We start from the raw sequence: 67,554 nt of genomic DNA, 5'->3' as shown, positions 1-67,554 counted from the left end.
CAGACCCCAACCAAGGAACATCAAAAGTCGTGCTATAAATTCACAGACAACACAAAGATTCCTTGATGCCCTTCCAGACTCCCTCTGCCTACCCAAGGACGCCAGAGGACAAAAATCCGTTAACCACCTAACTGAGGATCTCAATTTAACCTTGCGCAATACCCTAGATGCAGTTGCACCCCTAAAAACTAAAAAAATGTCTCAAAAGAAACTAGCTCCCTGGTACACAGAAAATACCCGAGCTCTGAAGCAAGCTTCCAGAAAATTGGAACGGAAATGGCGCCACACCAAACTGGAAGTCTTCCAACTAGCTTGGAAGGATGGTACCGTGCAGTACCGAAGAGCCCTTACTGCTGCTCGATCGTCCTATTTTTCTAACTTAATTGAGGAAAATAAGAACAATCCGAAATTCCTTTTTGATACTGTGGCAAAGCTAACTAAAAAGCAGCATTCCCCAAGAGAGGATGACTTGCACTTAAGCAGTGATATATTCATGAACTTCTTTGAGGAAAAGATTATGATTATTAGAAAGCAAATTACGGAAACTTCTTTAAACCTGCGTATTCCTCCAAACCTCAGTTGTCCTGAGTCTGCACAACTCTGCCAGGACCTAGGATCAAGAGAGACGCTCAAGTGTTTTAGTACTATATCTCTTGACACAATGATGAAAATAATCATGGCCTCTAAACCTTCAAGCTGTATACTGGACCCTATTCCAACTAAACTACTGAAAGAGCTGCTTCCTGTGCTTGGCCCTCCTATGTTGAACATAATAAACGGCTCTCTATCCACTGGATGTGTACCAAACTCACTAAAAGTGGCAGTAATAAAGCCTCTCTTGAAAAAGCCAAACCTTGACCCAGAAAATATAAAAAACTATCGGCCTATATCGAATCTTCCATTCCTCTCAAAGATTTTAGAGAAGGCTGTTGCGCAGCAACTCACTGCCTTCCTGAAGACAAACAATGTATATGAAATGCTTCAGTCTGGTTTTAGACCCCATCATAGCACTGAGACGGCACTTGTGAAGGTGGTAAATGACATTTTGATGGCATCGGACCGAGGCTCTGCATCTGTCCTCGTGCTCCTAGACCTTAGTGCTGCTTTTGATACCATCGATCACCACATTCTTTTGGAGAGATTGGAAACCCAAATTGGTCTACACGGACATGTTCTGGCCTGGTTTAGGTCTTATCTGTCGGAAAGATATCAGTTTGTCTCTGTGAATGGTTTGTCCTCTGACAAATCAACTGTACATTTCGGTGTTCCTCAAGGTTCTGTTTTAGGACCACTATTGTTTTCACTATATATTTTACCTCTTGGGGATGTTATTCGAAAACATAATGTAAACTTTCACTGCTATGCGGATGACACACAGCTGTACATTTCAATGAAACATGGTGAAGCCCCAAAATTGCCCTCGCTAGAAGCATGTGTTTCAGACATAAGGAAGTGGATGGCTGCAAACTTTCTACTATTAAACTCGGACAAAACAGAGATGCTTGTTCTAGGTCCCAAGAAACAAAGAGATCTTCTGTTGAATCTGACAATTAATCTTAATGGTTGTACAGTCGTCTCAAATAAAACTGTGAAGGACCTCGGCGTTACTCTGGACCCTGATCTCTCTTTTGAAGAACATATCAAGACCATCTCGAGGACAGCTTTTTTCCATCTACGTAACATTGCAAAAATCAGAAACTTTCTGTCCAAAAATGATGCAGAAAAATTAATCCATGCTTTTGTCACTTCTAGGTTAGACTACTGCAATGCTCTATTTTCCGGCTACCCGGATAAAGCACTAAATAAACTTCAGTTAGTGCTAAATACGGCTGCTAGAATCCTGACTAGAACCAAAAAATTTGATCATATTACTCCAGTGCTAGCCTCTCTACACTGGCTTCCTGTCAAAGCAAGGGCTGATTTCAAGGTTTTACTGCTAACCTACAAAGCATTACATGGGCTTGCTCCTACCTACCTCTCTGATTTGGTCCTGCCGTACATACCTACACGTACGCTACGGTCACAAGACGCAGGCCTCCTAATTGTCCCTAGAATTTCTAAGCAAACAGCTGGAGGCAGGGCTTTCTCCTATAGAGCTCCATTTTTATGGAACGGTCTGCCTACCCATGTCAGAGACGCAAACTCGGTCTCAACCTTTAAGTCTTTACTGAAGACTCATCTCTTCAGTGGGTCATATGATTGAGTGTAGTCTGGCCCAGGAGTGGGAAGGTGAACGGAAAGGCTCTGGAGCAACGAACCGCCCTTGCTGTCTCTGCCTGGCCGGTTCCCCTCTTTTCACTGGGATTCTTTGCCTCTAACCCTGTTACGGGGGCTGAGTCACTGGCTTGCTGGGGCTCTCTCGTGCCGTCCCTGGGGGGGGTGCGTCACCTGGGTGGGTTGATTCACTGTTGTGGTCGGCCTGTCTGGGTAGTCCAGCCAGCCCCCCCCTTGGGTTGTACCGTGTCGGAGATCTTTGTGGGCTATACTCGGCCTTGTCTCAGGATGGTAAGTTGGTGGTTGAAGATTTCCCTCTAGTGGTGTGGGGGCTGTGGGGGCTCCTGGTCAACCAACATCTGTGCTTTGGCAAAGTGGGTGGGGTTATATCCTTCCTGTTTGGCCCTGTCCGGGGTGTCCTCGGATGGGGCCACAGTGTCTCCTGACCCCTCCTGTCTCAGCCTCCAGTATTTATGCTGCAGTAGTTTATGTGTCGGGGGGCTGGGGTCAGTTTGTTTATCTGGAGTACTTCTCCTGTCCTATTCAGGTGTCCTGTGTGAATCTAAGTGTGCGTTCTCTAATTCTCTCCTTCTCTCTTTCTTTCTCTCTCTCGGAGGACCTGAGCCCTAGGACCATGCCCCAGGACTACCTGACATGATGACTCCTTGCTGTCCCCAGTCCACCTGGCCATGCTGCTGCTCCAGTTTCAACTGGCCTGGCCCCTAGGACCATGTCCCAGGACTACCTGACATGAGGACTCCTTGCTGTCCCCAGTCCACCTGGCCATGCTCCTGCTCCAGTTTCAACTGTTCTGCCTTACTATTATTCAACCATGCTGGTCATTTATGAACATTTGAACATCTGGCCACGTTCTGTTATAATCTCCACCCGGCACAGCCAGAAGAGGACTGGCCACCCCACATATGCTCTCTCTAATTCTCTCTTTCTTTCTCTCTCTCGGAGGACCTGAGCCCTAGGACCGTGCCCCAGGACTACCTGACATGATGGCTCCTTGCTGTCCCCAGTCCACCTGACTGTGCTGCTGCTCCAGTTTCAACTGTTCTGCCTTATTGTTATTTGACCATGCTGGTCATTTATGAACATTTGAACATCTTGGTCATGTTCTGTTATAATCTCTACCCGGCACAGCCAGAAGAGGACTGCCCACCCCACATAGCCCGGTTCCTCTCTAGGTTTCTTCCTAGGTTTTGGCCTTTCTAGGGAGTTTTTCCTAGCCACCGTGCTTTTACACCTGCATTGTTTGCTGTTTGGGGTTTTAGGCTGGGTTTCTGTACAGCACTTTGAGATATCAGCTGATGTACGAAGGGCTATATAAATAAATTTGATTTGATTTGATTTGATTTGAAAGGAAGATTACTTTCTCACAGCAGGAAAATAATCCTGCAGCAACAGGAAATGTGAATTATTGTGTAGATTATAATGAAATTACAAAACTTTTGATGCCTTTTATACCTTGAATATTCAGAGAAGTAGGTCAATTGTCACAGCAATAGTGGTGTTCACAACTGAAGAGTATAGCCTACGTCTGCCTTTCAGTAAGCAAGAAAGGATGTTGGTGAAGTATACCCATACCAATAAAAATGCTCATTTTAAGTTACTGTATTGACTGATCTAACTCCATGAAGTTCATGATGATCAGCTAAGATGCCATGCTGTGCTTTTCTCCTGTGGGAACATTCAGAACTCACAGGCACACACACACAGAATAGCTCAATTTAATATTGTTGTATGTGTAAGTACTAGCTAAGTCAGCTATTCAAAGAGCCAGGTAGGTAACCATTTAGAGTAACTGATGTTCATTATTATAAACACCATCAGCTGACAAAAGATCTAGCTAAGCTACAGTAGCTACAGAAATGAATGGAGAAATCTGACCTTTCTGCTGCAGGTAGCTCTGACTGGGCAGCTTCATCTTGTAGCATGTTGAGGGAATAATTTGCGTCCACTATCTACTACTAGCTAGCATGACTATAGCCAGTAACCAGGTAAGGCTAGCTAGTCAGTTAGTGGAAGCCAACTTTGTTATGATGTTGTTGAGTTTGTGCTATTGGCATGCTAACTTCATAAAAGGTTATGCATTTTAGCTAACATGAGTATTTTTCACACTCACACAGTCAAATCCTTTCCTTGTACTGCCAACCTAGGCTTTGTGTTATTCTGAGGGCACAATGTCAACTGATTTTGAGTGGGTGTCCAGGGGGTAGAATAAATTAAAAAATATATCTAAATATATATATTCGTGTATCAAATATTCTTATGGTTATATACTAGTGGAGTTTACTTCTTGAATGTTTTGAGATTAAATGTTTTCTGAATTAAAGTTATTTCAGACTACAGCTGTTTGTCGGCCACTCCAATCTAATTTCGACACTTCACACGTCACTACTCTAAATTTGATCCGGGGGATATTCTTTTGGTTTGATGATTATTATCTGTTGCATCCCTGCGGAGTGTTGTTTTGACCAGTTATGTTTTCATGCTGTGAAACGTGCCAGCAAAGGGATTTCTTTGTGTAGATAAATGTCTCAATTTCTTCATCAGGGGTAACATATCACAGACCATGATAAAGTTGGTTTGAAATTCAATATTCGCCAGACATCTGGACCTTCAAACTTCAATAACTCGCGAACCTTGTCACAACACAACTAATTGGCGCAAACGCATGAACTTTTAATAATTCATTGAAATGCATTCCAGGTGACAAGGTCATGAAGCTGGTTGAGAGAATACCAAGAGTGTGTAAAGCTGTCATCAAGGCAAAGGGTGGCTACTTTGAGGAATCAAAAATATATTTTGATTTGTTTTAAACTTCTTTGGTTACACATGATTCCATATGTGTTATTTCATAGTTTTGACGTCTTCACTATTATTCTACAATGTGAAAAAACAACAACATTTTGACTGGTACTGTATGTAAATGACATATTTCTGTTTTCAATACATATGCAAACGTTTCTAAAAACATGTTTTCAGTTTGTCATTATGGGGTATTATGTGTAGATGGGTGAGAACAAAAAATATTGAATCCATTTTGAATTCAGGCTGTAATGCAACAATGTGGATTAAGTCAAGGGGTACTTTCTGAAGGCACTGTGTGTTACCATCCACTCAGACCCCAGTCTCACACTTCTTGTTAGAGGTTTTTGAGCATATTACTCCAGTGCTAGCCTCACTACACTGGCCTTCTGTTAAGGCTAGGGCTGATTTAAAGGTTTTACTGTTTACCTACAAAGCATTGCATGGACTTTCTCCTTCTTATCTCTTTGATTTGGTCCTATGGTACATAATGTACCTACACATACGCTATGATCACAAGACACAGGCATCCTTTTTGTCTCTATAGTTGCAAAGGAAACAGCTGGAGGCAGGGCTTTCTCCAATAGAGCTCCTATTTTATGGAATGGTGTGCCGATCCATGTGAGAGAAGCAGACTCAGTCTCAACCTTTAAGTCTTTACTGAAGATTTATCTCTTCAGTAGGTCCTATGATTGAGTGGCTCAGGGGTGTGAAGGTGAATGACATGGCACTTGCAAGAGGAACCACCCTTTCTGTCTCTGCCTGGCCGTCTCCCCGCTCCCTCCAGGGATTCTTTGCCTCTGATCCTATTATGGAGGCTGAGTCACTGGCCTGCTGTCGCTCTCCCATGCCATTCCTATGAGGACGCATCAGATCATGCTAGGCTTTGTTAACTATATTCGACTACCTTGGGTGGGTTGAGTCACTGACATAATCTTCCTGTCCTGTTTAGCGTTTTTTTGGGTTGTGGGAGATCTTCCTTGCTTATACTCGCTTATACTCAACTCAACCTTGTCTCATGGTAGTAAGTTAGTGGTCTGTTGATTTCCCTTGAGTGGTGTGGGGGCTGCGCTTTGGCAAAGATGGGTGTTGCTTATCATGCCTGATTTGCACTATCCTGGAGTAATTTTGGAAGGGGCCACATTGTTGCCCAATCCCACTGTTTCTGTCCCCATTGATTATGTTGCAATAGATTATGTGTTGGGGGATATGATCAGTCTGTCCTATCTGGTATACTGTGTGATCTTAGGCATGCTCCCTCTGATCTTCCTCTATCTCTCAGTCTCTCTCTCTCAGTATCTCTCTCTCTCTCTCTCTCTCTCTCTCTCTCTCTCTCTCTCTCTCTCTCTGATTTTATTGTTATACATTGTTGTACATTTCTCGTTCTAGGTAGAACTGTCTGCAAAGATTTATACCTAGCCCCAAATGTGGTTCTCCTGTAGGGACATGCAGAAGTAGACGATATGTTCTACTTAGTACATGTTTTCCTAAGAGTGTACAACAATAATTCACTCTCATTTGTCATTCAGGTCTTGCGTTGTGATGAGTTCAATGTTTTGAAGAGGTAGGGTTTCAGATGTTTTTTCAATAGATGGGCAGGGACTCTGCTGTCCTAGATTAAGGGGAATGCTGGTACCACCATTGGGGAGTGGGGTGACATGGGAGAATTTGGTAAGGCTGAATACCAGGCAGGCTGCGGCCTTCTGGATAAGTTGCAGGGGTTTGATGCCACAAGCAGGGAGCCCAGCCAACAGCGAGCTGCAGTAGTCCAGACGGGAGATGACAAGTGCTTGGATTAGGACCTGAGCTGCTTTCTGTATGAGGTAGGGTCGTATTCTACGGATGTTGTAGAGCATGAACTTGCAGGAGCGAGTCACTGCTTTGATGTTTGCATAGAATGACAGGGTGTTGTCCACGGTCACGCCAAGGTTCTTTGCACTCTGGCAGGGGGACACCGTGGATTTGTCAACTGTGATGGAGAGCTGGCAGGCCTTACCCAGGAGGAACAGCAGCTCCGTCTTGTTGAGGTTGAGCTTGAGGTTTTGGGCCGACATCCAAGCTGAGATATCAGCCAGGCATGCAGAGATGTGTGTCGCCAACCTGGATGTCAGTAGGGGGGAAGGAGAAAATAAGTTGAGAGTCATCCACATAGCAATGTTAGGAGAGACCATGTGTGGATATAACAGAGCTGTGAGAGAAGAGGATAGGGCCTAGAACCGAGCCCTGGGGGACACCAGTAGTGAGAGTAGTTGGTGCAGACAGATCCTCTCCACGTCACCTGATAGGAGTGCCCTGCAGGGTAGGATGCAATTCAAGAGTGTCCAGAGCCTGAGGCGCCCAGCCCTAAGAGGGTGGAGAGGAGGATCTGATGGTTCACGGTGTCAAAGGCAGCGGACAGATCTAGGATAATGAGAACAGAGGAGAAAGAGTCAGCTATGACAGTGCGGAGAGTCTCTGTGACACAAAGGAAAACAGTCTCGGTTGAGTAACCCGTCTTGACTGGTTAGGGTCAAGAAGATCGTTCTGAGAGAGATAGCGAGAGAGTTGGCCAGAGACAGCACGCTCAAGTGTTTTGGAAAGAAAAGAAAGAAGGGATACCGGCCAGTAGTTTTTTGATGTCAGAGGGTTCGAGTGTTGGTTTCTTGAGGAGGGGAGCGACTCTGGATATTTTGAAGTCAGAGCGGATTGGCAAAAAGTGGTTGATAAATAATAAACATTAAAAAAAGAATAGGAATCATTTTATGAGAAAAGTAAAAGGTGTGCAACCTGCCTCTCTATATAAGGAATAACGGACAGTTGAAATGAGATTATTTGTCACGTGGTTGAAGAGCTATTACATTTGAACATTTTCAAATATTGACATAAAATTGTGTAAGTGCTTTATTGGAAAATCAAATGGTGTGTAATGTGTATCCCTACCCTGTGAACAATACAATATTGGATTAAGGTGCCTAGATCATGTGATCTAGTAGCTATTGAAATTCTAAATCAAGAATTTTACATATAAATTAAGGTAAGGGGGAAAACTTTTTTTCTTCAAAAAACCAAAGGGTTTAGTTTAGTTTATTTTATTTTTACAGGGACAGTGCACATTAATCAATGTTTCAGTAAAAGTGCCGGTTTTAGCCAGCCGGCTAATTTTCAACCGCAGTCCCTGATTTTCAACCGCAGTCCCTGCAAAGTGTGTCCCTACCCTCTGAACATGCCAAAGTTGGTTTAAGGTGTCTAGGTCATGTGATCAAGGAGCTATTGAATTTGAAGTATTTTTTTGTAAACATACATATATTTAAAACATGTAGGGATCATTTTATGAGAAAAGTAAAGGGTGGGCAACATGCCTCTGTCATGTTTTGTCATAGATTGTCATGTCTTGTCCCTGTGCTTTCTCTTCTATTCGTTTCCCCCTGCTGGTCTTATTAGGTTCTTTCCCTCTCTCTCTCTATCTCTCTCTCTCTCTCTCTCTCTCTCTCTCTCTCTCTCTCTCTCTCTCTCTCTCTCTCTCTCTCTCTCTCTCTCTCTCTCTCTCTCTATCGTTCCGTTCCTGCTCCCAGCTGTTCCTCATTCTCCTAACTACCTCGTTTACTCTTTCACACCTGTCCCCTATTTTGCCCTCTGATTAGTGTCCCTATTTCTCCCTCTGTTTCCGCTTCTGTCCTTGTCGGATCCTTGTTTGCTGTACTGTGTTCTTGTTCCGTCCTGTCGTGTTTTTGCCTTCATAAGATGCTGCGTGTGAGCAGGTGTCTCTATCAGCTACGGCCTGCGCCAACCCGAAGCGACCTGCAGTCTGTGGCCGCTTCTCCTGTTGTTCCCCTCTACAGACTAGAGGATTTCTGTAATTCCTGTTTGGACATTACCTGTGAAAGAATACAGGATTAGTCGTTTTCTGTTAAGACTGGAATAAACTCTGTTTCTGTTAAGTCGCTTTTGGGTCCTCATTCACCTGCATAACAGAAGGATCCGACCAAGAATGGACCCAGCGACTACGGATCCTCGCAACTCAGCCGTCGAGATCCAGGGAGCGATGCTCGGCAGACACGAGCAGGAATTGTCTGCTGCTCGTCATGCCGTTGAGACCCTGGCCGCTCAGGTCTCCGACCTCTCAAGACAGTTTCAGAATCTCCGTCTCGAGCCACCAGCTACTTCCTGGTCTTCCGAGTCTCCGGAACCAAGAGTTAATAACCCACCGTGTTACTCTGGGCAGCCCACTGAGTGCCGCTCCTTTCTCACCCAGTGTGATATTGTGTTCTCTCTCCAGCCCAACACATACTCAAGAGATAGAGCTCGTATCGCCTACGTCATATCACTCCTTACTGGACGGGCTCGGGAGTGGGGCACAGCTATCTGGGAGGCAAGGGCTGAGTGTACTAACGAGTATCAGAACTTTAAAGAGGAGATGATACGGGTTTTTGATCGTTCAGTTTTTGGGAAGGAGGCTTCCAGGGCCCTGGCTTCCCTATGTCAAGGTGATCGATCCATAACGGATTACTCTATAGAGTTTCGCACTCTTGCTGCCTCCAGTGACTGGAACGAGCCGGCGTTGCTCGCTCGTTTTCTGGAGGGACTCCACGCTGAGGTTAAGGATGAGATTCTCTCCCGGGAGGTTCCTTCCAGCGTGGATTCTTTGATTGAACTCGCCATCCGCATAGAACGACGGGTAGATCGTTGTCACCGAGCTCGTGGAAGAGAGCTCGCGTTAACGGTGTCCCCCCTCTCCGCATCTCAACCATCTCCTCCCACTGGCTCAGGTATTGAGCCCATGCAGCTGGGAGGTATTCGCATCTCGACTAAGGAGAGGGAACGGAGAATCACCAACCGCCTCTGCCTCTATTGCGGTTCTGCTGGACATTTTGTCATTTCATGTCCAGTAAAAGCCAGAGCTCATCAGTAAGCGGAGGGCTACTGGTGAGCGCTACTACTCAGGTCTCTCCATCAAGATCCTGTACTACCTTGTCGGTCCATCTACGCTGGACCGGTTCGGCAGCTTCCTGCAGTGCCTTGATAGACTCTGGGGCTGAGGGCTGTTTTATGGACGAAGCATGGGCTCGGAAACATGACATTCCTCTCAGACAGTTAGGGGAGCCTACGCCCATGTTCGCCTTGGATGGTAGTCTCCTCCCCAGTATCATATGTGAGACACTACCTTTAACCCTCACAGTATCTGGTAACCACAGTGAGACCATTTCCTTTTTGATTTTTCGTTCACCTTTTACACCTGTTGTTTTGGGTCATCCCTGGCTAGTATGTCATAATCCTTCTATTAATTGGTCTATTAATTCTATCCTATCCTGGAACGTTTCTTGTCATGTGAAGTGTTTAATGTCTGCTATCCCTCCTGTTTCTTCTGTCCCCCCCTTCTCAGGAGGAACCTGGTGATTTGACGGGGGTGCCGGAGGAATATCATGATCTGCGCACGGTCTTCAGTCGGTCCAGAGCCACCTCCCTTCCTCCTCACCGGTCGTATGATTGTTGTATTGATCTCCTTCCGGGGACCACTCCCCCCCCGGGGTAGACTATACTCTCTGTCGGCTCCCGAACGTAAGGCTCTCGAAGATTATCTGTCTGTTTCTCTCGACGCCGGTACCGTTGTGCCTTCTTCCTCTCCCGCCGGAGCGGGGTTGTTTTCTTTTTGTTAAGAAGAAGGACGGTACCCTGCGCCCCTGCGTGGATTATCGAGGGCTGAATGACATAACGGTTAAGAATCGTTATCCGCTTCCCCTTATGTCGTCAGCCTTCGAGATTCTGCAGGGAGCCAGGTTCTTTATAAAGTTGGACCTTCGTAACGCTTACCATCTCGTGCGCATCAGGGAGGGGGACGAGTGGAAAACGGCGTTTAACACTCCGTTAGGGCATTTTGAATACCGGGTTCTGCCGTTCGGTCTCGCTAATGCTCCAGCTGTCTTTCAGGCATTAGTGAATGATGTACTGAGAGACATGCTGAACATCTTTGTTTTCGTTTACCTTGACGATATCCTGATTTTTTCACCGTCACTCCAGATTCATGTTCAGCACGTTCGACGTGTCCTCCAGCGCCTTTTAGAGAATTGTCTCTATGTGAAGGCTGAGAAGTGCGCCTTTCATGTCTCCTCCGTCACATTTCTCGGTTCTGTTATTTCCGCTGAAGGCATTCAGATGGATCCCGCTAAGGTCCATGCTGTCAGCGATTGGCCCGTCCCTAAGTCACGTGTCGAGTTGCAGCGCTTTCTCGGTTTCGCGAATTTCTATCGGCGTTTCATTCGTAATTTCGGTCAAGTGGCAGCTCCTCTCACAGCCCTTACTTCTGTCAAGACGTGCTTTAAGTGGTCCGGTTCCGCCCAGGGAGCTTTTGATCTCCTCAAGAAGCGTTTTACATCCGCTCCTATCCTTGTTACTCCTGACGTCACTAAACAATTCATTGTCGAAGTTGACGCATCAGAGGTGGGCGTGGGAGCCATTCTGTCCCAGCGCTCCCATTCTGACGATAAGGTCCATCCTTGTGCGTATTTTTCTCATCGCCTGTCGCCGTCGGAACGCAACTATGATGTGGGTAACCGCGAACTGCTCGCCATCCGCTTAGCCCTAGGCGAATGGCGACAGTGGTTGGGGGGGGGGCGACCGTTCCTTTTGTCGTTTGGACTGACCATAAGAACCTTGAGTACATCCGTTCTGCCAAACGACTCAATGCGCGTCAAGCTCGTTGGGCGTTGTTTTTCGCTCGTTTCGAGTTCGTGATTTCTTATCGCCCGGGTACTAAGAACACCAAGCCTGATGCTTTATCCTGTCTCTTCAGTTCTTCTGTAGCTTCTACCGACCCCGAGGGGATTCTCCCTGAAGGGCGTGTTGTCGGGTTGACTGTCTGGGGAATTGAGAGACAGGTAAAGCAAGCACTCACTCACACTCCGTCGCCGCGCGCTTGTCCTAGTAACCTTCTTTTCGTTCCTGTTTCTACTCGTCTGGCTGTTCTTCAGTGGGCTCACTCTGCCAAGTTAGCTGGCCACCCCGGCGTTCGGGGTACGCTTGCTTCTATTCGCCAGCGGTTTTGGTGGCCTACTCAGGAGCGTGACACGCGCCGTTTCGTGGCTGCTTGTTCGGACTGCGCGCAGACTAAGTCAGGTAACTCTCCTCCTGCCGGTCGTCTCAGACCGCTTCCCATTCCTTCTCGACCATGGTCTCACATCGCCTTAGACTTTATTACCGGTCTGCCCTCGTCAGCGGGGAAGACTGTGATTCTAACGGTTGTCGATAGGTTCTCTAAAGCGGCTCATTTTATTCCCCTCGCTAAGCTTCCTTCCGCTAAGGAGACGGCACAAATCATCATTGAGAATGTGTTCAGAATTCATGGCCTCCCGTTAGACGCCGTTTCGGACAGAGGTCCGCAATTCACGTCTCAGTTTTGGAGGGAGTTCTGTCGTTTGATTGGTGCTTCCGTCAGTCTCCCGGTTTTCATCCCCAGTCTAACGGTCAAGCAGAACGGGCCAATCAGATGATTGGTCGCATATTACGCAGTCTTTCTTTTCGAAACCCTGCGTCTTGGGCAGAACAGCTCCCCTGGGCAGAATACGCTCACAACTCGCTTCCTTCGTCTGCTACCGGGCTATCTCCTTTTCAGAGTAGTCTTGGGTACCAGCCTCCTCTGTTCTCGTCCCAGCTCGCCGAGTCCAGCGTTCCCTCCGCTCAGGCTTTTGTCCAACGTTGTGAGCGCACCTGGAGGAGGGTCAGGTCTGCACTTTGCCGTTATAGGGCGCAGACTGTGAGAGCCGCCAATAAACGTAGGATTAAGAGTCCTAGGTATTGTCGCGGTCAGAGAGTGTGGCTTTCCACTCGTAACCTTCCCCTTACGACAGCTTCTCGCAAGTTGACTCAGTGGTTCATTGGTCCGTTCCGTATTTCTCAGGTCGTTAATCCTGTCGCAGTGCGACTTCTTCTTCCGCGACATCTTCGTCGTGTCCACCCAGTCTTCCATGTCTCCTGTGTCAAGCCTTTTCTTCGCGCCCCGTTCGTCTCCCCCCGTCCTTGTCGAGGGCGCACCTATTTACAGGGTACGGAAGATCATGGACATGCGTTCTCGGGGACGTGGTCACCAGTACTTAGTGGATTGGGAGGGGTACGGTCCTGAGGAGAGGAGTTGGGTTCCATCTCGGGACGTGCTGGACCGTTCGTTGATCGATGATTTCCTCCGTTGCCGCCAGGGTTCCTCCTCGAGTGCGCCAGGAGGCGCTCGGTGAGTGGGGGGGTACTGTCATGTTTTGTCATAGATTGTCATGTCTTGTCCCTGTGCTTTCTCTTCTATTTGTTTCCCCCTGCTGGTCTTATTAGGTTCTTTCCCTCTCTCTCTCTCTCTCTCTCTCTCTCTCTCTCTCTCTCTCTCTCTCTATCGTTCCGTTTCTGCTCCCAGCTGTTCCTCATTCTCCTAACTACCTCGTTTACTCTTTCACACCTGTCCCCTATTTTGCCCTCTGATTAGTGTCCCTATTTCTCCCTCTGTTTCCGCTTCTGTCCTTGTCGGATCCTTGTTTGCTGTACTGTGTTCTTGTTCCGTCCTGTCGTGTTTTTGCCTTCATCAGATGCTGCGTGTGAGCAGGTGTCTATCAGCTACGGCCTGCGCCAACCCGAAGCGACCTGCAGTCTGTGGCCGCTTCTCCTGTTGTTCCCCTCTACAGACTAGAGGATTTCTGTTATTCCTGTTTGGACATTACCTGTGAAAGAATACAGGATTAGTCGTTTTCTGTTAAGACTGGAATAAACTCTGTTTCTGTTAAGTCGCTTTTGGTCCTCATTCACCTGCATAACAGCCTCTCTATATAAGGACAAATGGACAGATGAAATTAGATTGGTAAATCACATGGTTGAAAAGCTACAGAAATTCTCAATTTGTTTATATTTCTATAAACTCTTGTAAACGCTTTATAGGACAACCAAAGGGTGTACAATGTGTTTCCGGAGCCTGTGAACAATAGAAATTTGGTTGAAGGTGTCTAGGTCATGTGATGAAGTAGCTATTGAAATTCTAAGTAAAACATGTCATTCATAAATTAAGGTAAAGGAAAATGTAAATTAAAATCAGAAAACCAAAGAGGGTGTCTCTACCCACTGAACATTCCAAAGTTGGTTTGAGGTGTGATCATGTGATCAAGGAGCTGTTGAAATGTAATTGATTTTTATAAATATTTTAAATGTAAGAATAACTTTCTGAGAACTAAAGGGTATGCAACATGCCTCTCTGTATGAGGGATAATGGACAGCTGAAATGAGGTTGGGGGACAGAGAAAATGGGTTTCCAGGAGGTGGAGGAGAGGTACCTATGACGGACTGGTCCAATAATGCATTTGTTATTGGACTATGTTTTTTGGACAAGGAGGTAAATTGGGAAATCCATTTTTACTATCAAGGGCTGTGAAGAGAGCAATGGGAAAGGTGGATTCAATCAAGGCGACTAGATGTGGCCTTGTTTTGGTTAATTGTGTTGATGAAAATCTCTGAAACAGGAAACACTTATCTCTCTCACTAGCTTTAAGCACCAGCTGTCAGAGCAGCTCATAGATTACTGCACTTGTACATAGCCCACCTATAATTTAGCCCAAACAACTACCTCTTTCCCTACTGTATTTATTTAGTTGTATTTATTTATTTTGCTCCTTTGCATCCCATTATTTTTTATTTCTACTTTGCACATTCTTCCATTGCAAATCTACCATTCCAGTGTTTTACTTGCTATATTGTATTTACTTTGCCACCATGGACTTTTTTGCCTTTACCTCCCTTATCTCACCTCATTTGCTCATTTGCTCACATCGTATATAGACTTGTTTCTACTGTATTATTGACTGTATGTTTGTTTTACTCCATGTGGAACTCTGTGTCGTTGAATGTGTCAAACTGCTTTGCTTTATCTTGGCCAGGTCGTAATTGTAAATGAGAACTTGTTCTCAACTTGCCTACCTGGTGAAATAAAGGTGAAAAAATAAATGAAGAATAGAAGAAGGCTAAATTCCAACATCAGAAGTAACCTGTGTTGATCTTCGGAGCAGGGCGCCTGCCAAAGGAGTTATAGCTGGAGTCTTGTTAGATATACTGTAGATGACGAGTACCTTATTCAGAAAGTGGTCAGTATCACTTGACCCGTATGGTAAATGGAAGGAAGGAGAAAAGCCTATCGCTACTATTGTTGTTTAGGGAGATTCTACATGTGAACATGTGAAGCTTGGCTATGTGAGGTATGCTGTGAGAGTATTTGTGTCCAAACCACTGCGGTGTGGGAATTGTAAAATATATGGTCATGTGTCAAATGTTTGGAGATGGGAGAAATATGGTATTGAAGAATCTGTGAATGGAAAATGTTGCAACTGCGGTGGGGATCTTACTCCAGAGTTCCTTGAGTTGCCCTGTTAGGGTGAAAGCGGTTGAGGTGTCAAGGATCAGGGCTGTTCAGCAGATCTCCTATGTGGAGGAGATGAAGAGAGTCGAAGGGGCTAGAGGCCACATTGTTGAAGAAGATATGGAGGGGGGTGCATTTCTGGCCACAGTGATTAATTGTACAGCAGTGTCCAAGAAGCTGGACATCATTATATCTGCAGCCAAGAAGTTTTGGGGGCTCCAAAACTTCATGGCAGAAGCACTGCAAGGACAATTGTTGCTTGGAAATGTCCTGCCCTCACAGGAGTCTTCTGAGCCTGTGTAGGGACCTGATTATAATTTGTTGTTTTTTTGTTAGAGAAAAGCAGGTTGATTTTGTTTAGTAAAAAAATAGTTTAATAGTTTGTATGATATTTTCAAAAAAATGCATCCACATTATTTCCTTTTTGGGATCCTTATTATCCACTAGCACAGTAGGTGGCATAATCCATAAGACTCAAATGCATGCTCTTTAACTGTTTCCTGCCTGCACCCGCACGCCCGACTAGCATCACCACCCTGGATGGTTCCGACCTAGAATATGTGGACATCTATAAGTACCTAGGTGTCTGGCTAGACTGTAAACTCTCCTTCCAGACTCATATCAAACATCTCCAATCTAAAAATCAAATCTAGAATCGGCTTTCTATTCCGCAACAAAGCCTCCTTCACTCACGCCGCCAAACTTACCCTAGTAAAACTGACTATCCTACCGATCCTCGACTTCGGCGATGTCATCTACAAAATAGCTTCCAATACTCTACTCAGCAAACTGGATGTAGTTTATCACAGTGCCATCCGTTTTGTTACTAAAGCACCTTATACCACCCACCACTGTGACCTGTATGCTCTAGTCGGCTGACCCTCGCTACATATTCGTCGCCAGACCCACTGGCTCCAGGTCATCTACAAGTCCATGCTAGGTAAAGCTCCGCCTTATCTCAGTTCACTGGTCACGATGGCAACACCCACCCGTAGCATGCGCTCCAGCAGGTGTATCTCACTGATCATCCCTAAAGCCAACACCTCATTTGGCCGCCTTTCGTTCCAGTTCTCTGCTGCCTGTGACTGGAACGAATTGCAAAAATCGCTGAAGTTGGAGACTTTTATCTCCCTCACCAACTTCAAACATCTGCTATCTGAGCAGCTAACCAATCGCTGCAGCTGTACATAGTCTATTGGTAAATTACCCACCCAATTTTACCTACCTCATCCCCATACTGTTTATATGTATTTACTTCTCTGCTCTTTTGCACACCAATATCTCTACATGTACATTACCATCTGATCATTTATCACTCGTGTTAATCTGCAAAATTGTAATTATTCGCCTACCTCCTCATGCCTTTTGCACACAATGTATATAGACTCTCTTTTTTTCTACTGTGTTATTGACTTGTTAATTGTTTACTCCGTGTGTAACTCTGTGTTGTCTGTTCACACTGCTATGCTTTATCTTGGCCAGGTCGCAGTTGCAAATGAGAACTTGTTCTCAACTAGCCTACCTGGTTAAATAAAGGTGAAATTTTAAAAAATGTTTAAAAATTATGCACATTCAATTGTTGCAAACAGTATTATATCATAGAAGATATTAGGTTGCTAAGTCACTTGGTGTAAGAGCTATTGAAATGTGAATATTGTGATCATGCACTTTGTTGAAGATCCCTAACTAGTTGCATTGACGGGGTGCCAGGCTGTCTCCACAATTGCCATGTGATTACTTAACTCGGGTCAGAATCGGGAAAATAAGACTTGTGCAATGTAAACCCTTTGTCCTTTACAAAAGAGACCAATCTGAGGTGTGTAGCTCAAATCGTTCGCCAGCTATTGAAGTGTGGAGGTCCGAATGGCTGGCGAATAGCGAATCTCAAGCCAACTTTTCCAGGTTGGGGAGTGAATGGGAGAAATGGTATCCTGTGGGTTGACTAGTCCAGCGCTCTTCCAGCTGTGTTTGTTGTTGATTTTGGTACCATACATCAAAGGCAGAACATTTGAGAAATGTCTCCCGGGCAATGCATGTCGATCGGAAAAACCTCCAGTAGTTCTAAGTAAGTGGTCATTGTTTATCCTTGATGTATAACGTTAGCTAGCTAGCTCTTCTATTTTCAGCTGTTCATTAATTGTAAAACAGATGGTCAGACAGCGAACAAGGCTAGTTAGGATAAACTCGTGCGTCCAAAAAAAAGAAACTCATGCATCATGTTTCTCAATATATATATATATATATAGATGATCCCGAGTTGAACCCTGTATTATTTCATTACATAAAGGGGGTAAAAAAAAACGAGCTAATATACAAATCAACTAAACTCTTGTTGGTCGATGCATGCTTAATAAGGCTACATTGTTGTCTCCAATTGTTTGAAATGGAACTTAATTTGACTTGGACATTTTGTTTCCCATGCGCTACAATGTCTCTAGCGACTGGTCTATCTAGCTGCTGTTACTATGTAACAGAAATGTAACCACATTGTAGTAATTCTGTTTTCTGTCATTGAGAACAGAAAATGATCAGTCTATCACATTTTTTAATTATACTCAGTTATACAGTTAATCATGAAAATAATTATAGCAGCCTAGAAATTAGTAGTATAGTTTGTATGTTTCAACAAAGGTTGTCTCACTGCCATATCTAGAGTTTGGCAAGTTACAAAATTTAACGGTACCCTAGCAATATTTGTAAGTCTACATGCATGTGATAGTAGTCAGCAAAGTTTTCCCTAGGTCAGTGTTTCTCAAAATCTGTTCACGTTTCGGGTTTTTGCCCTAGCACTGCACAGCTGATACAAATCATCAAGCTTTGATTGTTTTAATCAGCTGTGTAGTAATGGGGCATAAACCTAAACGTGCACCTCTTGGGGTCCCAATGACTGAGGTTGGGAAATGCTGCCCTAGGGTTTCCTTTCTGGTTTCAGCTTTTAACTTGTGGTTGACTCAGGGTCACAAAGGGTTGTATGTAATCACAGACTCACATGTTGAAATTTTAATCTGGCAGGTTTTCAGTGATTGACCACTAATCTCTACATTACCCCCCCCCCCCAAACCATGAGTTTGTTTCAAATAGTTCAAGAAATGGGGTTTAATGGGGGGTGGGGGCTGGTAGGAAAAGATGGGAGGTACACTCAGTGGTTTTTCTAGTACATTGGGCTAATAAATGGAAACTGATCAACTTTATCACACTCTAAATTGATAATGTCTTTGATTGGCCATCCTCATCATATTGTCTTGTCCCACAGTTCCTGGGGACCTGGGGAACCAGCTGGAGGCCAAGCTGGACAAGCCCAGTGTGGTTCACTACATCTGCTACAAAAAGACTGAAGGCTACTTCACATTATGGCTCAACCTGGAACTGATGGTGCCGGTGGCCATTGACTGCTGGATTGACAACATAAGGTCAGTGCTTAGTGTTGTGTGAGGTGGAAAATAGGGTGATTGGTGCCAGGAGGGGTTGGGGGTATCTGATTTAGTATGAGCTCTGTATAAAGCTACTGTCAGCATCTCTACTGGCAACTTGATATTAATAATAAAATAATTGTAATACTATTACGTAGCTGGCTGGGTAGGCATGAGAGAGGGGGATCTGTTTTTCTAGAGATCTGTTTTTCTGTAGCCTAGGTTGAATAGGTTATCTTCTGACCTTTGAATCCCCTTTGTAATCAATATGTTTTCAACAATTAGTCGGTCTCAGAGCGTATAGTTCATTTAATAGTGATGCCATAGTTCACAACCAAGTTGGGTCTTTCTTTTCTTTCCGATTAGGACTAGTTCCTCTTGAAATGCAGAAATTCTACTGAAAAATAATTCAAACAGGTACTTCCAGATGGGCCGCTAACCAAGTAACTACATGTCATTGTGCTGTGGCTTTATTCCAGGAACAGCTCATGAATTAAGGGAAGAAGTGAACGTTTCCAATTCTATCCCATATCATCTTCACAATACTTATATTGTAAACTGTAATGTCATTGTAATTAAAGGTAGACTCAGCTAAATGACTGCCATGAGCAACACCGCAGATATTGAGTGAGATGCAACCCTTTGCTTTCACAGTATCTGCCTGTGCAAAAGTTTGCTTCATGCTATTACAGCACGCTAGCCACGGGACTAAAAACAGCAGAGAAGTTGAGCCTTGCGCGTCAACGCTCTTAGTAGTTTTGGAAATTGACCCACTATGCTGTTTTTCCTGCATCCACATCATATCGCCGAGTCCATCTTGAACTTTTCTAATATTCTTGGATGTCTGTCTGCATTAGACTGATTTATAACCGTACAACAAGGCAGACAGAAGCACCTCCGGGGGTAGATGTCAGAGTGCCTGGCTTTGGACAGACCTTCCCTCTGGAATACCTTGACCCTAGCAAGGGCGATGTTGGTGAGTGGACCCATCACCCTAGCGTGCTTAAAGTATCTATTCAACAGTCTCCCTAATAGTGTGCGAGTATGTCAGTCTTTGCTTGTGTGTGGGCTTAAGTGAGCTACTATTGTTTTTGTTGCAGGTGTGTATTTCTTCAACATAGTGCAGGCACTGGTGGAGTGGGGATACACCAGAGATGACGATGTTCGAGGAGCTCCGTATGACTGGCGTAAAGCTCCAAGTAAATCAGTCTCTTTTCATTCTCTTACACACACATTTTAAATGTAGATGCATGTCTGTCAAAGAAACATTTGTGGTCTAATGAACAGAGCTTGGTCTTTGGATGGATTGTATGTCCTTGCAAGGAGATAGCAATGTTATTGACACCCCCTAGAACTCTCAAACTCAACTCTGGACCTCGAAGCCAGTCCCACTGCTTTTTTTTCATTGGTCCCCTCTAATCAGGGACTCATTTAGACCTGGGACAACAGGTGGGTGAAATTAGTTATCAGGTAGAACAGAGAACCAGCAGGCTCTGGATCTTGTAGGTTATAGGGATAGCCCCCTTTCTTTTTAAATTTTTGCCTAAAATGACATACCTAAATCTAACTGCCTGTAGCTCAGGCCCTGAAGCAAGGATATGCATATTCTTGGTACCATTTGAAAGGAAACACTTAAGTTCATGGAAATATAGGAGAATATAACAACAGATCTGGTAGAAGGAAATACAAAGGATTTTTCTTTCTACCACCATCTTTGAAATGCAACAGAAAGGTCACAGTTCTAGCCATCACTCTCTGGTTGTAATTCCAATGGTGTCCATAAGATGGCAGCAGTATATGTGCTTTGATTGAGCTTTTACACTATTAGTAGCCATATTATTATAAGTTCAACAATTGCGAAACACCCAGTTTTCACAACTCTCCATATTCTTAATTTTTGTCCAAAAGGAAAGGCTTGCTGTCGCACAAGGTTAGCAGCTACATTTTGCCACAGACATAGGGTTTCCAGATACTCCCGTAAAGCCAAGCTCATTGGCTATCTAGCTAACTTTGTTTGACCCCGATTGGTGCTAATTTAACAAAGTTACAGTTGATCAAATGAAGACCGCTCGAGTCATCGTGGTGCCATGAAGGCGTCGCTCTCTGACCAAATTTGGTGTCCTATACAATCCATCCTATACTACACCCCTAATGATATAGTGAAGTCTGGTTTATGTTCTAGGATCTCTGAGGAATAAATACGAACATGATTTGACTGGTTGAAACAATGTTTAGGGTTAGATTATCACAGATTCTTTGCAAATTGAACGAGTGGAAATGCAAAATCGATCGTGCATGCTATATGGACCTTTTTAGGATATGAAAAATGATTTTATCTGACAAAACTGACTCATCTTTTGAAAGCTTTGCGTTCCAATGCGTCCCTATTGAGCAGTGAATGGGCTATCAACCAGATTACTTTTTCTCCGTATTCCCCAAGGTGTCTACAGCATTGTGACGTACTTTTACGCATTTGTTGAAGAATACCCGTAAGCGGCTACATTGCGCAACTGGTCACCTGATGGCTCCCAGAGTGATTCTCGCGTAAAATACAGAGGAAGCCATTATTCCAATCGGCCCTACTGAAAAACCAATTGTCCCGGTGGATATATTATCTAATAGATATTTGAAAAGCACCTTGAGGCTTGATTATAAATAACGTTTGCAATGTTTCTGTCGATATTATGGAGCTAATTTGGAATATTTTTCTGCGTTTTTTTTGTGACTGCAATTTCCGGGCGATTTCTTAGCCAAATGTGAAGAACAAACGGAGCTGCATTCCAGGTGACTACCTCATGAAGCTGGTTGAGAGAATACCAATAGTGTGCAAAGCTGTCGAAGGCCAAAGGGTGGCTACTTTGAAGAATATAAAATTTATTTAGATTTGTTTAACACTTTTTTGGGGGGGGGGTTTACTGCATGATTCCATATGTGTTATTTCAGTTTTCACAATTCTACAATGTAGAAAGTAGTACAAATAAAGAAACCCTTGAATGAGTAGGTGTCCAAACTTTTGACTGGTACTGTATATATTTTTGGGAATGTGGAAATGCCTTATTCACTTCCATAAAAATGGTTTGGCCCGGTACATTACAGCACTTGTAAGGGTTGTAGAGCAAAAAAGAGTACATGTTCGCGAGTCATCTTGCCATAAGAGTGGTCATATTAGTTTGTACCCAAAACCTGTTCGGACACTACATATATTTTTCGGGATCTGGTCTGACAAACACCGCTGTAGCTCTTCCATTGCAGATGCGTTAGGCTGACATCTGTAGCTTAAAACAGACATATTTTTTAATCATTACACTAATTCGATTTTTGCGGGGCGCGGACTTCGACTATAGGTTGATAGTCTTCGTTGTCAGGTTGTTTTTAGCCTTCTATTGTAAGATTTATTACCTGACTTCGGTCCAGTCATTATGAGCGACATTTAAGAGGAAAGGGAAAGATGGGTGTTAAGACCTTTTTATTGTATTAAATATATACTGAAAAAAATATAAATGCAACAATTTTCCCATGACTTTACTGAGTTACAGTTCATATAAGGAAATTAGTCAATTGAAATCAATTAATTAGGCCCTAATCTATGGATTTCATATGACTGGGCAGGGGCACAGCCATGGGCGGGCCTGGGAGGCCATAGGCTCACCCATTTCGGAGCAAGGCCTACCCACTGGGGAGCCAGGCCCAGCCAATTTTTCCCTACAAAAGGGCTTTATTAGACAGTCTTCAGTTTCATCAGCTGTCCATGTGGCTAGTCTCAGATGATCCCACAGGTAAAGAAGCCAGATGTAGAGGTCCTGGGCTGGCTTGGTTATTCGTGGTCTGCGGTTGTGTGGCCGGTTGGACATATTGCAAAATTCTCTAAAATAACGTTGGAGGCGACTTATGGTAGAGAAATGAACATGAAATTCTCTGGCAACAGCTCTGGTGGACATTCCTGCAGTCATGCCAATTGCACACTCCCTCAAAACGTTTGAGTGGCCTTTTATTGTCCCCAGCAGAAGGTGCACCTCTGTAATGATCATGCTGTTTAATCAGTTTCTTGTTATACCACACCTGTCAGGTGGATGGATTATCTTGGCAAAGGAGAAATGCTCACTAACAGGGATGTAAACAAATGTGCACAAATGAGAGAAATAAGCTTTTTGTGCTTATGGAACATTTCTGTGATCTTTTATTTCAGCTCATGAAACATAGAACCAACACATTACACGTTGCATTTTATATTTGTTCTAATAACAATATTAATTGCTGTAGTTTGGAATGATCAGTCTCATGCATGTTTTCACCCATTTAACAGATGAGAACAAACCCTACTTTTTGAGACTGCAACATATGATTGAGGAGATGGCCGTGAAGGCTAGGGGTCCGGTTGTCCTGATAGCCCACAGCATGGGGAACATGTACACCCTGTATTTCCTGAACCATCAGCCCCAGGCCTGGAAGGATCGCTACATCAAGGCCTTTGTGTCCCTGGGTGCACCTTGGGCTGGTGTGGCTAAAACCCTGAGAGTTGTGGCTTCTGGTAAGCGTTTGCATATGATTTTCTGCATGAATTACATAGGTGTCAGAACCACAATAGTAAAGTTACCTTGGGCTGCATACTATTTAATGTTTAGCAACCATGTATTTTATATCTACACTATTGCATTGGATTATAATGTCTCTTTCCTTGCAGGTGATAATAACCGTATCCCAGTCATCAGTTCACTAGAGATCCGCTCACAGCAGCGCACTGCGGTCTCAACCACATGGCTGTTCCCATACGCACATTCCTGGCCTGCTGACAAGGTGCTAATCCAAACACCCACCACCAACTACACAGTGAAGGACTACCAACGCTTCTTCAAGGATATCGACTTCGAAGATGGCTGGGAGATGCGTCAAGACACTGAACCAATGGTCAGTGCACTGGAGCCCCCTGGGGTGGCCATACACTGTCTTTATGGCAGCGGAGTGCCCACAGCAGAGGGTTTTCTCTACACTATCTTTCCTGATACAGACCCCACACTGGTTCTCGGAGATGGGGATGGGACGGTCAACCTGCTGAGTGCCACCCAGTGCAAGCGTTGGATAGGCCACCAGACACAGCCTGTCCATATGTTTGAACTGGAGGGGAATGAGCATGTGGCCATGTTGCGCAACTTTACCACAGTAACCTACATCAAGACTGTGCTCTTTGGCCCTTGAGCAACCTTAACCAACTACTGCCCCTCGTCTTGCTGTCTTAAGTTACAAATTCAAAGATAAAGAACGGGAATAGTACAAAGAGAACTGATAGGCATTTGGACACATGACGGTCTCAGAGCCTGAGGAGGAATTGATGACGGCACTGAATGTTTTATCCTATTTTATTTTTAATTATCCCAGCAGACATTTGCTGTTTTTCCAAATTTGTACTATGTTAATTGATAATATTTGTAAAGGTCTTTCCCAATTAACACAGTTTACTAGGTGAATTAGCAGCAGTAAACTGTGATGAATTAATAAAACCAGGGTCTTGTTGTCAAGGCTGGATTGCTTACAGGACAGGAAGACGTGGTCTTATCACCTTGATTGTAACTGCCATTGCGCTATGGTTGGACTTGAACAATATATTGCTGGAACTATCATGATCTGTGTGTTGTGACGATTAAGTAAAATATAATGTTAAACATTGCATTAAGCCAGCCTTCTGTGTGAGCTTTTTGTTATTAAAGTAAGAAGGGGTGACACTCAATATTAGCCTCATCATAGGTTCCTCTTCCCTAGTCTCTCCTCACATCTGCTGTGTATTCATCAATTCTAGTCATTGCATCTTATCTGGATTATAATTTTGGGATTATTCCATCCTCTCTTAAATAAAAGCTTAACGGGTCTATCCTACTAGTTCACATCAAGGTGAGCTCTTTTTAAAGAATGGATTAAGGGCTGTGAAGATTAATGGAACAGATTAAAGCTTTATCTGACAACTGTGTCATAGGTCAATAAGAATTTGAAATACTCTTAATCTCAGGTCTAGGGTCAGTGTCTTGTCATACAGGAACTGTAGCAGAAATGCTTGAACACATGTTTTAGCAAAACAAGCTTCACGTACGAAGATGTGCACAACCTTCGAAGTTGCTTGATCAATATCGCATCACTGCCGTGTTCTGGATTGAATCAAATAACCTCACTCGTTTAAAAATATACTTTTTTCACATTTTACTGTTGAGGTATCCAACATTACAGACTGAATGACAACTGGCTTTGTCAGTGTAGTGGAATGGAAAAGGTCTTGTTCCCAGCCTTACAACGCAGCTCTTGACAATCCAGCCTCAAGAGAAAGGGTCCATCCTCATGAGAGTCGACCAGACCCTGATGGGCGAGAGAACACAATGGGTGCATTCAGTTAAGTTGAGCGTTTACTACGTGGCATAACAGCTTGTACTGAATGACACATTTCCCCAAAACGTTCAACATTCTTAAACAGACACAGAGGTACGTTTGCTCTGTTTGGTGGGTGTGGCTTGAAGCAATGAGTGTATTTAATATTTATTAACAAATTACTTACAACGACGGCCTACGGGAACGGGGGCTTGGATTTAAAATAATAGGACAAAACATCACGACAAGAGACACCACAACACTACATAAAGAGACCTTAGATGACAACAGCACGGCAGCAACACATGATAACTCATGGCAGCAGCATATGTTAGCAACACAAAAGATGGTACAAACATTGGGCAAAGACAACAGCACAAAAACAATACATCACACGAAGCAGCAACAACAACTTTCAGTAAGTGTCCATGATTGAGTCTTTGAATGAAGAGATGGAGATAACTGTCCAGTTTTAGTTTTTTTGCAGCTTGTTCCAGTCGCTAGCTGTAGCAAACTGAAAAGAGGAGTGACCCAGGTATTTGTGTGCTTTGGGGACCTTTAACAGAATGCGACTGGCAGAACGGGTTTTGTATGTGGAAGAAGAGGGCTGCAGTAGATATCTCAGGGGGAGTGAGCCCTAAGAGGGCTTTATAAATAAGCATCAACAAGTGGGTCTTGCGACGGATATACAGATCCAGTTTACAGAGCAGTATATAGTGCAGTGATGTGTCCTATAAAGGAGCATTGGTGGTAAATCTGATGGCCGAATGGTAGAGAACATTTAGCCGCTCTAGAGCACCTTTACCTGCCAATCTATAAATTACGTCTCTGTAATCTAGCATGGGTAGGATGGTCATCTGAATCAGGGTTAGCTTGGCAGCTGGGATGAAAAAGGAGTGATTACAATAGAGGGAACCAAGTCTAGATTTAACCTTAGCCTGCAGCTTTGATATGTGCTGAGAGAAGGACAGTGTACCGTCTAGCCATACTCCCAAGTACTTGTAGGTGACTACCTCAAGCTTTAAACCCTCAGAGGTAGTAATCACACCGGTGGGGAGAGGGGCATTCTTCTTACCAAACCACATGACCTTTATTTTGGAGGTGTTCAGAACAAGGATATGGACAGAGAAAGCTTGTTGGACACTGAGAAAGATTTGTTGTAGAGCGTTTAACACAAAATCTGGGGAGGGGCCAGCAACTATCATCTGCATATACAGTGGCTTGCAAAAGTATTCACCCCCTTAGGCATTTTTCCTATTTTGTTGCCTTACAACCTGGAATTAAAATAGATGTTTTGGGGGTTTGTTTCATTTGATCTACACAACATGCCTACCACTTTGAAGCAAAATCTTTTTTCTTGTGAAACAAACAAGACAAAAAATTTTTTTGAGCGTGCATAACTATTCACCCCCTCAAAGTCAATACTTTGCAGAGCCAACTTTTGCAGCAATTACAGCTGCAAATATCTTGGTGTGTCTCTATAAGCTTGGCACATCGAGCCACTGGGATTTTTGCCCATTCTTCAAGGCAAAACTGCTCCGGCTCCTTCAAGTCGGATGGGTTCCGCTGGTGTTCAACAATCTTTAAGTCATACCACAGATTCTCAATTGGATTGAGGTCTGAGCTTTGACTAGGCCATTCCAACACATTTAAATGTTTTCCCTTAAACCACTCAGGTGTTGCTTTAGCAGTATGCTTAGGGTCATTGTCCCACTGAAAGGTGAACATCCCTCCCAGTGTCAAATCTCTGGAAGACAAACAGGATTCCCTTAAGAATTTCCCTGTATTTAGCGCCATCCATCATTCCTTCAATTTGGACCAGTTTTCCAGTCCCTGCTGATGAAAAACATGATGGTATTATAGGGGTGATGAGAGGTGTTGGGTTTGCGTCAGACGTAGCGTTTTCCTTGATGGCCAAAAGGCACATTTTTTGTCTCATCTGACCAGAGTACCTTCTTCCATATGTTTGGGGAGTCTCCCACATGCCTTTTGGTGAACACCAAACATGTTTGCTTATTTTGTTCTTTAGGCAATGGATTTTGTTCTAGTCACTCTTCCGTAAAGCCCAGCTCTGTGGAGTGTACGGCTTAAAGTGGTCCTATGGACAGATACTCCAATCACTGCTGTGGAGCTTTGCAGCTCCTTCAGGGTTATCTTTGGTCTCTTTGTTGCCTCTCTGATTAATGCCCTCCTTGCCTGGTCCATGAGGTTTGGTGTGCGGCCCAATCTTGGCAGGTTTGTTGTGGTGCCATATTAATTCCATTTTTTAATAATGGATTTAATGGTGCTCCGTGAGATGTTCAAAGTTTGATATTTTTTTATAATCCAACCCTGATCTGTACTTCTCCACAACTTTGTCCCTGACCTGTTTGGAGAGCTCCTTGGTCTTTATGGTGACCCTTGCTTTTCAAGGTGACCCTTGCTTGGTGGTGCCCCTTGCTTAATGGTGTTGCAGATTCTGAGGCCTTTCAGAACAGGTGTATATATATATATACTGAGATCATGTGACACAGATTGCACACAGGTGGACTTTAACTAATTATGTGACTTCTGAATGTAACTGGTTGCACCATATCTTAATTAGGGGCTTCATAGCAAAGGGGGTGAATACATATGCACGCATCACTTTTCAATTATTTTTTTTCTCCAGAATTTGTTCCACTTCACCAATTGACTATTTTGTGTATGTCCATTATATGAAATCCAAATAAAAATATTTGAATTACAGGTTGTAATGCAACAAAATAGGAAAAATGCCAAGGAGGATGAATACTTTTGCAAGGCACTGTACATGGATGGGAGAGCTTCCTATTGCCTGAGCGATGTTGTTGTTGTAAATTGAGAAGAGCATGGGGCCTAGGATCGAGCCTTGGCGTACTCCCTTGGTGACAGGCAGTGGCTGAGACAGCAGATGTTCTGTCTTTATACGCTGCATTCTTTGAGAGAGGTAGTTAGCAAACCAGGCCAAAGGCCCCTCAGACACCAATACTCCTTAGTTGGCTCACAAGAATGGAATGGTCTACCTTATCAAAAGCGTTGGCCAAGTCAATAAAAATAGCAGCACAACATTGCTTAGAATCAAGGGTGACATAATTTAGGACCTGTAAGGTTGCAGTGACACATCCATAACCTAAGCAGAAACCAGATTACATACCAGAGAGAATACTATAGACATCAAGAAAGCCAGTCAGTTGATTATTGACAAGTTTTTCCTAACACTTTTGATAAACAGGGCTAAATAGAAATTGGCCAGTAACAGTTAGGATCAGCTTGAACTACCTCTTTAAATGAAGGACACACTGTGGCTGCCTTCCAAGCAATAGGAACCTCCCCAGAGAGGAGAGGCAGGTTAGAAAGGTCAGAGATAGGTTTGGCGATGATAGGGGTAGCAACCTTGAAGATAGGGTCTAAACTATCTGAACCAGATGTTTTTTGGGGGTCAAGTTTAAGGAGCTCCTTTAGCACCTCGGACTCAGTGACCGCCTGCAAGGAGAAACTTTGCAGCGGGGGATAAAAGAGGGAGGAGCATTGGCCTAGTCGCATTAGAAGGGTTGGGAGATGAGGAAATGTTGGATGGGCAAGGAGGCATGGCCGTTTTCCAGAACTTCTTGGGGGTTAGACCCATAGAGGGAGAACTGCTCCTTAAAGTAACTAACTTTGGCCTTCCGGACAGCCTGAGAGCACTTAGTTCTCATTTGCCTGATCGAGAGCCAGTCAGCCTGAGCATGTGTGTGCCGAGCCTTTCACCAAATGGAATTATTGAGGTGGAGTAACTCTGCCAGATCACGGTTGAACGAGAAACTGAACCAGTTTTTAATTCTCATTTTCTTTACGGAGGCATGTTTGTTAACAATACCACTGAAACTATAAAAAAATAAAGTCCAAGTGTCTTCCACAGAGGGGATCAAGCTGATTCTATACCAATTTAGAGGCCAGGTCATGAAGGAAGCCTTGCTCATTCAAGTGTTTTTAGCAAATCAGAACAGGTCGTTTCACTGAGCAGCCATTACGAACACAGGCTGGAAAACAGTGATCACTAAGGTCATTACAGAGAACACCAGACTGATTCCTATCAGGAATATTTGTGAGGATAACGTCAAGGAGAGTAGACTTTTCTGGGTGTTTGGAGTCATACCTTGTGGGATTGGTAATAATCTGGGAAAGATTTACAGAATCCCATTGCCTTAGGACTTGGTCAGGTGGTTTAAGCATGTCCCAGTTTAGGCCACCTAGCACGACAAATTCAGACTGTTGATCAGGTGCTGATGGTGGACGATAACACCCAGCAAGTCAACAAAGAGCTATTTGAAAGTTAAATGCTTAAAACCAGCAAATCAAAATGGTTTGGAGACAGACTTGGTAGAGACAACCGAGCACTGAAGGTGATCCTTGGTAACAAATTGCCACACCACCACCTTTGGAAGATCAGTCTTGCCAAAAAAATGTTATAACCAGAAAGGTTAACAGTGTTCAAAACACTCTTTCTTAACCACATCTCAGTAATGACCAACACATCTGGATTGGAGCTGTATTTATAGGGCAGCGGTGTACTTTGAACCCACAACCCAACTCACATTTACATTACATTTAAATCATTTAGCAGACGCTCTTATCCAGAGCGACTTACAAATTGGTGCATTCACCTTATGACATCCAGTGGAGCAGCCACTTTACAATAGTGCATCTAAATCTTTTAAGGGGGGGGGATGAGAAGGATTACTTTATCCTATCCTAGGTATTCCTTAAAGAGGTGGGGTTTCAGGTGTCTCCGGGAAGGTGGTGATTGACTCCGCTGTCCTGGCGTCGTGAGGGAGTTTGTTCCACCATTGGGGGGCCAGAGCAGCGAACAGTTTTGACTGGGCTGAGCGGGAACTGTACTTCCTCAGTGGTAGGGAGGCGAGCAGGCCAGAGGTGGATGAACGCAGTGCCCTTGTTTGGGTGTAGGGCCTGATCAGAGCCTGGAGGTACTGAGGTACCGTTCCCCTCACAGCTCCGTAGGCAAGCACCATGGTCTTGAAGCGGATGCGAGCTTCAACTGGAAGCCAGTGGAGAGAGCGGAGGAGCGGGGTGACGTGAGAGAACTTGGGAAGGTTGAACACCAGACGGGCTGCGGCGTTCTGGATGAGTTGTAGGGGTTTAATGGCACAGGCAGGGAGCCCAGCCAACAGCGAGTTGCAGTAATCCAGACGGGAGATGACAAGTGCCTGGATTAGGACCTGCGCCGCTTCCTGTGTGAGGCAGGGTCGTACTCTGCGGATGTTGTAGAGCATGAACCTACAGGAATGGGCCACCGCCTTGATGTTAGTTGAGAACGACAGGGTGTTGTCCAGGATCACGCCAAGGTTCTTAGCGCTCTGGGAGGAGGACACAATGGAGTTGTCAACCGTGATGGCGAGATCATGGAACAGGCAGTCCTTCCCCGGGAGGAAGAGCAGCTCCGTCTTGCCGAGGTTCAGCTTGAGGTGGTGATCCGTCATCCACACTGATATGCCTGCCAGACATGCAGAGATGCGATTCGCCACCTGGTCATCAGAAGGGGGAAAGGAGAAGATTAATTGTGTGTCATCTGCATAGTAATGATAGGAGAGACCATGTGAGGTTATGACAGAGCCAAGTGACTTGGTGTATAGCGAGAATAGGAGATGGCCTAGAACAGAGCCCTGGGGGACACCAGTGGTGAGAGCGCGTGGTGAGGAGACAGATTCTCGCCACGCCACCTGGTAGGAGCGACCTGTCAGGTAGGACGCAATCCAAGCGTGGGCCGCGCCGGAGATGCCCAACTCGGAGAGGGTGGAGAGGAGGATCTGATGGTTCACAGTATCGAAGGCAGCCGATAGGTCTAGAAGGATGAGAGCAGAGGAGAGAGAGTTAGCTTTAGCAGTGCGGAGCGTCTCCGTGATACAGAGAAGAGCAGTCTCAGTTGAATGACTAGTCTTGAAACCTGACTGATTTGGATCAAGAAGGTCATTCAGAGAGAGATAGCGGGAGAGCTGGCCAAGGACGGCACGTTCAAGAGTTTTGGAGAGAAAAGAAAGGGATACTGGTCTGTAGTTGTTGACATCGGAGGGATCGAGTGTAGGTTTTTTCAGAAGGGGTGCAACTCTCGCTCTCTTGAAGACGGAAGGGACGTAGCCAGCATTCAGGGATGAGTTGATGAGCGAGGTGAGGTAAGGGAGAAGGTCTCCGGAAATGGTCTGGAGAAGAGAGGAGGGGATAGGGTCAAGCGGGCAGGTTGTTGGGCGGCCGGCCGTCACAAGATGCGAGATTTCATCTGGAGGGTAGGGGTAGGGCAGTGTGAGCAGAACCAGCGGTGCCGTTTGACTTAGCAAATGAGGATCGGATGTCGACCTTCTTTTCAAAATGGTTGACGAAGTCATCTGCAGAGAGGGAGGAGGGGGGGGGGATTCAGGAGGGAGGAGAAGGTGGCAAAGAGCTTCCTAGGGTTAGAGGCAGATGCTTGGAATTTAGAGTGGTAGAAAATGGCTTTAGCAGCAGAGACAGAGGAGGAAAATGTAGAGAGGAGGGAGTGAAAGGATGCCAGGTCCGCAGGGAGGCGAGTTTTCCTCCATTTCCGCTCGGCTGCCCGGAGCCCTGTTCTGTGAGCTCGCAATGAGTCGTCGAGCCACAGGGCGGGAGGGGAGGACCAAGCCGGCCTGGAGGATAGGGGACATAGAGAGTCAAAGGATGCAGAGAGGGAGGAGAGGAGGGTTGAGGAGGCAGAATCAGGAGATAGGTTGGAGAAGGTTTGAGCGGAGGGAAGAGATGATAGGATGGAAGAGGAGAGAGTAGCGGGGGAGAGAGAGCGAAGGTTGGGACGGCGCGATACCCATCCGAGTAGGGGCAGTGTGGGAGGTGTTGGATGAGAGCGAGAGGGAAAAGGATACAAGGTAGTGGTCGGAGACTTGGAGGGGAGTTGCAATGAGGTTAGTGGAAGAACAGCATCTAGTAAAGATGAGGTCGAGCGTATTGCCTGCCTTGTGAGTAGGGGGGAAGGTGAGAGGGTGAGGTCAAAAGAGGAGAGGAGTGGAAAGAAGGAGGCAGAGAGGAATGAGTCAAAGGTAGACGTGGGGAGGTTAAAGTCGCCTAGCACTGTGAGAGGTGAGCCGTCCTCAGGAAAGGAGCTTATCAAGGCATCAAGCTCATTGATGAACTCTCCGAGGGAACCTGGAGGGCGATAAATGATAAGGATGTTAAGCTTGAAAGGGCTGGTAACTGTGACAGCATGGAATTCAAAGGAGGCGATAGACAGATGGGTAAGGGGAGAAAGAGAGAATGACCACTTGGGAGAGATGAGGATCCCGGTGCCACCACCCCGCTGACCAGAAGCTCTCGGGGTGTGCGAGAACACGTGGGCGGACGAAGAGAGAGCAGTAGGAGTAGCAGTGTTGTCTGTGGTGATCCATGTTTCCGTCAGTGCCAAGAAGTCGAGGGACTGGAGGGAGGCATAGGCTGAGATGAACTCTGCCTTGTTGACTGCAGATCGGCAGTTCCAGAGGCTACCGGAGACCTGGAACTCCACGTGGGTCGTGCGCGCTGGGACCACCAGATTAGGGTGGCCGCGGCCACGCGGTGTGGAGCGTTTGTATGGTCTATGCAGAGAGGAGAGAACAGGGATAGACAGACACATAGTTGACAGGCTACGGAAGAGGCTACGCTAATGCAAAGGAGATTGGAATGACAACTCCTCTACGTTTCTCAAAATGTCGTTCAGAACAGCACAGTTTAATTTAATGTTGCATTACATTTTTTCATACTGAACGCAGGCCAGGCTTTAGGCTCTGAGTGAGACACTGGGGCTGTTTCATTCCCCTGATAGGATTAGATAGCCGATGAGATCAACATGGCAGAAACTAGACGAAGTTAGCCTATGGTTCGCATCTATCAAGTCCTCTCAATGCCACAGGTGGAGGAAACAGCCATAGATGTTATTAATTGATGAGATGACCAAATTAAACAGATATATGGACAGAATAAACATATAGGAAGAGGTCATACCTGCAACTCCTGCAGACACTTTTTGCGAATGTGTTCAGTGCAGTCACCAACACACCAGGCCAGACTTATATGGAAGGAAGGATTCTAGAAGAAAAGTGAAAGTTCAGTATTCACTCTTCATCTTATGCAATACTGTTTATTTGTTTAGCAATTCCTTGCTCAACAGTGCCACTAGTGTCAAACATGCTCCTGCAGTGACCAAATCCTATGTCAATGCATCTAACAGATATTTGAGAGATGTCAGAAGAATTGCGAAAGAGATAGAACAGTGATGGGTTGGAAATCGATAGTGTATTTTTAATACGCTAAATTGTTTTGTGTTCAGACCTTGTAAAAAGTGTCAAGGTTGAACTCCTCCATAGTGCTGTCCACTGCTTTCACAAGCTCTAGTAGCTGAGCCTGTCCTGTGGAGACTTCCATAGCCAGGAACATCCTGTCGGGGAGAGCAGAAGACTAGACCATAAGACTAGCTGCAAAATAAACCATACGTCTAAGCACTTTAGAATGCACTTCTTCATTCATGCTGTCAATGATCGTGATAAGAGATCCTACTGTACCTGGTTCTCTCATCATTAGAGTAGACCTTCAGCTTCTCAGCCAAACAAATGAACCTATAAACAAGATCATAATCATTTTACCTCATCCAGAATATTTAGCATAGTATTTGTTTGCTGCCTGCGTACTTCTGGTGACATGCATCCTCTAACCAAAATATAACAGAGAATAGTAACTCCACTTCCACATAAACAAAGAGACGAAACATAATAGCTGGGTGTACTGAGAAGAATAGCAGACCTCCTGCTGTGTGTCAAGCCTGTTCTGAGGGACTGTATGAAAGGCTGGATCCAGTGATGCCTCAGAACCACTGTCTTGGATAAACTGAGGTGAAACTCATCTGTATGAGTGAGGGAGAAGCTGTGGGATGCTGCTACTTCAGTCATCTCATCAAGCAGCTCCAAGAACCCTTCCTCTGGGATGTCTAAGGAAGGAAATAAGAAGAAGTGGCAGGATGTTAAAACCGACAGCAAACAATCCTTCCAAGACAAAAACCTTGTGTATGTGAGTGTATGCAGCTCTGAAGATAAGGCATTTACATGGAAAGTACACGTAAGTGGCCCAGTTTCCCCTCTCGTGTTTGAAGGAGCGAATCCGTCCACCATGTTGCATGCTGTCGTCAGTCAGTGGGTCCTCATCTTCCTCCGTGAACATTTCCAGCACACTGCCAGGAACAGGCAGTCTCGACTTGGAATCATCTTCCTCCCTATTCACAATACACTTACTGCGATTTGATTAAAGATATCAATCAAGGAACAAATCAACTTATAACAATGAGACATACTCGTTTGGGAGATGTCATAGGCTATCTAGCTGACGATAGAGAACAGTTTGAAACAATATTTGGGAAAGGAAGTTACCTTGCATTGAGGGTGTGCTCTTCTGATTTGTGCTTCTTCCTCAATGAGTTGTCATCTTTGTGCCAACTTTGCTTCCTTTTTGTTACATTCCCTCCTAATCGAAAATGTTCTGTCTCCTCTTCAGAGCTGCTACTATAACTGACTAACATTATTCTAAGTAAAGCTCATACATCTATCCTTATATCAAGTTTCTTGATTCGTGTCTAAAATCAATTTAAAAAAATGTGCAGTGAAGTTACAGAAACGTTGACTAACGAATGGCTTGCAATATTCTTCCGAGAAAAACACAGTTGTTGTGGGTAATTTATGTCCCCCTGAAACAAGAACGTTCAAATAGGTTCCATATTCAGTGACATATCGTACATAATTAATTTTGACAGTAGCCTATATTTAATCATCATTTACTTAATGTTAGTATAATTTAACTAGCTACTTATGTGGAGTATTTCAAATTCAATATGATTGTTTTGTCAGAAGTGATTATTTGAAACATCCTCCCTTTATAGCAGCATGATCTTCTAGATAGCATAGCAAGGCAGCCACACACCCTTACATAAAATCAAATAACATTATTTGTGAAATTCACAAGTGTATTACTGTAATGCATAGTTATACTCATTGACGAAAGATAAACGCTATTCGTTGCAGGTTCCGGGTATATGTTGTGAGCATGCCAATTAAAACTTGGATCATTCATGTTCCCGTGCCTGGGCAGGATCTCTGAGGCTAGCCAGTTAGCTAGCTAACGTTTTATTCCAAATACTCTCGCCTTTTTATACGGGAGGAGAATGGCCCTGGCCTAGCTATCACACATTGACAGGGTGTTAAGGAAATTACCCCTCTGGGCTGAATAGATTATTAGAAATGTAGTGCGGTCATTTGGAACGACACAAAAGCTCTGAATTCGTCGGACCCGGAGTGGCTCTTGTGGAAACCCGCCGCGCCACAGCTTCGACAGGCCGAGGCTGCGGAGATGAAGGAACAGATTCTACGGCCTACGAATCATTTTCCATTTCTGGAAAAATTGTCAGACGCTACAAAGAACTAAGTGAAACGTTAAAGGTATGTTACCAGTAATATTGTCCTCAATATGTCACAAGTATCCTACTTCTGTAGATCATTTAGCTAACGACGTCAATAACCAAATATTTTCCGAGCACAGCATTAGCAAATGCTAACTAGCTACCTCGCCATACAGATTTATGCTGCTGCAATCTGAGACAGACTGTCGCCCGCCACTGTAAAAATGATGGGCCGTATACTTTTCTCCCTTTTATGGCAAATGGCGTAGTTAGCTAGGTTTGCGTTACCCCCAATGGATGCGTATTGATTGTGTTCACGCTGTGGATGATTTGCATACAACCAATACTGTAATCATGGGGGATGGGGGTGAAGGATTTCTTCAAATGGGATGGCAGAGAAACGGATGGGTCAAATAGTCGTCACCGAAAGCCTGCCAACACAGACAGCTCGTTGATCACCCCAAACCAATATGATTGACCCATTCTGGAAAGGGTAGTGGCGTTCTGCTGACCAGATAGAATGTTGAAAAAATAGACTGGTACTCGGACACACCAGTTTAGATATTGTCTGCCTCCTTATAATACGTCTGAAATGAGAGCATTTGTTTGGATATATTTTAGTGTGTTTGTAGTGATGGATCATTAGGCAGGTAAACGGAACTGATGTAGCCTATCCCTCTAGAGCTTTAATCTGATGGATGGATAGGGTCATTTCCGTGTAAAACCCATGAGCACCAACATGTGAAGTTTATAGGAGCATATCAAATTTGGTGTTAAATGAAAGCTAAGAGTATGTTTTGGGGAAATGGGGGCATAGATACGTTTTTCAACAATTTTCCATCCTAAAAATGTATTTAGGAATAAGCAAAAGCTTTGGTCACACAGATAGAAAAGGGGTCTTAAAAAACATCTACTAGGAAAAAGTCTTATAAAGGGTTAGAAATACATCACAACACATGAATGTTAAACTAAAGGTTTCTGCCAATTAATATTTAGTTTGACACAAATTATTTACCTTAAATATTGCCTAGTGTCTATTCATTCTGTTACCAAAAACCTACATACAGTTGCATTCGGAAAGTATTCAGACCCCTTGACTTTTTCCACATTTTGTTTTCCGTTACAGCCTTATTCTAAAATTGATTTGGAAAATAACAATCTACACACAATACCCCATAATGACAAAGCAAAAACTGTTTTTTAGACATTTTTGCAAATGTATTACAAGTTGAAAAGGGAAATCACATTTACATAAGTATTCAGACCCTTTACTCAGTACTATGTTGAAACACCTTTGGCAGCAATTACAGCCTCAAGTCTTCTTGGGTACTAGCTTGGCACAACTGTATTTGTGGACTTTCCCCCATTCTTCTCTGCAGATCCTCTCAAATTCTGTCAGGTTGGATGGGGAGCGTCGCTGCACAGCTATTTTCAGGTCTCTCCAGAGGGTTCAAGTGTGGGCTCTGGCTGGGCCACTCAAAGACATTCAGAGACTTGTTCCCGAAGGCACGCCTACATTGTCTTGACTGTGTGCTTAGGGTCTTTGTCCTGTTGGCAGGTGAACCTTCACACCATTCTAAGGTCCTGAGCACTCTAGAGCAGGCTTTCATCAAAGATCTCTCTGTGCTTTGCTCTGTTCACCTTTCCCGTATGGATGATGCCAGGTTTCCTCCAGATGTGACGCTTGGCTTTCAGGCCAAAGGGTTCAATCTTGGTTTAATCAGACCAGAGAATCTTGTTTCCCGTGGTCTAAGTCCTTTAGGTACCTTTTGGCAAACTCCAAGCAGGCTGTCATGTGCCTTTTACTGAGGAGTGGCTTCTGTCTGGCCACTCCATACAGGCCTGATTGGTGGAGTGCTGCAGAGATGGTTGCCCTTCTGGAAGGTTCTCCCATCTCCACAAAGGAACTCTGGAGCTCTGCCAGAGGGACCATTGGGTTCTTGGTCACCTCCTTGACCAATGCCCTTCTCCCCAGATTGCTCAGTTTGGCAAGTGGTGGTCAGATCTAGGAAGAGTCTTGGTGGTTCCATATTTGTTCCATTTTAGAATGATGGAAGCCAGTGTGTTCTTGGACTTTCAATGCTACACTTTTTTTTGGTACCTTTCCCCAGATCTGTTCTTCGACACAATCCTGTCTCGGAGCTGTACAGACAATTCCTTCAACCTCATGGCTTGGTTTTTGCTCTGACATGCACCGTCAACCCTGGGACCTTATATAGACAGGTCTGTGCCTTTCCAAATCATGTCCAATCAATTGAATTTACCTCAGATGGACTCCAATCAAGTTGTAGAAACATCTCAAGGATGATCAATGGAAACAAGATGCATCAGAGCTCAATTTTTTATTCTCTTAGCAAAATGTCTGAATACTTATTTAAATAAGGTATTTCTGTTTTGTTTTTTTGCAAGAAAAAATTGTTTTCACTTTGTCATTATGGAGTATTTTGTGCACTGTTCCTCAAATAAATGTGTTTTAGTAACATTTTCAGTGGCAATTGTTAAAAGTAGACTACATATTTAACTAGGCAAGTCAGTTAAGAACAAATTCTTATTTACAATGACTGCCAAACTCTCCCCTAACTCGGACGATGCTGGGCCAATTGTGCACCGCCCTATGGGACTCATGATCACGGCCGGTTGTGATACAGCCCAAGATCGAACCCGGGTCTGTAGTGACGTCTCTAGCACTGTGATGCAGTTTCTTAGACCATCACTCGGGAGTCTGTTTGTTCAACTTTGCAATAATTTTTTTTTAGCTTGGCATACATTTTAAAGTGAAAAGGTGAGTGCCAGACTCACTCTGTTACGTGGAATTGCCCATATAGTCGTAGCAGTGTTGTCTTCTGACCTGCTTCCTCTGAAGTCTATACTTTTGGGCTCTGATAATTATTCTGTTGTCTAAGGGGAAATCTCTGTGAAACTGAGATTTTGCACATCTTCTAGGAAGCCATAACACACACTGTAGTAATGAATAGTTGAATAATAATTGTTTCCTTTTTCTGCAGTTATCAGAAGAGGACTTGAAGACGGGTGGAGACGGTGTATTTGATTTTTTCTAAATGTAAATGTCTTTGCAGCAGGTGTTATTTCTCTGCACATTATTTTCAGACACAATCCATTGCATCCTAGAAACAAGCCCTTTGTCATATTTTCTACGTGCTTATGTTCGTCACTGACATGGCAGACTAAGTTACTGAGATTTTCCACCCCGTCCACCGATCAATGTACCTTTGATTTTTCTTCATAAAAAGACCCAGTACAATATAAAACTGAATCCCTACACGAGAGCCAGGATGTCCGAGGCGTGGCAGCAGCACGCTGTTGCTCCTCCTCCGGTGGTGCACACCATACCACCAGGGGCGGAGAACGCGTTGGGCTGTGCTGTCTACGGTATCGTCCTGCAGCCTGACCCTGCTCTGCAGCAGTCACAGCAGCAGCACCAGCATGGCCAGCAGCACAGCCAGCAGCATGGGCAGCAGCAGCAGCAGCACCCTGCCCAGGTACAGCAGCCTTCTCTGCAGGTAGGGGGCGAGGGCGGCCACAAGTGTGGGGCATGTGGCCACGACATCTCCCACCTGGCCAACCCACATGAGCACCAGTGTATGGTGAGCCAGGACCGCTCCTTCCAATGCACCCAGTGCATGAAGATCTTCCACCAGGCCACTGATCTGCTGGAGCACCAGTGTGTGCAGGTAGAACAGAAGCCCTTTGTGTGTGGTGTGTGTAAGATGGGCTTCTCCCTCCTCACCTCGCTGGCACAGCACCACACCTCACACAACAGCACCAACCCCATGAAATGCTCCATTTGTGAGAAGACCTACCGACCGGGCTCCTCTGGAAACACCACGCCCAGCTCCTCTGCCACCAACCCTCAGCAGCCGTCTGCTGATGGAGCCTCTTCCAGTGGGAGTGCAACAGTGGGATCTTCTTCCTCAATTACATTTCCATCGGCCCGTGACAGGCCCTACAAGTGCTCTGTCTGCCAGAAGGGCTTCAGGCACCTGTCAGAGCTGGCCCGCCACGAGCGTGTGCACACCGGAGAGAAGCCCTTCAAGTGTGACACGTGTGACAAGAGCTTCAGCCAGTCCTCTCACCTGGCCCATCACCAGCGCACCCACAGCTCTGAGCGCCCATACAAGTGTGCTGTGTGTGACAAGAGCTTCAAGCACCGCTCCCACCTGGTGCGCCACATGTACGCCCATTCTGGAGAGCACCTGTTCAAGTGCAACCTGTGTGAACTGCACTTCAAGGAGTCTTCTGAACTGCTGCATCATCCATGCCACCCACAAGGGGCACGCCCCTTCCGCTGTGCCACCTGTGGAAAGGGCTTCAAACGTCCATCAGACCTGCGGCAGCATGAACGCACTCACTCTGAGGAGCGTCCCTTCCACTGTGAGGAGTGCCAGATGAGTTTCAAACAGCAGTATGCCCTGGTGCGCCACAGGCGCACACACAAAAACCCTTCTGACCGCCCTTTCAAATGCAACCTTTGCGACAAAGGCTTCCTGCAACCATCCCATCTGCTGTACCACCAGCACGTCCACGGCATGGAGAACCTGTTCAAGTGCGCGTCCTGCCAGAAGGAATTCAGTCAGTCAGGAGAGCTGCTGCGCCACAAGTGCGGTGAGTCGTCCTCTTCATCTAGGGACACAGACAAGCCCTACAAATGTGACGTGTGCGGCAAGGGATACAAAAAGAGTTCGACACTGCAGCGACATCAGAACTCGCACTGCCAAGAGAAGCCCCTAAAGTGCTCCCTATGTGACCGCCGCTTCCTGTCATCCTCAGAGTTTGTGCAGCACCGCTGCGACCCGTCCCGAGAGAAGCCCCTCAAGTGCCCCGACTGTGAGAAGCGCTTCAAGTACTCGTCTGACCTGAATCGGCACAGGCGCGTCCACACCGGGGAGAAGCCCTACAAGTGTGCTAGCTGTGACAAAGGCTTCAAGCAACGGGAGCACCTGGCCAAGCATCAGAGTGTGCATTCCAGAGATGCCCAGTTCAAGTGTGTTTGGTGTGGAGAGCGCTTTGGAGACCTGGGAGCTTTGCAGGAGCACACAGTCCAGCACACAGCTGAAGGAGGGGGTTACCCTGTGCCACCTTGCATATAGTTATGCCCCTCCATTCTGTACAAGTTCATAGCAAACGTCCCTGTCTACCATTAATTTGCAGCACCCAGCTTAACACACTTGAACTGGGTATCTCTGGAGTGCACACTCTGGTGCTTTCCAGAGATGCCCAGTTCAAATGCTTTGGAGACCTGGGAGCCAGCCTTGCAGGAGCACACAGTCCAGCACACATCTGAAGGAGGGGGTTACCCGATGGTAGGTTACTCTGTGCCAACTTGCATATAGTCACGCCCCTCCCTTATTTTCCAGTTCATAGCAAATGTCCCTGGCTAGCCCTAATTTGCCCCCAGCATATAGAATCCCTAACCTCACTTCCCATCTGAAACTGTTATCAGTCCCCCCTACCCCCAAAATCCCATACAAATGATCATTGTCTCATAAAATGGAAGTCACAGCTTGTCATTGTACTGCCAAGTGTCACTGCTTTAGGGCTACCATCTGAAGGACAGAGGAGAAGAAACCATCAAGGATATGTCTTTCACTTCAAACTCTAGGGTGGATGTTCTAGTCCAGGGCCCAGTTTCTGAAAAGCATCTTAAGGCTAAGTTAATCGTTAGAACCTTTTGTAGGAGCATCGTTCAATCTCTGAGCTGTTTCCCAAAGCCATCGTTATTGGTGGTGCACTTGAAAACGTTCGTAATCTAACTCCTGCCGCAGACCACTCGTAGAACAGCGAAGTGCGACGTTAAATGCTTTTTTCGTCTTCCCGCGTCACTTTATATACACAAGATCTCCACTAAACTTAGAATCACATGGTTTATCCCTCTCTGTGAACAAAGTTGACTACAAATGCACAGTTTCCAATATCTTTGCAATTGATACAAACAAGCAAAGTATAAAAAGATGCTTGAAATGAAAACTGAGATTACTGCACTCAAATATACATACAGTAGGCTATAGTCCTATTTCAACCATATTGAAATACATTTAATGTTCAGTAAATTCAGTTCTATTTTGCTAGCTGTACACTACTGTCTCATTTGTCTCAGTATACTGTATTTCATGATGTGTAGCCTAACGTGTGCAGTGATGTGCCAAATCAGTGATATTTTTTTGGGGGGAGCGGGCATTTTTATTGGCATTAGAATGGCATTAGAATAAGCCGCCTCAATATTTGCAGCGGTAGGTAATAATATCTCTCTAGGAACTCATCCGTAGTCAGTATTGTGAAATACTTCTGTTTCGATCCTATCAGTATCGACACATGCTCCAACGATGCACTTAGCGACTGTTCTCTCTGTGTGGTGTTTTGCGTAACACATGTTATGTCTTCGGCCATTCTATGAAAGATGAATCGTTAAAAACACTCGGAAGCATAAGTTCCACTGCTTTCGGGGAAACTGGGCCCAGGTCAATTACCTTCTCCTCTATCCTTGAATCAACTGCCCAAGAAGGAAAAAAGGAAAGAAATGTACATCACCACATTAGCCTACATTTCTGTCTATGAAAAGCTTTGTATTTGTACATAAGTTACCTTGTAGACTTGTATAGGAAAGGGAATGTGGACCAGTTCCCCTCAACCTGCTCGACAGGTCTGTAAGTGTTAAGGGTTGCACCATGATCCAGAACTCTTCTCTTGCCAAAAGTGGTTGTCACTCTAGAACCCATCTACAGAGTTGCTGCATGCAGTAATGTTCCATGCTCTTACCCAGGATAGACTTGAATTATTGCTAAGTTTCAGCACTTGCTACAGTCTGCTGATGGCCTCTTGCTTTTTTTTATTATTTAGGAATCAATTACGCTGTATCAACGCTGATATAAAATGTTTTTGTTGGGTGGGTAGTGGGTCGAGATTATTGTGTATTGGTTACTTTTCCACAACCTCATATCACTGTAGTAGCAGTGTATGTATATACACTAAAATCAGACACCTCTTTACCCTTTGTGCTTTAGTATTTTTAAGCTTTTTATGTATTAGTATCAACTCCACAACTATTAGTGTGTTTGTTTTGTGTTTTAGTTTTTTTAAACATGAGGGTTTATTGTGCTATTGTGAAATATTACATATGCTTGTGAGTGTATTTGGAAGTATATGTTTGTATCAAAACACCATTGTACTGCACCAGAATCCCAAAGGTGTGGAGATTAACCAGCTGAAGTTTCATCTCACTGCTATATAGAAATTGTATAGAAATCTATATTTCACACTAATATACAGTTGATATTCCTACCGAGATCAGTGTAGACTCTGCTGAAAACGTGTAAAAACCTGATCAAGCTTCCTCTTACTACGTGTGTGTATATAGTACAGTATGTATGTTTACCAGCTCCACTGTCTGTTTCTAAAACGGCATTAGCTGTTTTGTATGTTACTGTTTTTTTATCATATGGGGACTGAAATGTTTTTTTTTTCTTCATTAAAGTCATAGTTATGATAGATTGTATGTCAAGTTTCCAAGGAGAACATTGTCTGTAAACCATACAAGGATTCTGACTCCCTTCGTGCTCCTTTTGAAATTGTATCATGAATGATTGTTGAATCATGTCTGTGAAAATGGAATCCTGGCTGTGAAGTGGATTGTATAATACATACATGGGGTAGAATTTGGGCAGGTCTGTAGTTTTAGTTAACCCAATTTATGTCAGAGAAACTTATCTGCAGTATATTTGTGCAGGTCATGCTAACTTCTGGTTTTTATAGCCTTTAAAAAATATAAATAAAAGCTAGCATCCTTACCAAAATGGGCTGCTACAGCTTAATTGCAAAAATTATGGATTTACCCTCTCGTCTACTTAGTAGACTTTTAAGTTAAATTCAGAACGGCTCAAGTTGACCTCAATTTGGGTTTTTAATGTGTGCAGGTGTTTTTTTAAACATTTTTTTGCAAGTGAAGCATTTCAAGTGGTCATGTTTTGTCCCATTTGGTGGTGGATTTGTGTTTTGAGTGCAGTATTGACAGTGTTTTATGATGGGAGAAGGTAATGATCATTTTGAGGAAGGTTCTTTTTATAATCAGATTCAGTTCAGACTGTTTGGCCTTAATCTGGGGTCAGGGTTAATTAGAAACCCATTCTACTCCAGATCTGACTGCCTCCATGTTGTTGATCTGTTCCTTGTACTCTGTTTTGTTTTCTCCATTGGCATCTGATGTAGGCTAACATTTGGTGTTATTTGTCTTTTGTCTGTCTTTTCTTAAATGTGTTCGTCTTTCATCCGGCATTAAGACAACATAAAAGAGCAGTTAGGAATTTATTATTTTTGTAAAAGTACTGTATACGTTTTTGTCTTTCTCTTCAGTTTATTAATACCAAATTTATATAAACATTGTTTAAAATCTATATAAATATCTATATTCTTGGAAGGAGTAAACAGGGCCTTTGGGATGTAGGGGGGGGGGGTGTTTGTTTGATTGATGGAAGGGTCATTAGGAATGTGATTGACATTAATTTTGATCTAGTGTAGTGCAGAACAGTTAGCCCCTGCCTGTTGACCCTGTTTTCTCTGTTCTGTGCATGCTTGCTGTGTTAGTTCCTGTAATCTGTCCCAGGTATTAGTGCTTCAGATAGTACTTATTCCTCTTATCGCTTTTTTTCAAATTGTAGTATGTGAATGACGTAAAAAAAATATTTAAAAAAAAATACGTGACAACGTACAGTATGTGTACATTCATGCTAAGATATCTGTATGTAGCATTCAATAACACAGCACTAACAAATAAACTTTTTTCATTTATAAAGGGGGTGTGTCATGCGTGTTTAATTGCAGAGGGAACTGACTGGTATTCTTTTTGAAGTATGTAGATTAGGTACATTCACTAAAATCACAAAATGTTCTAATTTGTAATAGGGTCTATAATGCTTGTTTAAATGCAGGTTATGACCTGTCCTTTATGCCACACGGTAGAAAGACGGCACTTACCATTTGATAATGTAGTACAGAAATATAACACATTTTCTGGTTAATAGTGACTTGATGCATGATTGTTCAACCATTTTATAAACATGTTCCATATACTGCAAGTTAAACAAAAAAAAGCAGCTATATTTATATGCGGTTTTATCTCAGTTTACAAAAGAGTGATGGATTTATGACTAGTTTTGGGCTGCTTTGGATTATTGAATAAAGTACTAGGAAGCATGTGAGGGTTCACTGGGCATAAACTGGTCCCGCTCTTCAATCATCAATCAAATGTATTTATAAAGCCCTTCTTACATCAGCTGATGTCACAAAGTGCTGTACAGAAACCCAGCCTAAAACCCCAAACAGCAAGCAATGCAGGTGTAGAAGCACGGTGGCTGTGAAAAACTCCCTAGAAAGGCCAGAACCTAGGAGGAAACCTAGAGGATCCAGGCTATGAGGGGTGGCCAGTCCTCTTCTGGCTGGAGATTATAACAGAACATGGCCAAGATGTTCAGATGTTCATAGATGACCAGCAGGGTCAAATCATAATAATCACAGTGGTTGTAGAGGGTGCAACAAATCAAATCCAATTTTATTTGTCACATACACATGGTTAGCAGATGTTAATGCGAGTGTAGCGAAATGCTTGTGCTTCTAGTTCCGACAATGCAGTAATAACCAACAAGTAATCTAACTAACAATTCCAAAACTACTGTCTTATACACAGTGTAAGGGGATAAAGAATATGTACATAAGGATATATGAATGAGTGATGGTACAGGGCAGCATACAGTAGATGGTATCGAGTACAGTATATACATATGAGATGAGTATGTAGACAAAGTAAACAAAGTGGCATAGTTAAAGTGGCTAGTGATACATGTACATTTACATTTAAGTCATTTAGCAGACGCTCTTATCCAGAGCGACTTACAACAGTAGACAAACACAGGCTGCTTAAATTAATAACACAAACAATTATACATTTTAATGTATTTATTTAACACACTATGTCAACATTCACAGTGCAGGGTGGGAAAGTTTGTAAACCCTTGGATTTTATAACTGGTTGACCCTCCTTTGGAAGCAATAACCAAACATTTTCTGTAGTTGCCGATCAGACCTGAACGACGGTCAGGAGGAATTTTGGACCATTCCGCTTTACAAAACTGTTTCAGTTCAGCAATATTTTTGGGATGTCTGGTGTGAACCGCTCTCAAATCGGGTTGCGGTCCGAACTCTGACTGGGCCTCTCCAGAAGTCATATTTCCTTCTCTTGAAGCCATTTTTGTTGTTTTTTTACTTTGTGTTTTGGGTCATTGCCCTGTTGCATCACCCAGCTTCTTTTGAGCTTCAATTGGCAAGTAGCACTGTAGCACTGTAGAACATCCACTGGCTTCCCTTGGCATGCATGGCACTGGGTCTACTTTAACCACTTCACCAAATCTTTGCCAAACATTACTTTTCTGGCCCTCCCTTCATTTGCAACTCTTCATTTAGAAGATTTTCTCTTATTGAATTAAACTCCGACATTTTCCTTTTTCCCCTCTGTGGATCAACGTTAACTTTTTCTGCCTGTCCCCAAAAGCATTTGGCAATTTGCATGTAGGCTATTTGTTAGGCCCTAATGTTGAGGTTAGGCCCTAAAGTTCAGGTTTATGCACTAATGCCAAAATAATGAATGAAAAAAACGACATGAAGCCGATAGATATAAATTGCACAATAATTATACAGCCTCTGTGTCTGTGGATACTTTCCCCTTAATGTATTTTTCATGTCAGCCAGGCCCATCTTTTCAAAGAAACACCATTTATTTCAACCTCTATTTGAGTAAAATAAGTAGTTTTGTTTAGATCACAAGAAAATCTTACAAATTAGCAAATAAATCGGAATGTTCGTAATAAAATGGGGACAATTCATTTCCCTGGCTGTTATATGGTTTATAATTAGAAATACTAAAACAGTAAATTAATAGATGACATTCACTGCTATAAACCTGTCTCCAATATAATCACATAGTTTACACAGGCCCACGGCGGACCTTTGACAAATACACCCCGTGTGAAAAGTAGTCCTATGGTGTTTTTTTAACGAGCTCAATGTATTCCAAACACTGGTGGTAACCAGATGATCCCGATAATTTAGGTAGTAAACGATGCCCACCTCTGATATGTTCTATTGCGAACTGTCTGGAACTCTGTGTTTTTTTCTTGTATACTACTCAAAGATATTTGACTAATTAAGTCAAATTTGAAATGAACTGCAATACACTGGGGTCAAATATATTAGCATAACTAAGCTACACAGAACCCCGGTGGACACATAATAAAATGAGAGGCTAATTCTCCATGTAAAACCTGTCCCAGTCACTGAAGTACACTAAGGTCCCAGTGCAATATTCCTAGCACTGCCCATTGTGGCGTGGCATACATAGAGCTCTAAGAAATATATGTATTGGACTGTCATACATATACAGCTAGATCATGTGTTTGATAGGTCTAAATACAAGGACAAAATTGTTACCACTTAAAATCTTGATAAACATTATGATCATGATCCTGCACAAACACAGTCACTTTTTTTATAGTATTTTTCTTTAAAAACAAGGCAATATTTATAGCAACTAAATTACATTTCCCATTATTTATGAATAAGTATACATTCCTAGTCTCTAGACAAATGTTAATGCTTTGATATCATGAAATTATCAATGATCAATGATGGGAGTAATTATTTGCAATGCATTGACACACTAGACGGCACTGCAGCCTTTTCTAAACCTGGAGCCACGTGGCCGTTCCACAAATTTATCCAGAGATATTAGAGAAAAGAGGAGATAGAAATCCCATTGCGAAAAGGATGGAGGAACGTATAACGCTCCACCCAGCAGACTGTTGTCAAATCGGATTCACGTTGTCATGCTGCGTCACGCAGTTGCTAAAATAATTCTTCATTCTCAAATTCGGGGTGAGGGTCGTAAAATTCAGAGCATTGTCAGATTGTCCTTTTCGCTCTCGGAGCGCACACCGGACGCTCTGGCCAATGAGTAGGTTTGATTTTAGCATTCTGACCTCACAACGGCAGTCAAGCACCCAAGATAACTGGCTAAAGTTACCCCCTAGCTCGATTGTCCATTGTTTGTAATCTATGTATGCTTGTGTTCCCTCATGTGCTTTATGTATTGATTTGTTGTTAATAAAAATAAATTACAAATATAAAAAATATATATAAAATAAATAACTGGCAAAAGTTGGCTAGCAACTTCCATACACAAATGAGAGAACACCTCACTGACCATTTTACTTGCCCAAGCAAAGCTGGTTAGGATGTTTTCATGTTATTTATGGAGTTGGTGACTGTTAAAGTGCTGTTGGCAACAATTTAATTACGTGTTGCCATTTAATGACACTGGTCATATTTAACTAGTGTTGTGCATTCGTAAATGAATCAGTTATTCTGCGCTCTGGCACACCCAGACGAGTGCGCATTGAAACCGTAGTAGATAACCAGAGTGAATTTACGAACGCACCCCGAGTCGGAATTAGGAAAATCTAACATTTTCTACTTGCTTATTCGTTTAACGAGGCACGAGTATAACTACCAAGCGTTCGCTGTCAGAGTAATATAGTTTTTTAGTGCCGACTAGCATGTGGACGCGGCATAAATTGAGAAACCTGCCTATTTCCCTTGAAAGCATGTCATGTCACGATTCCACAGCCACACGATATTACAGAGAGCAAATTCATTATCTAACATCTCGGAAAATATTTGTAATGTTTTATTTGAACCTTTATTTAACTAGGCAAATCAGTGAATAAAAAAAATATTATTTACAATGATGGCCTACCAAAAGGCCTCCTATATAAATATAGGACAAAACACGCATCACGACGAGAGACAACATTACATAAAGAGAGACCTAAGACAACAACATATTACACTTATTGTTCACTAGCGCCCAATTGACTCCCATTCATTCGTTGAAGGAGAACTCTTCTTGTTCCAGAATAACCCATAATACACCGGGTGATTGGCGACGTACACAATGGCCGGTAATACGATTCCAATGGAGTTTCCCATCTCTTCAAAATTATATTTGGTTTATCCAGATGATATTCGTTTCCGGGTGCACTTTCTATCGCAATCCGGTTTCTTGCGGTTCGGAATAAGGACCGGGGGCGGGGGCCTACAAGAAAGCCCCAAAACCCAACAGGTTTTTCAAGCGAATTTTTAGGTGGTCTTCACTCCGATTGCATATGCCACGGGCCCGCGTGGGTGCATTGCACCGCGCTCAACCGTGGCGCGATTCTGACTGAGTTAGCATAGTAGCTAACAAAATGTATTTATACTCCACCCATCTCCAACCGGCTGAAGCGACTAGTCAATACCCCATAGTTAGGAGTGAGCTGTAAAACCCAACTTCTCTATTGGACTTTCTCCGTTCAATTCCTCCCCATCCACCCCGCTGGAAGATTGTTGCATTGGGAGGGCCATAACATGAAGAGTGTACTCGGGTAGGAACCCAGTTTTGGATTCTGGATTTAAGGCCCACGAAGGGGTTGGGGGTTTAAACCACAATCATTTGATCCCTAAACCCGCCATGCCTGGCTTCTCGGTCAGTGTTTTGGTCACTTTTAATAAACATGCTTGCCTTTTATTTTATGTAAATAGTGGCAGTTCTTGAATTGGACTTTCTACCTCAACACTCCATTTTCATTCTCCTCCCAGACGTCTTAACACTAGCAGTATCTGACCGCCCTCGTCTCCCCTTATCCATCATCAACCTCGGTGCGCAGCGCACTGTGGTCATCTCTCGCGGGGGGAAATATAAGAAAATAGGAACCACCTTACTCGGACAAAGCGAGGCTCCGACAAGAGAACGGTGATCTGTGTTCCCTTTCCAAGTAGCAAACGAGCTCTGTGGCAATCGAATCCTCAAAACAGACCGGGCTCCGGTGCTCGCCATGCCCGGCCCAGCGGCCGGCAGTAAATCTCGGGTGTATGCCGATGTCAACACGTTGAAGAGCAGGGAATATTGGGATTACGAAACCCACGTGCCTAACTGGAGGTAAAGTGTTTTATTTTTATGCCTGGCTGGAATTTCTAAACGTCATAATGCATTATTTAGTATTTTATTGCCAAATGCTTTATCAAATATATGATCTCCATATGTTTTCTGTTTTTGTTTTATGTCCTTCATAGTTTATTGCTGCAGGCTATTCATATTTGCTATCCACTCAACACGATGTGCAGGTAGCTACCACAACAGGATATTCTACTACTGCCATGGATTATCATTATGGTCGAATCTGTGGCCATATATTGTCCCATTGCATTGGTTCTGTGTGGGCGGGTGCAATATCAGACTAGATAGCTAGCTATCATAATTAATACATAATACGAACGTACTTTGAAGACTATATTTGCAAAATAATGTATTTTGGAGATTTAGCTTGGTTAACAAGGTTTTGTTGGGAACGTTCATGGCTTGAGTAGGTGAGTCTGCGACAAGCACATATTCAGATTGATGATTTTCCCATCCCACGCCAATCTGTGAGATCGAGGAGGCCTTGCCGAGGCGGCACCAAATGATGCTTGTGAATCATACAACAGTAGATACATAGTTTCCCACATTTCATAAAACTTTACATAGCCAGATCACATTATCATTCCTTTAATTGGCATATATAGATTTTTCTTTCAGATCTAGCTAATTTGGTTACATTTACACAAGCTTTTAATGAGACACAACCTTTTAATTACTTCATTAAATGTCTGTACAGTTGCAGCACTTTATTGAAGATTGACTAGACCTTGAATTGAATCTGTTTCCATTAGACCACTAGTTTAATATATTCAGTTCGATGCACAAAATAGGGTTGTCCCAGCACCACTGGTCTTATTCATTAGTATAATCAAGGGCCCTCAAAAAGATGGATACTCGGAATGTCCCCTCTCTGTGGTTGAAATGTCACTCTCGCTTTCATTGACTGGGAAAATGAGTCTTGTTTCTAAAAGATTCAACCTCTTTCCATCGAGGACTATTCTATACCTTGAGTGTCGTGATGGGAAGGAAGGATGTGGAATAAAATGTTGACTAATCTGTTTTCTCATTTACATTTTTTTTTAAATGTATTTTTATTGAACCATTATTTAACTAGGAAAGTCAGTTAAGAACACATTTTTATTTACAACGATGGTCTACCAGAAGGTAAAGGCCTCCTGCGGGGACAGGGGGCTGGGATTAAAAAATAAATAAAAATATATCACAGCAAGATAGACACCACAACACTACACACTACATAAATAGAGACCTAAGATAACAACAACAGCATGGCAGCAACACATGACAACAACAGTTGTAGTAGACCTTACAGTGAAATGCCTACTTACTACAAGCAGTTTTGAGAAAAATAAGTGTTTAGTGAAAAATAAGAATAAAAGTAACAAATAATTAGAGCAGCAGTGAAGTAACAGTAGTGAGGCTATATACGGGAGTACTGGCACAGTGAGTCTATGTGCGGGGGCAACGGTTAGTTGAGGTAATATGTACATGTAGGTAGACTTAAAGTGACAATGCATAGATAATAACAGAGAGTAGCAGCAGTGTAAGGGGGGGGGGCAATGCAAATCACCTGGGTAGCCATTTGATTAGCTGTTCAGTAGTGTTATGGCTTGGGGGTAGAAGCTGTTGAGAAGTCTTTTGGACCTAGATTTGGACCTAGAGTGTCCATGATTGAGTCTTTTGAATGAAGAGATGGAGATAAACCCTCAAACTGGACTGCTTTTGCAGTTCGTTCCAGTTGCTAGCTGCAGCGAACTGAAAAGAGGAGCGACCCAGGGATCTGTGTGCATTGGGGACCTTTAACAGAATGTGACTGGCAGAATGGGTGTTGTATGTGGAGGATGAGGGCTGCAGTAAGTATCTCAGATAGGGGGGAGTGAGGCTTATGAGAGTTTTAGAAATAAGCATCAACCAGTGGGTCTTGCGATGGGTATGCAGAGATTACCAGTTCACAGAGGAGTATAGACTGCAGTAATGTGTTCTATAAGGTGCATTGGTGGCAAATCTGATTGCTGAATGGTAAAGAACATCTAGCCACTCGAGAGCACCTTTACCTGCCGATTTATGAATGAAGTCTCCATCATCTAGCATGGATAGGATGGTCATCTGAATGAGGGTTAGTTTGGCAGCTGGGGTGAAAGAGGAGCGATTACGATAGAGGAAAACAAGTCTAGATTTAATCGTAGCCTGCAGCTTTGATATGTGCTGACTAATCTCTTTTCCGTCTTCCCTCTAGTAACCAGGAAGACTACCAGTTGGTGCGGAAGCTTGGCAGAGGGAAGTACAGTGAGGTCTTTGAGGCCATCAACAACAATGACAAGGTGGTTGTCAAGATCCTCAAGGTAAGTTGTTGAAGGCCTGCTTTGCTCTTCTGAATCCTCCAGCAGTGATGAAAGAGTGGTCTGTTTTATTTAAACATATACAGTGGAGTCCAAAATGATTTGCACCCCTGATAAAGATGATAAAAAATACTGTATAATACAAATACTGAGCGTTATTGTATGCTCAGAAAAAATTGGGAAATTATTGTATACTAATACAATTGCTCAGATATATATATATATATATATATAATTTAGTTTAACAAGTAATAAAAAAACATCTAAATAAGATGGAGGTCAAAATCCCATAAAACATTTTAGAAAAAGGCTGTGTCATTATCCTCACAAAAAGAGAGTGCTACAGTATTAAAAACTGGTGCCAATAATTTTGAGTCCTATCTTTTTTTTGTTGATTTAAAAAAAATATTACTTGTTAAAATGTCTTTCTCTGTATTAGTATAAAAGTATATAATTTCCCTTTTTATTTTAGCATACAATATAGCTTCCCTCTAGTAACCAGGAAGAAAGACTACCACTTGGTGCGGAAGCTTGGCAGAGGGAAGTAAAGTGCGGTGCTTAAAAAATAAAAAAAGAATACAGTTGCTCAGAGAAAGACAGTTTAACCAGTAATACAAAAAATTCTAAATAAAGATAGGGCTCAATTATTAGCACCCCTGTTTTCAATACATGTAGCATTCTCCTCTTGAGAGGATAAAGACCCTAAGCCTTTTTCTAAAATGTTTTATCAGATTGCCAATCATTTTGACTCCTATCTTTAGATGTTTTTTTATTATTACTTGTTTCACAACATCTATTTCTCTGAGCAATTACATTAGTATAAATAATTTAAGATTTTTTTTCGAGCATACAATGCAGCTCAGTATTTATCTAATTTATTTTATAGTCTTTTTTTTTTGCTCATCTTTTTCAAGGCTACCAATAATTATGGACCCCCCTGTACCACATCACATTGTCCAAGTAATATTCAGACAGGATAATAGAGGGAAATATGGTGACACGGGAGGAAAAGTAGAGGGAGGAAAAGTAGAGGGAGGAAAAGTAGAGGGAGGAAAAGTGGACCTCTTGCTGACGCTTTCACTATTACCACTGTTGTTAATGAGATCACATCCTGCACAATCAAATGTTTAGGCTACATCCTGGTTTAATTGGATGTCTCTGTTATCATCACCCTAATTAGCCTGTCAAGAAGAAGAAAATCAAGCGTGAAATCAAGATCCTGGAGAATTTGCGAGGTGGAGCCAACATCATCCGATTGGTGGACACAGTGAAAGACCCTGTGGTATGTTACAGCTCTACTTTCTTCTAGCTTCTAGTTCTTAGTCACCTGAGATCAGATTTGTTTACATTGTAAACCAATTTTGTCAGTGTTCCTATACATATAATGGCTGTTGAATTGAAGCTTCGGTGTTGTCAGTATACCTGTTATGCTTGCAAAGATAGCAAATGTTATCCTCACAAAATGAAGGTTTGGCTAATGAAGGGGAAAGACCACACCTTATCAACATTTTTACAGTTACAGTTGACGTCCTTTCTAATATCAGCACATTATACTTTACTTATTGTGAATACGTTTGATATTCTTTTAGTGATGTTCACTTTAAACTGTTTGAAAGTTCTGCAAACTAGTCATCTTACTCACAGATGAAGTCTTAAGCTAATTAACTGACAGACGATCTGAAAGCAGGTAGATGATCTGGTTCTTGCATGGCAGCCTTGATATTAACTGTACGTGGGGATACGGGACTCAGTCTTTTTTACATTTTGTCAGGGTTATTTTGAGAATAATGTTTATGGATGCAAGGAAGATGCCCAACCGAACATTACCTCCTCAAATAATTGCTTACATGCAATTCTTCATCACCTATTCCCTATGCTGCTGCCTACAATAACAGAAATGGGAATTATGATAATGGAAATTACTGAGGCTAACATTGACATGGCTTATCTTTAATTACAAAATGATTGCAATTGCAACCGGGACCAAATTGGGATGTGATTGCTATTATATTATTTTATGTTTTATCTATGTTGATGTGCTTCTGCTGTGTGGTGGGTCTTAAGCCACTTGTTGCTCTACCTTTCCCTCGCAGTATACATTTTATGTCGGAAGTTTACACACACTTAGGTTGGAGTCATTAAAACTCATTTTTCAACCACTCCACATTGTTAACAAGAAATATCTATAGTTTTGGTAAGTCGGTTAGGACATCTACTTTGTGCATGACACATGTCATTTTTCCAACAGTTGTTTACACCCAGATTATTTAATTTATAATTCACTGTATCACAATTCCAGTGGGTCAGAAGTTTACATACACTAAGTTGACTGTACCTTTATTAAACAGCTTTGAAAATTCCAGAAAATGATGTCATGGCATTAGAAGCTTCTGATAGGCTAATTTACATAATTATAGCCAATTGGATGTGTAGCTGTGGATGTATTTCAAGGCCTACCTTCAAACTCAGTGCCTTTTTGCTTGACATCATGGGAAAATCAACAGAAATCAGCCAAGACCTCAGAAAATATTGTAGACCTCCACATGTTTGGTTCATCCTTGGGAGCAATTTCCAAACACCTGAAGGTACCACATTCATCTGTACAAACAATAGTACACAAGTATAAACAACATGGGACCACGCAGCCGTCATACCGCTCAGGAAGGAGGAGAGTTCTGTCTCCTAGAGAGGAGCATACTTTGGTGTGAAAAGTGAAAATCAATCCCAGAACAACAGCAAAGGACCTTGTGAAGATGCTGGAGGAAACAGGTACAAAAGTATCTATATCCACAGTAAAACGTGTCCTATATCGACATAACCTGAAAGGCTGCTCAGCAAGGAAGAGGCTACTGCTCCAAAGCCACCATAAAAATTCCAGACTATGGTTTGCAACTGCACATGGGGACAAAGATTGTACTTTTTGGAGAAATTACTTCTGGTCTGATGAAACAAAAATATAACTGTTTGGCCATAATGACCATCGTTGTGTTTGGAGGAAAAAGGGGGATGCTTGCAAGCCGAAGAACACCATCCCAACTGTGAAGCACAGGGGTGGCAGCATCATGTTGTGTGGGTGCTTTGTTGCAAGAGGGACTGGTGCACTTCACAAATTAGATGGCTTCATGAGCAAGGAAAATTATATGGATATATTGAAGCAACATCTCAAGACATCAGTCAGGATGTTAAAGCTTGGTCGCAAATGTGTCAACAAAGTCGAGGTATTGGAGTGGCCTTCACAAAGCCCTGACCTCAAGCCTATAGAAAATTAGTGGGCAGAACTGAAAAAGCGTGTGTGAGCAAGGAGGCCTACAAACCTGACTCAGTTACACCAGCTCTGTCAGGAGGAATGGGCCAAAATTCACCCAACTTATTGTGGGAAGCTTGTGGAAGGCTACCCAAAACGTTTGACCCAAGTTAAACAATTGAAAGGCAATGCTACCAAATACTAGTTGAGTGTATGTTAACTTCTGACCCACTCTGAATGTGATGAAGCTGAAATAAATCACTCTACTTTTATTCTTACATTTCACATCCTTAAAATAAAGTGGTGATACTAACTGACCTAAGACAGGGGAATTTTTACTAGGATTGAATGTCAGTAATTGTGAAAAACTATGTTTAAATGTATTTGGCTAAGGTGTATGTAAACTTCCGACTTCAACTCTATATGGCTCATAGCATAATGTAATTTTTAATGTTTGCTTTATCAATTAATGTGATTTGAATATTTTCACCTTTCTCAGATTTTTTTCCTCTATTTGTCCTCTCTCTCAAACCTCTCTACAGTCCCGAACGCCTGCGCTTGTCTTTGAATGCATCAATAACACAGATTTTAAGGTAGAATCATCTCTAGGCATGGGGTTTCACTGGTATGGGATGGTGTAATGAGTGGGAATCTTGATCATTTCACCCATAATGCTTTTTTAATAGCCTATTAGGCTATACCGTTTCAGATACCATGTTGGTAGCAATGACTTATTGCATTGTGCAGAGAATTTTCCACTCAATATGTCTGTCCTGTTTGTCTGTCTTTTTTTTTGGTTGGTTGAAAGTGTTTAGGTAAATTGTGTTTGTTTCATCATGAATGCATGCATCACATACTTTCTTTCTGCAAATTAAATTTAAAACTTGATTTTCTTCTCTGCCCAGGAGCTCTACCAGAAGTTAACAGATTTTGATATCCGTTTTTACATGTATGAACTACTTAAGGTGAGCCTTACAGTTTGACCCTGTGTGTTTTCACATCCTAGTCCCACCTTCACACCTTCCTAACTGTGGAGTTAGTTTGTGGTGTCTAGCCAATATGTCTCTGTCTCTGACACAATGTGGGTATTTGTGCTCTCAGGCTCTGGACTACTGCCACAGTATGGGGATAATGCACCGTGATGTCAAGCCCCACAATGTGATGATTGACCACCAGATGAGGAAGGTAGGGGGAGCTCTTCACCTTTCTTATGAGATGTTGGGTCCTCAGAAAGCTCTAGGAGTTGGATGTTATTCTCTGTTTGAAAAGTCTACAACGCTTACAGAAATGTGTCAGAGATTTGTCTAAAGTGACTATTTCTCCACCATTATAATGGGTGTTTGAACTCTTTTAGTCTTCATCAAATAGAATATTCTTAGGGCATCAGATTGCATAAGGACACATACAGGACTGCAAAAAATTAGACTTTTTCCAGTAGCAATTTCCCTCGCGCGGTTTGTATTGTGACGCGGCGCGGTTTGTATTGTGACGCGGCGCGGTTTGTATTGTGACGCGGCGCGGTTTACATTGTGACGCGGCGTGGTTTGTATTTGTGCTGCAGCTACGTCTAATAGACTGGGGCCTTGCAGAGTTCTACCATCCTGCACAGGAATACAACGTCAGAGTAGCATCTCGCTACTTTAAGGGACCTGAGTTACTGGTGGATTACCAGGTAAATCCCCAGTACATGCAAGCAAACACACAGACACAATTGGTATTTATATACATTTGCCATGTTATTGTGTACCGATTTTCATTGTTATTGGTAACTGTATGTGTATTGATGTATGGCAGTAACTGATGCATTCTTTGATTTCCTGTCAGATGTACGACTACAGTTTGGACATGTGGAGTCTTGGCTGCATGCTTGCCAGTATGATCTTTCAGAAAGAGCCCTTCTTCCATGGCCAGGACAATTATGACCAGGTATCCCACTAACTATAACCACTCAACAGACGTTCCCCTTCTATTGTCACCACCAAACTTTAGTCTCACTACAACCCAACTTATTCAACCCAATGTTACTACTAACTTGTGTAATCTCAACCAACACTGACTCAGTGTTTCCCCTATATTTATTTAGCAACGGCGGGCCACTACTGTTAAATCGTTGCCGCCACTCCAATTTTTTGTTTTATTTGTCATTTTTAGAAAATACTTTTCGGGATGGTAAACCGTTTCTGTGTAAACTTAAAACCAGATATAACAACTAGACAGGCATTGGGCCCCCATTGATACATTTTCTCTCATCCCCACGACAACGTGTAGAATTGCAGTAAACTAACTTTGACACCGCTCTGTAAAAGAATCCTAGGGGAAAAACTGACTGCTACAATCTATTAGAGTAGATAACACATTCACTACCTGATGATAACATGTACTAACCAAATTAGCTTGTGCATGGAAAAATATTCCCTAAGACAAACCCAAACACTTGTGTGAAATTGTCACTGTTATCATTTCAGCTAGTCCGAATTGCCAAAGTCCTGGGGACAGATGAACTTTTTGGTTACCTGCGCAAATACCACATTGAACTGGACCCACGCTTCAAGGACCTTCTTGGCCAGTGAGTACCAAAAGGGAGACATGGAAATAAGGGTTACTGGTATTTACCTGGTAATGAGGAAGTATTTGAATTAGTTGTAGGATATCAATTATTTCAACATGCTCCACTACAAGATTGATTCTATTAGTGATATATTTAAGCAATAAGGCACAAAGATGTGGTATATGGCCAATATACCACAGCTAAGGGCTGTTCTTATGCATGACACAATCTTTAATAGCTGCCAGACAGTGGCCCACTAGTTCCAGAAAAGGAAACATAATTTCCCAGGTGACGATAATGTTGTACAGTGCCTTCAGAAAGTATTTATACCCCTTGACTTATTCCACATTTTGTTGTGTTACAGCCTGAATTCAAAATGAATACAATAAAATAAAAATAAACATGTTTCTTGAAATGTTTGCAAATGTATTGAAAATTAAATACAGATATCTCTCTTACATAAGTATTTACACTCCTGAGTCAATACTTTGTAGAAGCAGCTTTGGCGGTGATTACACCTGTGAGTCTTTCTGGGTAAGTCTCTTAAGAGCTTTGCACACCTAAATTGTACAATATTTGCCCTCATTTCCAAGTCTTGCCATAGATCTTCAAGCCGATTTAAGGCAAAACTGTAACTAGACTACTCAGGAACAGTCAATGTCGTCTTGGTAAGCAATTTCAGTGTAAATTTGGCCTTGTGTGTTAGGTTATTGTCCTGCTGAAAGGTGAATTGGTATCCCAGCGTCTGAACCATGTTTTCCTCTAGGATTTTGTCTGTGCTTAAAGCTGTATTCCGTTTATTTTTATCCAAAAAAAAAAACTTGTCCTTGCCGGTAACAAGCATACCCGTAACACGATGCAGCCACCACCGTGGTTGAAAATATGAAGAGTGGAATAAGTTGTGTTGGATTTGCCCCAAACATATCACTTTGTATTCAGGACAAAAAGTTAATGTCTTCGGCACATTTTTTGCAGTATTAATTAAGTACCTTGTTGCAAACAGGATGCATGACAAACAGGATGCATTGAGGATTTTAATTGACGCAATACCGCTACTCACTGTTTGTTTAGGGGCTCCCGAGTGGTGCAGCGGTCTAAGGCACTGCATCTCAGTGCTTGAGGCGTCACTACAGACACCCTGGTTTCATTCCAGGCTGTATCACAACCGGCTGTGATTGGGAGTCCCATAGGGCGGCGCACCATTGGCCCACGTCGTCCAGATTTGGCCATTGTCAATAAGAATTTGTTCTTAACTGACTTGCCTAGTTAAATAGCAAATCAAATGTTAATATTTTTTATTATTTATGCGTAGCCTACCTACATGTACAAATTACCTAGACTAACCTGCACATTGACTCGGTACCGGTTCCCACTGTATATAGCCTCATTATTGTTATTTTATTATTTTATTAGTATTATGCACAGGCTTCCTTCTTTTTACTCTTTAGGTTAGTATTGTGGAGTAACTACAATGTTGTTGATCCATCCTCAGTTTTCTTATATCACAACCATTCAAATCTGTAACTGTTTTAAAATCACCATTGGCTTCATGTTGAAATCCCTGTTTTTTTTTTTTTACACTTCTACCAATCGGTGCCCTTTGTGAGGCATTGAAAAACCTCCCTGGTCTTTGTGGTTAAATTTGTGCTTGAAATGTATTATTCGATTGAGGGACCTTACAGATAATTTAATGTGTGGGTACAGAGATGGGGCAGTCATTCAAAAATCATGTTAACCACTATTATTGAACACGGAATGAGTCCATGCAACTTATAATGCTATTTGTTAAGCACTTTCTTTACTCCTACACTTATTTAGGCCTGCCATAACCAAGGGGTTGAATACTTATTGACTCAAGACATTTCAGCTTTTCATTTTGTATTAATTTCTAAAATGTTCTACAAACCAAATTCCACTTTGACAATATGGGGTATTGTATGTAGATCCGTAACACAAAATCTCAATTCAATCCATTTTAAATTGGGGCTGTAACACAACAAAATGTGTAAAACGAAAAGTAGGGTGAATACTTTCTGAAGGCACTGTATGTGACTGGAGGTATTAAAGCTGGCTCTCTGCCCCCCCCCCCCCCAGACAGACGCGGAAACGCTGGGAGCAATTTGTCCAGACCGAGAACCAGCACCTGGTTAGCCCTGAGGCTCTGGACCTGCTGGATAAGCTGCTGCGCTACGACCATCAGCAGAGACTGACGGCCACAGAGGCCATGGAGCACCCCTACTTCTGTGAGTAGCTCAACCTGAACCACGCCTGCTGACTACCTCTGCTGTTAGTGGAGTGTCAGTTATTGTGCATTGATGAAAGGTGACGTGATCTTTAACATGTTGACTCCTCTACACAGATCCTGTGCTGAAGGAACAGTCTCTCTCTAATGCGGATGGCAATATGGTGTCCAGTGGATCCACTACGGCTCGATGAAAGCAGGTGAGTAAGAGAATCACAAACACTTGTTCTAAATTGTTTCATTGTTTTAAATTGTTCTACGGCCGTACAAATTTGATTTACTGTATAACAGATGCCCCATTTCTCCAAATATAAATAATAATTACAGCGATTTAATTTGATTCTCATTAATATATTTATTTCAACGATTCCATATGACAAATCGTATGAGTCACTTCGCCATTGTAGTGGTTGGGATTCGGTTCAATCATGGTGAATTGAATCATGAGAATCAAAAACAAATCAGTTGTACTGTAAATCATATTTGTCTGGCCTAATGCTCTGTGTTAAAGTTTCTATTTAAAAGTTTAAAAATAAAATCACTTTAATATTCTATAAAATGAATGCGCATAAACAGTATAATTTCTCTTCCCTTTTTGTCTTTCAGGAGAACATTTGTTACCTCGACTTTTTAGCTCTTTGTGGCAGAAACTTCTTCAAGTGTACAGTGACAATGGATCAGAGCGACACCAGACACACACCTTCTCTTTGTCAGTCTGAGGTTGACTTGCCCCAGTTACATGTCAAGCAGCCAGACCAATGAGCTTGGTGTCTCACTGCTGCCCCTGTCCTTCTCTGCCCCCTTCTCTTATCACGAGGTAAACAGAAAATGTTCAAAGACAATAAAAAAAGGACCCTTCCCTGTCATTACCCCCCTCCCCCTTTGGCCCCCCTCCCTCGTTTAACTAAGCATGGAGAATGAAAAGGAACGTGAGCCTGCCCCCCCCCCCCATCATTGGTCAGTCTGTCTGTTCAGTGTTCAGCCACTTGGCAGGCCTATGCTCAGACTCCACACACTGTAGTACCAAAGTGTTATGGTGGACCTTTTCTCTGCTTTAGGTAGAATGATAATATGAATAAAAATAATACTTTTTTATATTAATGTGTTTGTGTCATGAATTGGTCATATATCGCCATAGCATATTGTTATTCATACTGTCTTACAGTATATTTGAAATGGGTAATTCATCAGATAGAACTACAAATACTACCTGTATTTGGTGGTCAAAGAACAGTTGTCATCAATGCCATTACTAGCTGAGGAAGGTGACAAATGTGACAATAGCTGAGGAAGTTGCCACCACAACTGTTAATGGGCTTGGCATCAAGATGTGCACAACCTAGAAATGGCCAAAATGTTTTGACAGACCATCCATTGTGAACCATCAGTGCTCTTTGTGCACTTATCTGTTGAACGACGGCCCTCAGGAAACCAGAGGAGATACCTGAAAACCTCAGACTAATGAGTGTCTGGTTCACACCTTGCTACCACACTCAGGACAGTAGTGTGACTACTAGGAAGGGCACTCTGAGGGTGTCACATCGCAGCATGAAGACCTAGTATTCATCTGTGTTTTCATCCTTTTCCCTTGGTTATATTCGGACAGACTTCAATCTCTGATTGTTGTGTTGTTGGGTATATTTATCCATCTCACTGTGTGTTTTTACCCACATTTACAGGCATTCATGCTGTGACCTTTACTGTAAGTAGGCCAGTGGTATCGGAAAGCGTTGTGTCGCCTGACCCCTGTGCCGTAGTGGGTCCTGGTTCCCGTGAGTAGCTGAGTACAGCCCGTTGCACAGGAGCCTTTGTGAATGGAATTACTGGGATGTCAGGTGACATAGTGTCGTACAGTGAGAGGGTTCACTCCTGTCAAAATCTCCACGTGGGAATAGAGGTATAAGACCACCCACCTTTGGGACAACGACTCCCGTTGTTTGTGCAGAGACAAGACCCTCATCATTATATACAGTATCTCTGGTACGGTGTTGCTCTCTGATCACCTCAGGAACTGACAGTTTCTCCACAACACTTCCCTTCTGCTAAAATGTCCACCTATCGGCGCTCAGCAATGGCACACATTGGTTTATCACATATTTGCACGAGGCAGATGTATCACAAGCACCAAAACAACCAGCACACAATTTAAACCTATGAGTTAACTCCTTAACCAACCCATTGTATACCCTTTATAAGTAGTAACTGACTGTAAAGTGGTACCCATCTAACAAAATACTGTTTAAAAAAAAATGTTTTGACCGGTATATAAAATTCACCTGATTGACCTGATTAAACATCACTTGTGGAAGTTATCAGAGTCCCTGATTCTTTCACACGTCTGCAGTGATGAGGCAAACTTTATGCATGTAGGCTAATGGTATCGTCGTGTAATCTTGGTAAGAGTTATAGACCCCACCAGTACACCTTGTGTTGAAATTGTACCTGTACATACGAATTGGCTCCTCAACTGTTTGACCTTGATATCAGAATACAGGAGATCAGTACGATCTGATATCACGTTCAGGGTACATACATTTACATTTAAGTCATTTAGCAGACGCTCTTATCCAGAGCGACTTACAAATTGGTGCATTCACCTTAACTTACATAAATCAACCTGGAACCTTTTTCAGTGAGTTGTCTCTCTCACCCCCAGGTAGGCTTGCTTATGTAATGAACTACATTGACATGTACCATATAGGGGATCCATTGGCCATTAGTATGTCTCCACCCAAGGAACCGGCCAATTGTAAATAAGTACTGTAAATGGTGCTGAAGCCCAGGAGCCAAACAGCCACTATTGAGGGGCATTGTTATTGATTGTGTATCGAGTGTATAACTACATCATAGGAGTTTTTGACACTAAAAGTTTATCAATGCCATCAGGCCTTATTTTTGATTTTGAGTGTGCAGCTGCATCACATCTTGTTTTTGTAAATGCATGTGAGTAATTCCAGGGTAGCGTGGCTGAAATATCAACTTTCTCCTTAAGAGGAAACCTGAGAGCGAGCTTCCTGTCCTACAACCGGACTCCTCTGCTCCTCACGTTCAGAAAACATCTCTCCCAATCAAGTTTTAACAGGGACCTTGTCAGATCAGCAGGCGCCCATGTCCGGTCAGCTGTGGTCAGGTCTGCATGGCTTTAGGCAAGCAGGAGAACAGGAGTCGGTGTTTACAGGGGCGTGAATGAGATTTTCCATGTCATTTAACAACCATATGAATCTTTTGGAATTGATGGGAGGGCTTATTTTCAGTATCTTGTGTCCAGTGTTGTTTTTAGTGTCCAGTGTTTTTAAAATGATTTTAAGTGTGTCTACTTGTTACCTATTCTTCCCCTTTCTTTGTGTCTCTCTGCCTTTAATTTGTCCGAGGATCATTCATATGAGTCTTTTGGAATAATTTACTCAATTAAACAATGGAACCTCAACTGCATAACAATTCATCATGTTTTTTTCCATCACTATGTTTGTTCCTGAACTTCCCTCCAGCTCTATCCTGGAACCCTTAAGGGAAATGGAAAACAGGGCATCCACGAAATACCCGGAGACGGGAGCTAGCAGCAGATACCAAAAGATGTGGCATGGGGTGGAACGAGATAGACAAGAACTAAGTAAGTAGAACTTCCTCCAAGCCAGTAATTACTGTAATGTTTTGAGTACGTATCTCCATTTGGAATTAACTGGCAAATGCTTGAAATTATGTCTGCCACAAACTGGTATGCAAGTGCTAAGTACTATGTGTGTTCCATTGTAACTACTGGGCCTGTCTTTGTTACCACCATGTAACTCAGAGTCTACACTTCAATGGACAGTAAACTATTTGATTACATTTACACAACAAACAAACACGTAATATTACATCAGCCCAATATGACAGACGAGGAGTTAAGTTGATTGAAATAGTCAAAACTTAAAGTAACCACAGTAGAAATGCAGGTTTTCACAGTGCCAATATCAGTCAATTACACTTTCCGTTTAGCAATATACACCCAGAATTAAACACCTAAAAAAGAAAACCCAACACCCAAACCCCCTAAAACAGTTTGTTCTCCTTTCCTGACCCCTGGAAACATTCCACAGGTCTAATTACTGACTGACCTTTGCAGTGAGCAGAGTCTCACCTTTTGAAATTACGCACAAGACAAAATAAATCGGTGTGGTTGAAGCTGAGTCTGTCAGTCATTGGTACACAAAATACATGTTTTCTTTGTCTCAGGAGTGCCCTCCCTACCCCCAACAAACAAAGCATGGGGACATGGAGTCTGTGCTTCTCTGTACAGGTTTGTGTGGAAACGTGAAGGGAACTCACTCCCATCGGCTGGGTAAGGATTGTTGGAAGGGTAGGGGTGGGCTCTTGGGATCCATTATCATCCAAAACTCTTTATGTTACTAGTATTACGTCTGTGGCGAAAGCAGGAAGGCAGACATCTCCTGTTTGACTTGGCCGGAGAGCTAGGTGGTGGAGGAGAAGATGCTTGCTTCCTGAAACCCAAAGCGATTGACTATCATTCAGTGATATATACAGTATATTGAAGTATTAATTTACATTCTCTAAAATATTCAGAACGGGATTTTTGAAATGTATTTAATTGACAATTTCAGACCATATCCCTTTTCCCCAATATAACACATTTTGACAGTGCTAGATTATATATATTCTACCTACACACACAGGGCTTGAAGAGAAATAAGACTGACAACAATCCATCTAGAGACATGACACAATGCATCTAGATTGATCTTGCAGGGCAGTGCAGCATGGGGATTTGGCCTCACCTGTTGTTGGCTGCTGCAGCAGCCTCAAAACGCATCACACGCAGCATTCTGCAGATCTGACATAGAGTCAATTTAGGGGCATTGCATGCCAAACGCGGGCGGGGGACATTACGAGGGCTACGGTAGGTGATGAGGGACATGTAGCCACACTTAGGGCCCTTCCCAAAGAGTTGGAGAGGCTGATGGAGAGTGCTGTTTCCATAACAGGACGCAAACTGGAGGATACATGTAGAGAAAACGATAAAGTTTTTAGTAGTCTAGTATTCTGAAACAACACAGAATGTCAAGTCTATTTGTCTGATTTTAGTGCCAAGAAATAACAAATTAGGACCCTCATCAATGAAAACTACTGTTTTCAAAAATTTTAAAACGGCATTATTTGTTAAGTTTTGTTCATTTTAGTTTCTAACAATGAACATTGTTTTAACATTTTCATCATACTCGCACAGTGCTAAATGTTATGTCTCTACCCAGAATTTCAGTAAACACTTCAGAAAAACAGGCCACGTGAACCAGAGATATAAATACAGAACATTAACACTATCAGATCACACCCTATTAATTTGCATACGAGCCGTCGCTGGCCTCTTAATCACCCTCTCCATCAGAAACCAAAGCTCAGCACACACTCACAGGCTCCATCTATCACTGGATCCATCCATCTACTGCCATCTGCCTCCACCTTGTAATCTCCCACAGTTTTCCATTAACTAATAACCATAATTTCATCAAAACTCTTCTGCTGATCCAGTTCTGTTGAGGATCATCCATCAATTCTCCAAAACCATTCTTATTACCCAAACACAGAAATACTCACAGGCACTACAGTTGCCATGGACTGAGATGGAGCGAGACTGCTCTATCTGTTCAAAGTGCTGTGGTTCAGGTGGGAGGGTAACTTTGAGCCACTGTGCAGACATGCCACCTTCGTATAGCTTCTGAGACAGTGAAGCTGAATAGGCTACAGACAATTACATTACAGCCAATACAAAACAGACCTGCCCACTTCTGACATCACCGACTGAGCTCACTGCTCCCTATGAACCTCCACTACACACACGGAAAACAGCAAAGAGGAGGTCTCATGTTTCAGAAAACCACAAGCAAGCTCTTAATTATTAAGAAGGCTTTTGTCCCTATGTGTAAATTTAGAAGCAGAGGGGTGGGAACCAGTGGTTGGAACCAAAATTATTTTCCAATAATTTATTTCTGAATTTTTTTACGTTCCGACCAGCAAAATAAAGTTCTGACCCAGGTCGAACCCCCAAAAGTACTGGTTTATATCGTTCCTTTCTGTTCCTTTTTAAACCTCTGTAATCATATTTACATTTAGCTCAACATTAAATTACTTCACCAATAATGCCATGAGAATAGAGAGTTTGCTAGGGAGCTTGTTATGGAGCGGGCAAACTATATAGCCCCACCATGGACATGTCATAATACCCATAAAACATAGGGGTCAAACACGGAAGAGAGAATAAAGTAGATGGCGCGCGTCAAACGCTTGATTTATGACCCTAGGTCCGGATGACGTGTGCATGCCCAAATATGGGCATCCGGTCAGGACATCCTGGCAGGAAGTTATCATGTGGTTATGCCAATATTGGGGCATCCTGTCAGGACATCCTGTTGTCATGTGTTAGAGTGTGTGTTAATTTATGCATATAGTGCATCTATTCCTTTGAAGTTGTCATGATGATTGATGTGTAGGGACCTAGTTGAACTGGGGGGTATGTGTTTGAACATTTCAAAGAGGATGGCCCCACACCCCCTATTTTATTGACCTTGGGGCTGTTGTCTATGAAGCAGGAATGTCCAGGGGGTATTGTGTTTGTGTGTGTATCTCTGCAGGGGTGTTTGAAACAATCTTTTTTATCTAAACAATTCAACAATAGGAGGGCATATATACATAACAATACCCAAACAACAGGTGATTTTCCTGGGTAGGGGGTCAAAGGAGAGCTGCTCTCCAGGGTGGGGCTCCTCCAAATAGGATCGGACTTCCATTATGGCATCTGCTGAGGGATTCCTTCGTGCTGCATCCCCAGTTGCTCTCTCGTCAAACAGCATCCAAACAGCAGAAGTTTGTGGCACTGCTGCTGGTGCTTCTGCTCCATCTGATCCCTCTTCTTCCTGTTGCCCTGGTACCTGAGCCAGCTGACTGCTGGGGCTGTCCCTCCCTGCTGCTGAGGTTATTCTTTGAAGAGCCTCATCAATCACTCTGGCATCACGTGATTATATTCCATTCTGTGGAACGTTCTGTCCATTGATGAACATAGGGTGTCCTGTGGTTACATTTGCTTCTCTCTGGCGGCTGGCTGTGATTCGCTGCAGACCCTTACACAGGAGTATCATTTTTGAGGCTGTCACATAGCTGTAAAGAGAGAACAGTAACTTATTAGTTCAGGTTCATGTTTTGTCTACTGATACTACATTCTCATCTACTGCTCATCTACATATATAATACTGGATTAAATAATGATGTAGTAATAACTGCTTACTGTACCTCTCTCCACTGATCTCCACAGTGACCTGCTCAAAGGGTTCCAGGACTCTGCATGCCTCCTCCACCACCTCCCATTCCTCTTGGGTCAGAGCATCAACAGGTGAATGGACAATGGCCAGAGGAGAGATGATGGCATCCTTTGACTCAAGAAACCGCTTCAACATATAAAATGTTGAATTCCACCTTGTAGTGCAGTCTTGTTTAGTCCTCAGCTCAGGCATCCCCATCTGGCATTGTGGAGACTTTCATTTTTCAGAACCTACTGTGCTCCTGTGGAAGTATTCCACAGCTGTTTT

The 67,554-nt window shown here is 43.1% G+C and overlaps 4 protein-coding genes across 8 annotated transcripts; 3 read left to right on the top strand and 1 right to left on the bottom strand.

The window, feature by feature from the left end:
• The first annotated feature begins 17,070 nt into the window (after positions 1–17,070).
• LOC124038033 (phospholipase A2 group XV-like) lies at positions 17,071–24,514 on the top strand. Of its 2 annotated transcripts, XM_046353416.1 has the most exons (6): positions 17,074–17,447; positions 18,636–18,792; positions 19,650–19,768; positions 19,893–19,991; positions 23,096–23,320; positions 23,474–24,514. In XM_046353416.1, exons 1-6 carry the CDS (start codon positions 17,297–17,299, stop codon positions 23,983–23,985), a joined length of 1,263 nt encoding a protein of 420 aa, XP_046209372.1. In that variant the 5' UTR covers positions 17,074–17,296; the 3' UTR covers positions 23,986–24,514. The 2 variants fall into 2 exon arrangements, with proteins under 2 accessions (XP_046209366.1, XP_046209372.1); XM_046353410.1 differs by having other exon boundaries at positions 17,071–17,447; positions 23,096–24,514.
• On the bottom strand, positions 24,445–35,860 carry usb1 (U6 snRNA biogenesis 1). Of its 3 annotated transcripts, none has more exons than XM_046353430.1 (7): positions 34,551–35,859; positions 34,230–34,414; positions 33,931–34,114; positions 33,693–33,746; positions 33,463–33,568; positions 33,136–33,219; positions 24,445–25,131 (listed from the first exon to the last, which is right to left on the bottom strand). In XM_046353430.1, exons 1-7 carry the CDS (start codon positions 34,697–34,699, stop codon positions 25,027–25,029), a joined length of 867 nt encoding a protein of 288 aa, XP_046209386.1. In that variant the 5' UTR covers positions 34,700–35,859; the 3' UTR covers positions 24,445–25,026. The 3 variants fall into 3 exon arrangements, with proteins under 3 accessions (XP_046209386.1, XP_046209395.1, XP_046209404.1); XM_046353439.1 differs by having other exon boundaries at positions 34,230–34,396; positions 34,551–35,857; XM_046353448.1 differs by lacking the exon at positions 33,136–33,219 and having other exon boundaries at positions 34,551–35,860.
• On the top strand, positions 35,091–44,375 carry znf319b (zinc finger protein 319b). Its single transcript, XM_046353400.1, has 2 exons — positions 35,091–35,612; positions 38,578–44,375. The coding sequence occupies exon 2, from the start codon at positions 38,866–38,868 to the stop codon at positions 40,678–40,680; it is 1,815 nt and encodes a 604-aa protein (XP_046209356.1). The 5' UTR covers positions 35,091–35,612; positions 38,578–38,865; the 3' UTR covers positions 40,681–44,375.
• Positions 44,376–48,639: 4,264 nt separating this feature from the next.
• On the top strand, positions 48,640–61,072 carry LOC124038018 (casein kinase II subunit alpha'). 2 transcript variants are annotated; one of them, XM_046353381.1, is made up of 12 exons: positions 48,642–49,607; positions 51,841–51,946; positions 53,124–53,225; positions 55,730–55,780; positions 56,093–56,152; positions 56,289–56,372; positions 56,749–56,859; positions 57,012–57,113; positions 57,653–57,753; positions 59,830–59,978; positions 60,095–60,177; positions 60,584–61,072. In XM_046353381.1, the coding sequence occupies exons 1-11, from the start codon at positions 49,504–49,506 to the stop codon at positions 60,169–60,171; spliced, it is 1,047 nt and encodes a 348-aa protein (XP_046209337.1). In that variant the 5' UTR covers positions 48,642–49,503; the 3' UTR covers positions 60,172–60,177; positions 60,584–61,072. The 2 variants fall into 2 exon arrangements, with proteins under 2 accessions (XP_046209343.1, XP_046209337.1); XM_046353387.1 differs by lacking the exon at positions 55,730–55,780 and having other exon boundaries at positions 48,640–49,607.
• Positions 61,073–67,554: the final 6,482 nt, after the last annotated feature.

Source organism: Oncorhynchus gorbuscha, linkage group LG01, assembly GCF_021184085.1.
Source record: "Oncorhynchus gorbuscha isolate QuinsamMale2020 ecotype Even-year linkage group LG01, OgorEven_v1.0, whole genome shotgun sequence".
Classification (NCBI taxonomy): domain Eukaryota; kingdom Metazoa; phylum Chordata; class Actinopteri; order Salmoniformes; family Salmonidae; genus Oncorhynchus; species Oncorhynchus gorbuscha.
Note: the sequence above shows the minus strand (reverse complement) of the source record. Positions and strands in the feature narration are given on the sequence as shown.

Bases quoted from the DNA above. Each gene is read 5' to 3' on its own strand.
- LOC124038033 (XM_046353410.1), top strand. From the start codon at position 17,297: ATGGGAGAAATGGTATCCTGTGGGTTGACTAGTCCAGCGCTCTTCCAG. The intron at 18,793-19,649 runs GTCAGTGCTTAG...TGTCTGCATTAG, and splicing joins TGCTGGATTGACAACATAAG to ACTGATTTATAACCGTACAA. The intron at 19,992-23,095 runs GTAAATCAGTCT...CCCATTTAACAG, and splicing joins TGACTGGCGTAAAGCTCCAA to ATGAGAACAAACCCTACTTT.
- LOC124038018 (XM_046353381.1), top strand. From the start codon at position 49,504: ATGCCCGGCCCAGCGGCCGGCAGTAAATCTCGGGTGTATGCCGATGTC. The intron at 49,608-51,840 runs GTAAAGTGTTTT...TCTTCCCTCTAG, and splicing joins ACCCACGTGCCTAACTGGAG to TAACCAGGAAGACTACCAGT. The intron at 57,114-57,652 runs GTATCCCACTAA...TTATCATTTCAG, and splicing joins GCCAGGACAATTATGACCAG to CTAGTCCGAATTGCCAAAGT.
- znf319b (XM_046353400.1), top strand. From the start codon at position 38,866: ATGTCCGAGGCGTGGCAGCAGCACGCTGTTGCTCCTCCTCCGGTGGTG.
- usb1 (XM_046353430.1), bottom strand. From the start codon at position 34,699: ATGTTAGTCAGTTATAGTAGCAGCTCTGAAGAGGAGACAGAACATTTT. The intron at 33,569-33,692 runs GTACAGTAGGAT...TCTCCCCGACAG, and splicing joins TCTAATGATGAGAGAACCAG to GATGTTCCTGGCTATGGAAG. The intron at 33,220-33,462 runs GTCTGAACACAA...CTTTTCTTCTAG, and splicing joins ACCTTGACACTTTTTACAAG to AATCCTTCCTTCCATATAAG.